A 67,697-nucleotide genomic window follows, 5' to 3' on the forward strand; every position below is an offset into this window, starting at 1 on the left:
AATTTCTCGATTTGATTATCAAGTTGTGCTCTACCATCTTTTAAAAATATCTCTTCAATTTATCTATGGTTCTAAATTATACTCAATTTATCTTCTCTAGACTATTATACAATTTATGTATCACTATCATTTTATGATTGATACAATATATTTAATTGAATTCAAGTTATTCTCTACCAAAAGATCTACATAATAAATTTTAGTTAGTGTTTAGTGAAATGTTTTTAAAAAAAGTCAATATATTCAAGGTATATAAGTCAACTAAAGTGGACTAAGATTGAAATTAAAAAAGATTTGAAATTGAATTGAAATATATCAATATAATTTAAAATTTAATTGATGTAATGCTATGATAGAATGCTCATATTTAAGATCTAAAATTAGATTCTAGATTAGAGAGAAGAAATAAATTAAATCATAGCTAAATTATGTGTTTGGGATACATTGTGTAACAATTCTTATTTATAGGTACAACCTATCCATTTTTAATTTTATTTATTTTTAACACCATAATCATTATTTTCAAACATTCACAGCTTCTATTTATGCAACAATATATAAAGAAAGAAAGAAAAAAGTGGCAATAAGGAACAACATTGGGATTTCTATATAAGGTTTGTTTAAGACTTACTTGCACGTTGGTTGAGTCTTGAAACTAAGTTAACAATGATAAAAAGTTATAGAGTGGCAGTGAAATTGATGTGAAATTGATATGATGTGATAATGTATGTTGTTGAGCTAGCCATTGAATCTATATTAATGCTTGATGCAAATTGATGAAAAGTTGTGTTAGAAAAATTATTTAGTTTTATCTTTGATGATTGTTGATGGATGATTATTATTGATCACTAATGTTAATTATAAATCAAAAGTGATGGCTAATCCATGCAAAAAAGAGAAGTGTTCTTTGTCCTTTTGATGTTTTGTTATTCTCTTATGTGATGATGCACAAGTGTCTTAGGATGACATCTTTACTTACACAACTCTATATATATAAATTCAAAATTTCGATACCTATATTGATAAATAATGATCATATCTAAAAATTGTTAACCTTGATTATTTAAAATTTAGAAACTTAAAAGATGTGATTATGCCTACAATCCTACAAAAAAATAATCACAATTTATTAAAAATTAGACTAAATATATTTTAAATAAAAAATGACAAAATATTAAAATAAATCTCGAATCAATAGATATATCAAAATAACTAAAATAAATTAAATAAACATAAAACTATATATATCCACTTTTCTACTCTGATATTTTATCACAACTATCATTCTACGGTGAACCATAAAATTATTTCTTATTTATCTGTCCTTTTTCATTAAAATATTCCGATTGCCATATCTATACATAGCAAAGGATATAGTAACTTGGAAAGCACCTCGAATTTATTCTATTGCAACATCAAATAGTGGGTTTGGCTATTCCCTTTAACAATACCAAGAGGCAAAGTTTTAAAAAACAAGTTTTCAGGCACATGGGTCCCTTCTCAAAATGATGTTTAATCCATTATATTTTTTATAATGAAGATTTTCTGTCATCCACAAAAAAAACTTTTAAGTTATCCATTCTGTTTTGGCTTCTTTGCTGAGAAGAATAATAGATTTGTGTCGGTCTGGAGAGGGATACAGAACTAAGCTATGGCTCCCCACGCTCTTCTCATTCCTCTTCCTGCACAGGGTCACGTTAATCCCATGATGCAGCTCGCCTGGAAGCTCGTCTCCCATGGATTCCTCCTCACTTTCCTCAACTCCGACACCAATCATAACCGCATACTCACAGCCAACACTCCAAATTCCTTCATTCATGATAACATCCGAATGATATCCGTTCCCGTTGAAATCCCCCTAATGGATACTCCGGAAGGAATTGAAAATGGAATTGAGTTGTTGGCAAAGGACATGGGGCCTTCTGTAATTGATAGAGTCATTCAGGAAATAAACGCCAGGGAAGAAGAAAACAAGGTCACCTGTATAATTGCAGACGTCTGGATGTGCTTTGGCTTACAGGCGGTAGCCACGCTCCATGAACTTCCCCTCGCCGCTTTTCACACAGCTCTTGTTTCACTCTTCGCCATTCGCTACTTTAGTGCCCATCTGCTCTAGCTTGGCATCCTTCATTCTGATGGTAACATAAAATCATACTCTTTCAATCGATTTTAGCATTTATTTTTATGATGGAAACGACATTTAAAAACCTCTTTCATCTTTGTGGGTTTTATGTGAAGGAATTCCAAAGGAAAATAAAAAAACAAAATATCTCCCCTCCATGCCGGCGCTGCATTCTGGAGATCTTCCGTGGTTGTGGGCAGGCGAATACATGTTCCGGAAAGGGATTCGCATGGGAGAAGAAATCAAGCCCATCAAATGGGTCCTCTTCAATTCTTTCTTAGAGATTGAAGCTCCAGTTGTCGAAACGTTGTCTAAAGAAGTGGGCGTTTATCCAATAGGTCCTCTAATTCCTCCCGAGTTTCTCCATAGCAGGACGACCACGAAGGTTCTTCCAAGCTTCTGGAAAAATGATACAGGATGCTTACAGTGGCTACATAAACAGTGTGCAGACTCTGTGATCTACATATCTTTTGGAAGTTTGGCAGTTCTGAGTGAAAAACAATTGGAAGAGCTCGCTCTGGGAGTAGAGGCCACACGGAGACCATTTCTGTGGGTTGTGCGCTCCGATCTAATGAAAGGAAGCCAAGCTGTTTTACCTGCTGGTTTCTTGGATCGAGTGAGAGATAGAGGTTGCATAGTTTCGTGGGCGCCACAGTTAGAGGTGTTATCTCATCCTTCCATAGCCTGTTTTGTGACTCACTGTGGATGGAACTCTGTGCAGGAAAGCATCACCATGGGCGTGCCCATGCTTTGTTGGCCTTATTTTGCAGACCAGTTTCTTAACCGCACGTATGTTGTGGATGTGTGGAAATTGGGTCTGCCATTGAATGCGAATAGCCAAGGAATGATAGAGCAGGAAGAGTTTGTAAAAGGCGTAGAGATTTTGCTGGAATCGGAACAAGGCCTTGAAATAAGAGAGGGAGCTAGAAAATTGAAGATTATTGCTAGGGATGCAGTCAAGGACGGGGGATCCTCATCGAATAATTTTAATCTATTCGTTACCGCCATGAAGCGACAACTGAATGAATGATTTTCTTTTTGGAGCCATTATTTTGTTTCACTTCTTTTGTTATCCCGGAGAAAGGGATATGTTTTGTTTCATTTTGTCTCGTGTCCTACTTCCACATAAGGTATGTCATCCATGCTGTCACAAAACGTTCTTTCTCGTTTGGCAACTTGTGGTAAAATCAAAACAATATTGTGTTAACAGCTATTTTGCTAAAAATAGACCTTAACCATGTTTTAATTTTGCTAAACTCTTCATGTAGATAGTGAAGGGTGTATTAATTGATAATACAAATGTGTTTTTGGTTTTATTGGATTGAGTTTTGTATATGGACATTGATGATATAAAATAAAATGTTAATTCAATGATAAGGTTCGAAATTTTTTAAAAATTTGTTTTACTCATTACTTAGATTTTTTATTTAATTAATAGTAATAAATTAAATTTTTAATTTTTAATATTGAAGGTATTATTTTACAAGGTGTAGCAATATTAAATTCATAAAATTATAATGTAATAAACTATTCATATATTGTAAAATAAAAAAATATAGTAACTATATTTAAAAGTGATGTAAATGGACTCCTAAAACTCAGGCGCTGATCACCAACTAAATTTTTAGGAGGAGATTCTTTTAATTGTTTTTACTATGTTTAGTAGAAGATTTTAGTGGGTTAGACTATTAGAAATTGTGGCAACATGGATTCTATAATTAGAGAGTTAGAGCTTGATTAAGAGTAAGTGTCTTTGAGAGTAATGAGAGGAGATATTTAGGCTAGAGATTTGTAACGTGGGGGAAAGATGATGATAGAAGAATTGAGCTTTGAGGTATGAAAAATATTTTCTTGGTTAATAGAAATATTTCTCTTGCTATTTTCTAAGTTCTCTTATTTTTAGTTAATTAACCCTTTTGGATAACATTATCTATTTGTTTCCTTTTGTAGTTGTTTGTTGTGAGTAATAAAGAATCTTTAATGCTTCTTAAATTTATGTTTGTGTGTATTGGAAAAGTCATATTTGGAGGTTTGTGCTAAGGTGGGTGTTTGGATCAGTTTGGTATTAGGGCAATTTGCACAGTTTATGAAAATGATGAAAGATTGGTTGTGAAAGAGGAATGTGAGTAGATTTGTGCATTCCATTAAGGAGGACATAATACATGGGTTTTGGCATTAGGTAGTAGCTCATTGTGTCATCTTTGACATTGGTTTGAGATTTACATTTCAAGTTCATCTACAAAGATTTCTATTCTCAACATGCTCTATGGTATGAAATTTAAGGTCTTCAATGTTTCTTGTGATGTGAGAACGCATAAGGTTGTTTAGAGCTAGAGGAGTCCGAGGAAAACCACATAGTTGGGGAAGGAGAAAAAACATAACAAAGTAGAACACTGCAAAATGCAACTAGCCTATGTAGTAATGAAGAAATTACTAATTATAAATTTAGAGGAGGCCCATGAGTGTCAAAGTTGCTGCTACAACTTAGAAGACATCCCATGTCGAGAGAAACCATAAATTTAATGTTTAAGAAGAACAAGGGAGATGTAATTTTTGTGAGAAATATGTATCATTGATCTAAATGAATTATGTTGTGTTGTGATGAACCACTTTGTTCTAAAAGTGAGAGTTTAGAGGAAGCAAGGAGGAAGTGTAGCCATGTGCTTGAACTTTGGCTGTAAAGTCAAATATGGAATGATATCATGATGTGAAAAAGAAGATAACCAAATTGGAAGGAAGAGTAAGACAAAGGAAGAGAAAGAAGCTAACAAAGAAACAATAAAAAAGGAGTTACAAAAGTTAGAGATTGAGTTAAAAGAGTTATGGTGTCTAGTGGAGGAATGTGATTTATGGAACCATGAGCAAGAAAAGAAGGATAAATCTATAGCAAAGGTGTTGAAGAGTTATAAGAAGGTGAAAAAGAATGGTGAGAACAATTATTCACCTTGTGGGCAAGAGCCATTATTAGAGAGGAATTTCATTGAGTCAAGGATTAAATAATGAGTGGAACCATTAGAGTAGGAAAGATTAAATCCCTTGAATAGTTTGAAAAAATAGTAATGGATAAAAAACATTTGAATGAGATCTTCCAAGAGCATAAATAAATGAATGGGACAAAGCTAATTTTGATGGAGGTGTTGATTTGTGTTACCTAGAAGAAGAGGAATAAATTGAAGATTATAATGTAGAAAGAGAAGAATTGAAAGATGGCTATGAGAAGGAATGCATCCTATACAAGAGGATTGAATTGTCGTAGAAATGAAAGCAATCCACATTGGAGAGGAAGCTGCAATAGAGATAGTAGATCATAAGTGATGAATAATTCACACAATTTAAAGGAAAAAGCTCTTCATTCTTTTAATGTTTTGTTATTTTATTATAAGATGATGCACAAAGTGTGTCAAGATGACATCTTTATATACACAACTCTACACATAAAAATTCAAATTTTGATACGTATATTGATAAATAATGATTATATTTCAAATTTGCTAACCCTCGATTTTAAAATTTAGAAACACAAAGAATGTGATTATACCTACAATCCTATCGAAAAACATAATCACAAACTAATAAAAATTAGATTAAACATATTTTAAACCAAAAAGTAATAAAATATTAAATTAAATCCTAAATCTATATATAAATTTTTTTCCTAGTGTGATACACAACCATCATTCTACGTTGAACTATAAAATTCTCCCTTATTAGCCGTTAGGCTTGTTATGTTGGGAACTTACATCAGAATCTCCTCACATCTTACGCCTGACGTTTCCCTCCATTGCCGTAAAAAAGGTGGGTGCTCTGCAGCTGGGTTAGTTTTGAAATCAAATGAATTATTGGTATTAGCAAGAATCTGCACACTTGTCACTTGTCTTGTTTGTGGTCATTTCATAATCATCTGTTGAGGGAAATGAACCCAATGGTGAAAATGATGCCCCTGATAATTCATTTTCATTTGGGTCGAGAGACTACTTTGCAGATACATAAACCTGATATTTGAGGATAGAATTGCCAATCATGTCTAGGCTATTTTATGTTTTATTTCTTGAGCCATTGATTTCCCCACCCTAATGGACGACTTAGATTGAGTATCCACACAAGGCATTGGGTATACACATATATGTGGCATAATTAGTAGAATTAAGGTTATTCTAGGAGTGTCAGGAATGGTAATTGTTCCAACTAACTAAGTTATGTCATTAACAATAATATGGGTAATAGTTACAATTATAATTAGTAATGTAATAGATAGTGATATTATTGTGATTTTTAAAAACATTAATGTTATTTCGCAATATCATGATTGGAATGAACATTGATGTTATTGTTATAAAACACAAATGATATTAGTAATTTTATGATTAAAATAAATAATATTATCATGTTATGGCATATAATAATAATATTGCAATGTTACAAGAGTTGGTGAATGTAAATATCAGACTCAAGGTAATAACATTAGTACTATCAATGACCTCCAACATGAATGTCATTATCAAATAATATATTTGGAATCTAGATATAATGTTAATGCTACTAAATTAATTTTAAAATTATTGTGGTCATAATGATTAGATCAAGTGACACTATTAATGTCACAAAAAGAGCTTTAATATGGTTATTGTATTAAGGTTGATGAATAATAATACTAATATTCAATCATGAATATTAACTACATAGTTAGATCAAGCAACAATATCAATGTTAATACTATTAGTGTTCTCTTGAGAGTGGTAGTAATATGTTAATGATTTTATGGTTGAAACAAGTAGAATGTATATGGTGCTATGAGAAGCATAATGTTAATATATAAGTGATTCATTACTATTATGTTAGTAGAATTATGGCCACCTTAAAAAAAAGAAAAAGGTATCAGTTCATTGAATTTACAATCTAAATTGGAATTGATTGATGTCAAATACATATTACAAGATTTTGAGGGAATGAAGAATTAGATATCTTAAAGTTTGCAAATGGAGTTTAAAGGATTTGTAATTTTGTCTAATAACATATGCAAATGGTATTTTTTTGACTAGTTACTTCTCTAATAATATTGTGACAACAACCTCTTCATCTCAAATAATTAGTCTATATCTTACTATCAGCGTAACCCTTACAATTCTTTTTGATGTAAGTACTAGCTTATGAATCTTTGGATTGCCATATCTATCCATAGCACCATCTTACAAGTAATCCATCTCTTCTAGAGGGAAAGTGTTGTTATGAAGGGGCATTGAATGAGCTCACATGCCTTGACTTTGCTTCCACTTTTCACCTGCAAAACAGACCACGTGCCTTGACTGTACTGCCACGTTTTGCATGAATTATAGAGCAGCACTCGCGTGCCCCGCCCATACCTTCACTTTTTTTCATGCAAATGGCTATAGAGTCTACACGCCCTATTTGTGCTGGGCTAATGCGAAGATAGGATGAGTTACACAGCAAAAGAAATCAGTCAATATATATAGTAACAGTTCCAGATCATAGCAGGTAATACTTTTTGATCTGATCTCATACTGTATTTGGCTGCCTTCACTTGGTATGAACATCAGATTGCTGTTAACTGCCAAATTTGTAAACATCAAATTGTTGACGCATCAAAGCAAAGCAAAGACTCAAACAAATTCGATGATGATTGATGCTGAAAGAAGATGCTTTTAATTGGTTAAATTAATTGTTTAACTGCAGAATTAACTCTTCTAATATGTTTGCAAATGGTCCCAGCATTTCTAGGATTTCATTTGAGGTTACAAACAGTCCATATCTCTCATCTTATATTCTAATTTCTAATTGTTCCAATGAAAGTTTTTCTCTGATTTGTGTGTTCAATCTTCTAATGAATCCCTACAAATTGTAACTTGCATAGAATTCCATTGATGAGAACAGAAAATGGGCTTATCATCATTACCATCTTTTGATTCGTAAGATAGATTTATACTGATTGGATGACTTTGAATTACAGCCAGCACAAAGAGCAAATTTCAGCTCTATTACATTTTGGTGCTTGATCTGAATCAACTCAGAGCAACTGTTGACGAGTTATATTCTCCAAAGAGTTATATTCTGAAATTGTATGTCTATGTTTTGGATTTGTATTCCTGAAAGAAGATGATTGTTTTAGTTATTTCAGGTGAATTTGTTGGATTTTTTGTTTATAAATTCCTTCCACGGAACTTAGCAAAACCTATCGGACAACCGTTGCACCCAAAAACGCTTAGTTAAACATTATTGAGCACAGTGTTTTATGGTGGATGTGGCCATGACTAACGCAGAGTCAGAAAGCTAGATAAGTACAATCGCTATATGATATCGACTAAGAGACAAAAGTTTTCAGGCATGGGTCCCTTCTCAAAATGATGCTTCATCCATTATATTTTTTATAATGAAGATTTTTTATCATCCACAAGAAAAACTCGTTAGTTATCCATTCTACTTTGTCTTCTTTGCTGAGAAGAATAATAGATCTGTGTCGCTCTGGAGAAGGCTACAGAGCTAAGCTATGGCTCCCCACGCTCTTCTCATTCCTCTTCCTGCACAGGGTCACATTAATCCCATGATGCAGCTCGCCTGGAAGCTCGTCTCCCATGGATTCCTCATCACTTTCCTCAACTCTGACAGCACTCATAACCGCATACACAAAGCCAACACTCTAAATTCCTTCTTTGATAACATCCGAATGATATCTGCTCCCTTCGAATTCCCGCCATTGGATAGTCTGGAAGGCATTGAAAATAGAATCGAGTCGTTAATAAAGGGCCTGGGGCCTTCAGTAATTGATAAAGTGATTCAGGAAATAAACGCCAGGGAAGAAGAAAACAAGGTCACCTGTATAATTGCAGACGTCTGGATGTGCTTTGGCTTACAGGCGGTAGCCACGCTCCATGAACTTCCCCTCGCCGCTTTTCACACTGCTCTTGTTTCACTCTTCGCCATTCGCTACTTTAGTGCCCATCTGGTCTCGCTTGGCATCCTTCATTCTGATGGTAACATATAATCATACTCTTCCAATCGATTTTACCTTTTATTTCATGATGCAAACGATATTTAAAATCCTCTTTCATCTTTGTGGGTTTTATGTGAAGGAATTCCAAAAGAAGATAAAAAAACAAAATATCTTCCCTGCATGCCGGCGCTCCATTCTGGAGATCTTCCGTGGTTGTGGGCAGGCGAATACATGTTCCGGAAAGGGATTCGCATGGGAGAAGAAATCAAGGACATCAAATGGGTCCTCTTCAATTCTTTCATAGAGATTGAAGCTCCAGTAGTCGAAACGTTGTCGAAAGAAGTGGGCGTTTATCCAATAGGTCCTCTAATTCCTCCTGAGTTTCTGATCGATAGCAGGACAAGCACGAAGGTTCTTCCAAGCTTCAGAAAGACTGACACAGATTGCTTACAATGGCTAGATAAACAGTGTGCCCACTCTGTGATCTACATATCCTTTGGAAGTACTGGAATTCTAAGTGAAAAGCAACTGGAAGAGCTTGCTCTGGGATTGGAGGCCACCCAGAGACCATTTCTGTGGGTTGTGCGCTCCGATCTGATGAAAGGAAGCGAAGCTAATTTACCTGTTGGTTTCTTGGAGCAAGTGAGAGATAGAGGTTGCATAGTTTCGTGGGCGCCACAGTTAGAGGTGTTATCTCATCCTTCCATAGCCTGTTTTGTAACTCACTGTGGATGGAACTCTGTGCAGGAAAGCATCACCATGGGCGTGCCCATGCTTTGTTGGCCTTACTTTGCAGACCAATTTCTTAACCGCGCGTATGTTGTAGATGTGTGGAAATTGGGTCTGCCATTAAATGCGAATAGCCAAGGAATTATAAAGCAGGGGGAAATTGTGAAAGGTGTGGAGATTTTGCAGGAATCGGAACAAGGCCTGGAGATCAGAGAGGAAGCGAAAAAATTGAAGATAATTGCTAGGGATGCAGTCAAGGACGGGGGCTCCTCATGGAATAACTTTAATCTATTTGTCACAGCTATGAAGCGACAGCCAAATGAATGACTTGCTTTCTGGAGCGATTGTTTTGTTTCACTTGACTACTTATCCTGCAAAAAGCTATTCTTTTATCTTGATAAAGTCGTCCCTTGTGTCGTACTTCCACATAGGTTATGTCAACCATGTTGTTACAAGACATTCTTACTAGTTCAGCAATCTCCTATAAAATAAATAAAATAAAAAAAAAGTGATGTGTTAAAAGCTATTTTGTTAAAAACGGACCTAGAAAGTGAAGGGTGTAAATGCTATCTACTTTGATCATAATTCACGTTGTTATTGTATCATTCAGTAATACAATATTGTTGTTGTTTGGTGGAGTGTGGAGTTTTGTACTTCAATTTTTTGAAGTCTTTATTTTTTTAATTTTATTCAATAATTGGATTTTAAATTTTTTTCGATTGATATAATTAAATAAGATTTTAATGATCTGGTTAATTAAAAGTGAGTTAGGCTTGTACCATTACATATCTGGAGAAAAAAAGTGCCACCTAGGGTGCATGAGAAATGCACACCTAGCTAGAGACAAAACACCAAAAAATAGTAAGGAACCACCAAGCACTAGATGAACCAGTAAACAAAAACCACAAAAAAACCAGTCAACCACCAAAGATAGGAATAAATGGTCAACTGGGTGGAGGCGTTACCCTCTTGACAATCTTTACAGTCCTAAAAATTTATTAGAATGTGATTTTTTTGTTAGAGTCCTTAGCAGAATTCAGAGTACTAGAATTTGGAGTATCTTTAACCATAGAGGTAGGGGATTCCATCGAAGTAGAGGGGGATATAGCATGTCTCTTACACTTGGCTTTCCTACGGTCGATCTCCTCTTCAATAGCCTATAGGGAAGCCAAATTCTTTAGGACCATCTCCAAGCTTCTCATTGAAATCTCCTCAATTTCATTCTTAAGGATCTCTCGACTTTCCTTTGAGACATCTTCTCGCCAAGGTCTTTTAGCATTCCTTCAACTTTATCCCAATTCTCTAATCTATCAGCCATATTGCTCGCAAGTTCCCATACCTGTTCATCCTTCTCCTCCATTGCCCATTCGTTCGCTCTTGCACTAGCCTTAGCCATAACCTCCATTCTATTAATATTCTAGATAGGCAAATTGAACTGTGATAAAGGCCATTTAATCACCACATCTAGTTTTAGGATTTTAATGTTTTGAATAATAAAAGTGGGATAGGCTTGTACCATTATGTAACTGTAAAGCAACACCAAGAGCGCATGAGGGATACACAACCAACAAAAAGACTTCCCACCAAAGAACAACAAAAACCTAGCAAGGAAAATAGAGAATGAACAACCAAACTAAAAATCCAGCAGACAAAAAAGAACTAGGACCAGTAAAACACAAACCAACAGCCCAACATAGACACAAAGTGATAGTTTATTGCATGGGATTACCCTTGTCCTGCCAATTATGGCACAAACTAAGAACTTTATCAGAAAAAGAGACATTTTACTTGATCCAACCCCAAAACTAGAGGAGACTAGCATAGAGTTAGGGGTGGCCTATACCATCAAAGTGATGGGGTCAGAGCTCGTGGCCAGGGAATCCATGCATCTTTTTTCTTCCCCCCTTCTTCTTTCCATCTCATTGTGGATAGCCTATAGGGAGGCATTGTGCTTACTAACTACATCCTCGCAAGCACTGTTAACATCCTCAATTTTATTTTTAAGGGCCTTCTGGGTTTTCTTAATCTCTTCCAGCTCATAGTTATTGCCTGCATTCTTGATCCTGGAGTCCATGTCAGAAATCTTTCCGTCCATCATTTCCCACTGCCCCAAAATACCCATTAGATCATTGGCAGATTTCTATACCCTTTCCTCATTCAACTCTTTAGCCCAAGTGTTGGCCTTGGCCTCGGGCTCGACCAACTCCAATCAATTAATCTTCTTGATGGCCATATTCATTTGCACAAAGAGCCATTTTATCAACTCTTCCTATCTTTGGATGTCTTAGTCCAATTCTTTCACAATTTTTTTCATAGTCGAAGTAGTACCCTGAAATTTGGAGTGATCAAGGAAGGGAGGGTTAAGAGGGGGAGGGCTAGGGTTTCCTCCAATTTTAGCAGGGGACGAACTTCCAATCCTAAAGTATTCGAGGAGTTTAAATCCTTCAAGGATTGAGATTCAGAGACAAAATCATCAACAACCTCATTAACCATTTCTTGTTGTAGCTCATACTAGACACCCACATCTTGATCCTTTTTGGTGACAGCAATGGCTTTAAATTTGGCCATTCTAGCAGGGTTTTTCCTAGTGGGCATTTTAGAACCAGAGTGAGGCATAACCTGTTCCCCAAAATTAGAGGGTGTAACAATAAGGTTAATAATTAGATTGGGATAATAGGTAGACCTAGCCACAATAGAATGGACTCCACTAGAGGGGGATGAAGCCATGTGGAAGTTATACAGTCTCTAGATGAGACCCTGGTGGAGTGGGGGATTACCCCTTTCAATGGCTTTGCAAATAGATTGAGACAAAGAAGACATAATCCATAAAAGGAATTTCATTCTAACCCCATATTGGAGGTGATTTAGCATCGGAAAAATCTATGTATGGAACCTTTTTTTCTACCGTCCAAGGTGAAGTACTTCATTATGAGCAGAGACATCCTTCCAAATTTTGAGGAAATTCTTTTTGTTGTAGCCACTTTTAAGCTTGGAAACTCCTTCACTTGGTTGAAAAAACCGATCCAAGTCATCCTTGTAATTCCCTTTTGGTTTTTTGGGAAAGGACACACCATCAAGGGTCAGCTCTGTCACCTTCGCAATAGCCTTTGCAGAAACCACAAAATTAATACTGCCAATCTTCACGTTCCCATTGTCTCAATCATTAACCAAACTAATAGAGCTCTTAGGGTCATGACCAGTCATCCTTTCAACACAATTATCTAGGTTCCCCTTGATCATTTTGTCCAAAATATCCCCATTATTTTTAAATTTGGATCAGCTGTCAAGTTAAGTCTGAATCAAATCGTCTCCCCATAATCGCAAAATAGAAAACCAAGATGAGAAAGTGACAAGCCTAGGAAATGTGGTGGTAGGAAGTACCATCAATAATTTTTAAATCCCACCTAATTAACAAGCAAGGAGTGGAAAGGGTGAGAAAGACAAGTACAAAAACGCCAATTTGGGATTCTACATCATTAACTAACAAGTCCTTCAAGATCATGGCACAAGCCTGCATTGGGATTTCATGCAAGTGGAACCAAATTTTAAAATCATTAACATACACACCCATTCCCACCAGCTTGTCTGCCACACAACTGCCTTCATGTCTCACCTAGTAGAGCCTGATGATTCCTAGTAAGGGAAGGAGATTGTGACTATTGGCGATAAGAGGGTTAGCTTTCCACTCTGGTTTAGCTTCCCTTTTGAGCATCATAATGGTATTGCTCGAGTCACCTTCAATAATTATACGCTTGAGCCCCTTTTCCTCGGCCATGCTCAACCCATGATAAACAACTGCCACTTTATCCATGCTTGAAGTTTGGATTCCAAGATTTGCCACATAGGCAAGGATGAGGCTACCACATGAATCTCTAATCACTCCACCCCGTCCCACATCATCCTAGTTGCCCCTACACGACCAGTCAAAATTCAACTCCAACCAACCGATAAGATTTCAATGTTGTTAATATATTAAATTTACATAAAATTATTCAACTTAATAAAATAAGTAAAGTATCTACAATAAAATATTAAAAAAGAGAGAGCAAAGTAATAAAAAATTAAATTACACCGAGCACAAAATAAATAATTAAATTATATGTAATTATTATTAGAAATAATAAATACTATTTTAAATGTATAAATTAATGTAATTTGAAAGTGATATTTTAAAGATAACAAAACGATGTTAAAGACATTAAGAATAGTTATTTTACAAATAAATTTTTAGGATTAATTAGACTGTGTCTTAGAATATTTATAATAACTACACAAATATTAAGTTTAAATTTACAATTGCAAATTCGATATTTGTTCTTGCAAACCTAATGTCCATATTTTTGAAACTAAACTACTATGTAAATTTGATTCTATATCCATACATGGAATTGGAATAAGGTATATTGTCAAGATTCAATTCTAACTCCTTTTAGAAAAATACATTTTCCTAAAGGAAAGATTAGGGTTCTAAGAAGCTTGTCTCACAAACAAAGCAATGTGATAAGAAGAAATAAAAGGACAAAGCATTCATATTGTATGAAAATATAAATCTAGAAACTACATGCAAAATGACACTCTAGAGGTGAAAACAAGGGTGGGCATGCTTGGTGAAATCAAGCTCATACAATAAATCAAATCAAACCCTTAAGAAAGATAAATTTATAAAGCATAGACAAAAGCTAACCATAATGAGAACTAAAAAATAATATAATGTAATTTTTTTTATAAGTACTCTAATTTTGAAGGAAAAAATATACAAGATGTAGAGATATAAAGTTCACTAAATTATAATTTGATAAATCACTCATTTAAAAAAAATTAGAATAAAGTATAATTAGATTTAAAAAGTGAATGTTTGAGGTGAAAACGATGGTGAATATGGTTTTTGAGCAAGGTCAAATAATGAACCAAAAAATGTCAAGAAAGATGTTATTATAAATCATATATAGGAAAAAGTAATAAAACCCTAAAGAGAAAAATTAAGATCATGTAATCATAAAAGTTAAATCTAAAAAATTCTAATTTATAAGGAAAAATCCTACATGGTGTGAGGATGTTAGGTTTATCGATATTATCAAGTTGACCAATTTATAATGTAATGAAATATAATCAAATATTGATAAGAGTATAGGGTTTAAGAATTAAAACTAATAATTGAAATTGTTAAAAAATTTAAATTTATTATTAGAAATAAATTGAGTATGAGAATTATCTTGAAATTTGATATGAAAAATGTTGTGAAAAACATACATGCTAAAAAATCTTAACTAGAATAATTTTGCTTTTTATGTGTTTTCTTGACAAACTGTATCCCTTATCTTGAGATTGATTCTTGATTAGATCATAATATCATTCTTTGATTCAATTAGGACATTTGTGAAATAACATTACACCTATAACTAGGGTACATTGCACATGTGAATGCTTGTCATAATTGAACCTTTGAGAGGCTCTTATTTCTCCCTTTCAAGCTCAAAGGAACCATCTTTAGCTTCGTCATAACATTGGCCCATAAAATTTGACTAACCAATAAAGGACACACAATACTTTCTATAAATCAAGGAGGCTCTAAAACAAGAACTAATATCAACACGAGACATATATTTTATGGCCAAGGATACTAGCCATTAGTTTTGAGAGTAGGATATGTGTGCATCTGTTTGTTCAAATATGTGACCAAGATGGTAAGTTGTGATACATGTCAAAGGTTAACAAGAAAAATGAAAGACATATGTGCTTTACTAAAAATAGTTTCAACTAAGGGTCCATTTCAATAGTAGGGCATTTTTATTACAAAAATCCTCTAATAAATATAGTATTAGTAATAGTTTAAAATGGACATTTTTAGCCAAAATAATTTTATCAAATTTGTATTCATCCATTCATATAAAGAAAAAAATTTCATTTACCTATGATGTATATCTTACTAACTAATGTCATCCCTAGGTTTAGGATGCCTCAAACGATCATTTCTAGTAATTTTATGTGTTTTAGAGCAGATGAAATCATTATATTCCAATAAAAAGGGATTGTAATTACCTTTTGATCTCCTTATCATTCTCACGCCAATGTAAAACTAATTCTGACAAGAAAACCTTGATACTAGATTGTCATTAGGACCCTAGAGTAAAACAAGAGGAGAATTGAAAAAATTAAGTTTCTACTCTAGATTGATGTATAATTAATTCTTTAAAAAATATAGGTAAAATCCCTTTTTGAATTATTACATGGGACACATATTACATTCCTTATATAAATTTAGAGTTGTGTACCAAATCTTATGATACATTGATGAAATCAAAGAATATCTTATCACTCAAAGGTTTAACCATGGATTTAGGAGGGATTTAAAGTTCAAAGGGATTGACTAGAAGGGGCCTAATGAATCTATCTATACTAAAAAATATTATTCGAAGGGATAATGTATGAAATGATACATTTCTATGAAATCAAATAGATATCTTTCTTGAAAGATGGAGATTCTATAACATTATCCATTGAACTCACAACCACACCCTTTGAGAAATCACATAAATTTTATATTGTTTCTTCACCAAATGAGTAGACAATATATTAAATATTATAAATGTCCACTTTTATACAAAGAATTTTCAAGAGTTTTACACTAAATAGTACTTTTGAGAAACATGTTGAAATGTGTGGAAACGAGATGCTAGCCTGGGAACGTAAGCTAAGACCTCAAATCTCCATGGATTTAATTAGAAACATAAACCAGGTTTAGTTACAATCCTAATAGGAGACAAGAACCTAAGGGGTTTATAATTCTATTGTTGCAATTGATTTGAGGTTATCAATTTTGTATAAATGAACTAGTATAAATGATATGAAATTGAAAACTTTCAACACAAATAGTAAAATATATAATAGAAGACCAAACAATAGATCATACCTAGAAAGAGAAGCTAAATAAGAATCTATAATTGTAATTTGGACCAAAAAATGTAAGATTGGTGTGTTGGGCATCCCAATCAAATGGTGTTTGTATCTTGACACTAAGTTCCAAATTTTGGTCAAGAGGTTGTGTTTGAAAAGTGTTAGACACAGTTGGAGAGTTCCCTCATCTAGGTTTTTCTACATGTTTGATGTTTGATATCATCTATCATTATCTACTCTACACACCTATAGAACTCTTCATGGTTGTATCTAGATATACTCATATGTAAATGTGAAAATTTTTGTATTGTATAAGGGCTTGCCTTAAGTCAAACCCTATGTTGTTGTTTCTACTTCCACTACAATAATGTTTGATAAAAAAGAGATCTTGTCCTAAAAAAGGGTAGAGGCTACAATCTTAATATAAATTCTCAAATTGATAAGTGTTACCTTAGATTCAAAATTCTTGGCATTAAGTCTCAAATAAGGCTTTATGATTCTTTAATGGCGATAATGCATGCCTTCATCATGGAGAAACACATAAAACTTGATCATGATTGTTGAAACTTGAAATATTAATTGCTTGATTATAGAATTTTGCTCAATTGACTTGAATATTCTTGATTATGTCCTCAATTTTAATTCTTTATGTTGATGGGAATTTGAAATGAGAGTGGGAGTTGTATTTATGTGCAACTTATACTTTTTAATTTTTTTGGAGGGAAGGGTAACATCATAGAGAAATTTCACACTATTTATAAAGCTCACTATTAAAATTTAAGTTTGGGGCCAAATTGCTTAGACAGTGGCATTAGAAACCATATTCCACCATGATAAGGGAATTGGGCACCCTATTCCTTGAAATTTGGGATATAAAAGAGGTCTTGACTAGAGAATTGTATCAAGTTTCTAAAAATGGCCTCAAAATTGAGAACAAATAGACACGAACCTAGTACATTAGAGAAGGTATATGAGATTCATTAGTCTTATTATCTAATCTAGGAATAAAAAAATATTTGTCATCAACAATACATTCAATAATGATTAATAGGGCCAACTACAAACCCTTGGGAGAGTTGGACATAATGATTGATTATTCCTTCTCTTGTGATTTGATTTTTGGATATGATAGAATGATGAAATGCAAGTACTAGGTTTAAAGATGGATAATTTATAGTAATTAGCATGAATAGAAAGATAAAAAAAAAAGATAAGAAAACTATAAGAATAGATATAGAACAAGGATTAGAAAGGAACCTACACCTAGAATTTAAGCTTGAAAGTGATGGACTATGTGGCTAGGCATCCTAGTCTTGAAGGTGTCTAATGCAAATATTATAAATAAATTTTGAATCAGGATCCACTTAGATTAACCCCTTGAAGTTTTATCAAAAAAGTGTCGAACACTTTAGACATTGGAAAGTGTCTAGGGTTTTTTGGTCCATCAAAGACTAAATCTCTTCGTCTTAGTTTGTACTTCCTAAATATATAGTTTTTATCTATCAAATTTGAGTCATATTTATAAAAGAGATAATAAATTGGTGTTGGGTTGTATAAAGGTTTTCCTAAGTCAAACCTTAGGCTGGAATTAATCCTACAACAATGATGATTAGGAAAAAAAAGATTACAATTGTAGGGAAAAGGCAAAATTTGAAGTGAAATGTTGAATACACGAGATTATTTTTCAAGATTGATGTTGTTAATGATGATGTGATAATATTTGGATAGGACCCTCAAGTGTTGATGCAATAACATAACAAGATAAGTTCAATCATAAAAGCTCACTTGTGTGAATATTGTTATAACTTGCTACTTTATAATGGTTGAATTTGAAGAAATTTACTCATAATACTTTATCTAGGAGTTGATTGAAATGTTTGAGTGATTAAAATGCTTGAATTAATTAGTAAATATTCTCTTATATAGCATTCCCAAGATATTTCATAAATTAGGCTGACCTCCAATAGTCATATTAAAATTTTGAGAGAAAATTTTTTTTGGCAAGAACTGACACATCGATAGATTCAAATTTGGGAGTGTGAGATTTTGCCAAGATCAAGAGCTCAATGAAAAGTATAATAGAGAGACAAAATAGATGATAGGAATAAAATATATTCTATCAAGAAGAAAATACTGATCAACTGGATCATCAAGTGTTACATACAATGTAGGTGAGCCTGCTTATATAGGCAAGGCTATATGGATATGTGAGCACACAAACATGACATGTGGCTCAATAAGAAACAAGGGTAGGTAGGAAATAGGTGTGGTAGGTAGGAGAAACAATATAATATTCCACATGAGGTGGATCGTGCACCGAAGGTGGAATGTAACAACAAGATAAGACCACAAAAGGTGGAAATTATCCTACACACACTATCCCAATGTGGCACAAACACCCAAGTGTCTCATACCCAAACTACTATGATATGCATGTACCTAAGTAAACTTAAGTAAGGTGTAATAATATCCAAGATGAATAAATAATTACACCAACAGGGAGGACCATTGCACCTAGTTGCTCTATTCCACTAGGACTAGGGAACTTAGATCCCTAGTCCACCTTTACTATGGCACCTAGGTGCATAGTCCACCTAGACTATGGTGTCGAGCACCCTAGTCCACCCAGAAGTGGGTGGAACAGAGCAGGTGTGCATAGGTTCACAATACATGATCTAATTACTAAATTGACATATGATAGTAGTTTGATAGTAATAAGGGAAAAAATAGGCTTGGAAAGAGCTATGAAGAAACATACATGTTGAACACTTTTGGATGCTAGGGGGTGAATAAACATATACTAAAATTTTACCATTCATTAATCATTCATTCCACTTATCACATGTGTAAAAGTAAGTTACAACTTTAAAAAAAGATCAATCACACAAGAACACCAAGAGTTTTATGTGGAAAACCCAATGTGAGAAAAATCACAGTGAGAACTATCTCACTATATGGAAATTGAATACAATTTTTTAGTCTCTTGGGCAAGGAAGATCATTGCTTTTGAATTAGAGTTGTAGGCTAAGGTGTACAACCCTAGGGCAAGATACAATGTACTTGCAACACATCGAAATGTTGATTACCATTGGCATTCATTGTTATGAAAATATTATAACTGACTTCATTACTACTTATTTGCAATTGTATGCCTTTGGTCTTACACCACACGCCATACACAACTTCTTATTCAACTCATTCATTCCTCCAAAAGATCTCATTCCTTATATATCATCCACACAAAGAGACACATCAATTAGTTCAATGTAATTAGATGTAACGTGTAGACTATTAACACTCAAACCAAAATAATTCTCCAAAGCAATGCGGAAGGGAAAAAAGGCATGTGAAGCATCACACTATATTGACACACCTTCCTATTACTCCCAAGTCATCTCCTTCAACTCCACATGCTACCACACATACCAAAAACATTCATGTGAGCTCTAGAAGATAGAACCAGTAACGAAATCCAACCAAACATACTCAAAATATGATGCAAAACTCCACAATACTTATGGATGCACAACATAGCATCACCTAATACCAACAACACAAAATAATTGAACTACAACACCAAATCATAAGAAGGTGGAGGAATGCATAACATTGATGCAACTAGGTAAGAGTAAATGTGTAAATAAATAGAATATAAGATTAGGTATAAGGATGAGTAAATCCATAATGTAACTAGGTAATTATGGGTGGGAAATATCAAAAAATTGATTGTTAGATTTACTAAAATATAAGGTAGAGGAATAATTTTTGTGAAGAAATACAAGGAATAATAGGGTAATATACAAATTTTAGGGAGATAAAATAATATGTTGTGAGATAGAATGAGATTTTGTGATGATGGATATCTAAAAGGGAGATATGAGAGTAAGAAAACTAGGTTTAGGGACAAACAAACTAGGCATCATGAAGGGAAAGACGTGTGTTAATTATGAGATATATGATGATAAATGATGAAATAGTGTTTTGGCTAATAGAAAACAATATTAAAGTGAAAGATATTTCTTAAAATACTTTTGTAGGCTATGATATAATGAATATTTTAAAACATTTTCCAAAATGGGGTGGTAGCTAGTACTATAGAAATTTTTTTTAAAACATAGTATGTATTAGGGTAAAACTCTTTAAATAAAATATAATATTTTGGTAAGCATGGGTTATTTGTCTAGTTTTATGTGTTTAAAATTTAATATAATTTCACCCTTTCATACACTAATATAAATATGCTAATATAATACAACATTAGTATTTAACATATACATGATTAATTATATATTTCTAACTAGAAAAAATTATAATATTAATCTAGGTAATGCTTACACATAAACTTGTAAATAATAAGAATAGCGTAAGGGTCATGTGTCGCTATGATTTAATGAATCATGATTACCATAGAAGCTAAGTACTATAGTGAACACGATATACTATATTATTTTAGGCTTTATATGAACTATGTAGGATATTGGTATCAAATCTATGTGTTTATGTATGTTAAGTAAATAATGGGATTCAAGCATGGGCTATGAAGACATGTGGATTCTAATGAAAGTTAGTTTTAAACTAGGAACCTCATAAGGCTTACTTAAAAATAAATTATTATTGAAACTATAAGTTATATATTTTCCTTTATTCATCCATGTTTTGTGAGGGGTCCCAGAAGTATATATATGCAGTTTTGTGGTAGAAGCTAAAGTTTCATTTACGTAACCATAATGAAATTTCATTCTACATGCAAGAATTTTTGGCACAATGTTAGGATGGATGAGAAGTATTTTTCAATCAAAATACATTGTTGTAGCTGAATTATTTTTTCAATTGGAAAAAAATTGTTTAAAATGTTGACTTATAGATAGATATTTGCTCAAAAATATATTATTAAATGTTATTTTGGATTGATAATGTTGGTTTTTACTTGTGACTTTAAAAAATAAATATTTTGGTTAGCTAGTAATATTTTGGTGTCTGAGTTTAAGATGCTAAAAACAATGTCACAATAATATTTTTCTAATGCTACACAAGAAAAAAAAAAGTAAAAATAACTTCTTTTTTTTCACGCACCACTTTGATAATTTTTTAATGCTACACAAGAAGAAAATAAGGTAAAAATAGCTTACCTTTTTTTTTCACGCACAACTTCGCTATTTATTTGCACCTTTTGCCGTAATAATTTACTTTGAATCAATACATTCATTTCTTGTTTTGTACTTGCTATTTATATTAGTTTGAAGAGTTATGACCATTCGAAAAGATATAATATTTAATAAAAAATTTATGATCGACTTTTAAATTTTTTTTTGGTCGGCTTTTAATTTATATAAGTTAACATTTTTTTTTAACATGGTCATGCGCTCCACCCCGTGCTATCACTGTAGGTTACGTCTTTGGACGTAATAAGAATAGCCTAAAGGTCACATGTCATTATGATTTAATGAATCGGGATTACCATAGAAGCTAAGTATTGTAGCGAACAAGATATACTGAATAATTTTAGGCTTTATAGGAACTAGGTAGGATATTGGTGTCAAATCTATGTGTTCATGTATGTTAAGTAAATAATATGATTAAGGATGGGTTATGAAGACATGTGGATTCTAGTGAAAGTTAGTTTTAAACTGATAGTTCTGATACTAAATGTAAGTACAAATCCAATAACCAACAAGATGAGAGGGGGGGTGAATCATACAAACTTAATCTTCCATAAAAACATCAGATTCAACCTCGGTAACATATAATTTAGTAATATAACCAAAACTGTTAAACATGCAAACTCAAAAGCATATAAACATCATAAACCTCATAACACCAGATTTAACGTGGAAACCCAAATAGGGAAAAACCACTGTGGGATTTCAGACCCACTAAGAAATATACTCTCTAGAGTATGCTCGGTTAAAAGCAAATCCTGTTAAAGATTACAAATACATTGCTAGATGTGACCCAGTTAAGGGATTTCCCTCGAATCTGTTAGGATCTTCACCTTGTTAGAAGTGACCTTGTTAAAGGATTTCAAACACTCAATCAGAATGTCACCTTGCTAGAGGGTTTTGCAAATAAGACTATTAAGTCCACTCGGTTAAGAGATTTTCTGTCACTTTCACAAAATAACATTAATAAAAATCTATCTGCAACTTCACATCTAAAATGCTAAAGCAGATTCTTATTTGTTCAATACAATCTAGACATAGAACTAATCTTGTCCATCTGCTGGGCTTCTATACTCTGTTTTTCAAAACAGGTCTTCAAGATTCAGTGCTCAGTAATCACTATGTAGCATCCCAGTGCATACACTTGCCTGCATACATTGTTTATCAACAGTTTCCTATTTATAAACAATTAGCTAACCGCTTAATCTCCTTGATCACATTTCCCATGATCAATCATAGCCATCAGATCTTCAAACTTGACTAGGTTCAATGCATCTTTCGATCTAAAAATGTTTTACCCTGCCTTGGAACTTGCATACATTTCTTGGAACTTGTGCTAGGGTATTGCGGTTCAATCTAAACTGTAGATCTTCCTGCCGATCTTCCATTGCCATAGATTCTTAACAAACTATATTTACGGCATTCCAATCATTTAATCAGTTCCATCTCATCAGCTTCCTTCATTAAATAATGCATATAAACATTTAATGCATTCTGTTATAGCTCGGTTACAACTCGGTTACAACTCGATAAATACTAAACTTCACTCGGTAGACATTCCACCTTCATCAACCGATAGCGATAACGTTAGGGTTTATCGACTAGGTTCTTTGCTTGGTAACATAGTATAGTATTAACCTTACAATTTACAACATATGTATGATGTTAAAACAATCTAAACATCATGATCTCATCATTGTCTGACTCGATAATAGTTGCCCATTGAATACCTTATTCATCCCCTTATTCATCATATTCTTTCCTATGTCTTTTACTGACATCTTTATATTCTTCAAATCATATTTCTCAAGATATGGCAACATCACACTGAATTAGAAAATCAATTTTTTGACATCAATGACAAAATAAGAATATCAAGACAGTAAACATCCTTAATCAATTATATCCATAATCATCAACAACCTTCTCAATATCCTTTATTGAAATGTCAGCAATCCTTCATTGTTTGTTATAGTGCCAAATGCTAACAATCTCCCCCTTTGGCATTGATGGCAAAACCAATTGATTTGACCTTAAAAGATTTAGATTGCTGTGATTTTCTGAAATGCTGAAATGCTCTCTTGCTCTCAATAGATTTTCTCCCCCATACTTTAGACTTCTCCTATTTTTAGTCTTCTTTCCAATCTTCAGTCTTCTCCCCTTTCTCAATTTTCTTCCCCTTTGACAACAATGCCAAAAAAAGAACTAAAACATAATTTCTTCATGTATGAAGTGAATTCCTACTATAATGTGTCAATTGAGTCTCGGTCAAAGCATTTTGTCTTCAATTTCTGTTCCCTATATGGTATCTTGTACACCTTTAGAAAACATCCTAAAGTGTGTAAATCAACATCAACTCCTAAAAGATATTCGTTAGAGTCATCGGATTGATGCTTTCACCGAACTTGGTCAGTGAGTAGAAGATAGGGGTAGGACCCCTAACTTACTTCTGAGATATTCAAAAGTGTGCCTTGGTAGTGGTTTGGTGAAGACATCTGCTATTTGTTCCTTTGTGCTAACATACTCCAACACCACTTTCTTCTTTTGAGCTTCTTCTCTAAGATAATGATATTTGATAGAGATGTGCTTTGTCTTAGAGTGCATAACAGGATTCTTTGAAATATTAATGGCACTAGTATTTCACAGAATATAGTTACTTGCTTGGCAACTTTCTCATTTATACCTTCCAACAATTGTTTGATCCATGCAATGTTGGTACAATTCAATGCCACAGCAACGTTTTCAGCTTCTGCTGTTGATTGTGAAACACATCCTTGTTTCTTGCTAAGCCAACTCACTAAACTTTCTCCTAAAAAGAAATCTCCTCCACTTGTGCTTTTTTTGTCATAAATGTTGCCTACCCAATCAGCATCAGTATAAACTTTTAAATCAAAATCATTTCCTTTCTGATATACTAAGCCATAATCTTTAGTGCCTTTCAAGTATCTAAAAATTCTTTTGCTTGCTGTCATGTGTGTTTCCTTAGGATCTGTAGAGAATCTTGCAACTATACCTACTGCATGTGCTATATCTGGTCTGTTGTGAACAACATATTGTAGCTTTCCAATCATGGATCGGTAAAGTGTCTCATCAACAGATGCAGATTCATTATTCTTTGATAATTTACAGTTGGTAGTCATAGGAGTACTTACTAGTTTTGAATCCTCCATTCCAAATTTCTTCAAGATTTCTTTTATGTACTTGGATTGAGTAATAAAAATCTCATTTTTCAGTTGTAGTATCTGTAAACCTATAAAATACTTTATCTCACCGATTAATGACATCTCAAATTCTTTGATCATTTCATTTCCAAAGTTCTTGCATAAATAGTCATTTCCACAAAATATAATATCATCAACAAATATGGCTGAGATCAGTATTCCATTTTCATCATTCTTCATGTACATATTGTTGTTCTCACTTGTCCTTATAAAACCAATCTTAATCAAATAAGAGTGCAATCTTTCATACCATTCTCTAGGTGCTTGTTTCAAACCATATAAAGCTTTGTTCAATTTACATACCTGATCTTTATTCTTGTCTTCAACAAATCCTTCAGGTTGTTCAATAAAAACTTCTTCTTCTAATATTCCATTCATAAATGTAGATTTGACATCCATTTGATATACCTTGAAGTTTTTGAAAGCAGGATATGCCAACAATGTTCTTACTCCTTCAAGTCTAGCAATAGGTGCAAAAGTTTCACCACAATCAATTCCTTCTTCTTGAGCATAACCTTTGCAAACTAGTCTTGCTTTGTTTCGAATGACCTCTCCTTTTTCATTTAGCTTATTTCTAAAAATCCACTTTGTACCGATTACATTTTTGTCCTTCGGTCTTGGAATTAGTGTCCATGTGTCATTCTTCTTGATTTGATCAATCTCTTCTGTCATAACATTTATCCAATCTTCACTATTAAGTGTCTCTTTCACTATTCTCGGTTCAAATTCAGATATCAAACATGTGTTCTGTCTCAGCTTGTTCCTTGTCATCACTGGATCATCCTTATCTCCTATAATTTGACTTGGTGCATGATGTCTTCTGACATACTTGGCTAATATAGGCTCGGTAGGCTCTGTATGATCTTCTTCATCACTCGGTAACTAGATATTCTCTTCATTTTCTTCAACAGTCTTCTCGGTAAGACTTGTCGGTTGAACATAGACAAATTCATCATAGTCTTCTGGTTCCTTGGAATTTCCTTCATCATTTCTTTCTGCAAATTCATCAATTTTCACATTTGCACTTTCTACTATTTTGTTAGATGATTTGATCAGACATTTAAATGCTTTGCTTCTAGAAGAATAACCTAGAAATGTTCCTTCTTCACTTTTCTGATCAAACTTGCCATTTCTATCATCTTTGTGAACATAGCATCTACTTACAAAGATTTTAAAATAATTTACATTAGGTTTCTTGTCATACCAGATTTCATATGGTGTCTTCAAAGTACCTTTCTTCAATTGTACTCGGTTAAGGGTGTAAATTGCTGTGCTTATTGCTTCTCTCCAAAATGTTTGTGGCACTTTCTTTTCAATCATCAATGTTCTAGCACAATCCACAATAGATCTGTTTCTTCTCTCAGCTATTCCATTCTGTTGTGGAGTTCTCGGTGCAGAGACTTGTCTTTTAATACCATGATCATTGCAGAATAAGTTGAATTCATCAGATGTGAACTCTCCTCCTCTATCTGATCTAAGACATTTCAGTTGTCTTCCTGTTTCATTTTCAACTCTTTCCTTGTACCATTTAAACATTTGAAAAGCTTCTGACTTTTGTTTTAAAAACATTATTGACATCATCCTTGAATAGTCATCCACAAATAATATGAAATATTTATCACCATAATAACTTTGAACTTTCATAGGACCACAAAGATCAGTGTGCACAAGATCTAAAATTCCCTTAGAAGTGTAAGACTTACTTGTAAAGCTTGATCTTGTCATCTTACCCATCTGGCATCCTCGGCACATAGCATTCTCAGGTTTTTCAAGACTCGGTAGACCTCTTACTTGGTGCTTCTTACCTATTTTGATCAAATTATCAAAATTTACATGACAAAACCTTTTATGCCATAACTAGGTATCATCTATCTTTGCATACAAACACTTGTTACGAGTTGAGTCAAGGTGAAATGTGTTACCTTTTTTCTGTGTCCCGGTAGCAGCTAACTTTCCATTCTTGTCATGAGCTTTGACAATTCCTTTCTGAAATTCTATTCGGTAACCTGTGTTGTTTAGCTGTGCTACACTCAACAAATTGTATTTCAAACCTTCAACCCTATAAACATCATTACATTTAGCATTGTCAAGAAGTGTTATAGATCCTTTACCTTTCACCGGACATGGTGCATCATTACCAAATTTAACATAGCCTCCATCATAATCTTCTAATATAACAAACTTGTGTTTATCTCCTATCATATGATGTGAGCATCCACTATCTATGATCCAAGAATCATTAGTATTTATGTGAGATATTAGGGCTTTTTCTTCATACCTTTCTTCATCTGATCCATCTTTGATAGCCACATAAACTACTTCCTCTGTATCAGTTTCATCTGATTTATCATCATTGGATTCCTCATCAGCTATTAAGCGTGTCTTTCTATCTCTTCTTCTGAAGTCTCGATGTCCTCTGTAATGATTATCTTTCTGTCTGTCATCTCGGTAATCTCTCTTTTCAGTACAATCTTTGTCAAGACAATTAGAAGCTATATGTCCTATTTTATCACAATTGAAACATTTCAAAGGTAGTTTTCCTTTATACTTACCTTTGCCTCTAGGTAACCTTCTAGCTAATAGTGCTTCAAACTCTTCCTGCTTTCTGATTTCCTCATACAGTTTGTGTACTTCTTCCATGTTCTTACGAAATCTTTCACTTGCTCCACTGTGATCTCTTTCAGAGTACTTATACTTTATTTCATTGTAATCATTAGATTCATCAAGATGAAAAGAACTAAATGCAGATTCAACTCTATTTACCGAAGATCCACTATTATCAAAGTTACTTAACTCAAATGCATGTAGCTTACCAATAGTAGCATCTAAAGAAATTGGCATATTAGGTATAGATCTCAATTCATTGATTGCAGAGACTCGCATTGCATAAGCTGGTAGAAGGGTTCTTAACAACTTACTTGTTATATCCTTTTCTTCAATAGTTCCACCTGCTCCTTTGATTTGATTGTCAATCTCCTTTAGTCTTGTACTATACTGAGTTATCTTCTCACCTTCATTCATCCTCATGGATTCAAGTTGTCCTCTTAGACTATCTACTTTTTCTCTTTGAACATGTTCATCTCCTTCATACACAGATATGAGCTTATCCCACATAGCCTTTGCATCATTGCAACCTTCTAGGTCATTAAACTCTGAATTGGTCAATGAAGATGTTATTTCAATCATTGCTTGAATATGTTCTTGCTTTGCCTTTATCTCTTCCATTGTCAATGGATCGGTGCTCAGTGTAACAAAATTGTTCTCCAAATAGTATACAACATATTCTCCAACTCCTGATGATGCAGCTTCATCCTTTTCTGCCATGTAGAGAAACTTGACTTGTTCAGCTTCGGTGCATCCCTCTTATACATCTTTGGATCTTCAACTCAAGTGCCTTTAAACTTTCTTCTGGAGTCCAAAGCTCTGATACCAATTGATAGTTCTGATACTAAATGTAAGTATAGATCCCATAACCAACAAGATGAGAGGGGGGGGGGGGTGAATCATACAAACTTAATCTTCCATAAAAACATCAGATTCAACCTCGGTAACATATACTTTAGTAATATAACAAAAAATGTTAAACATGCAAACTCAAAAGCATATAAACATCATAAACCTCATAACACCAGATTTAACGTGGAAACCCAAATAGGGAAAAACCACTGTGGGATTTTGGACCCACTAAGAAATATACTCTTCTAGAGTATGCTTGGTTAAAAGCAAATCTTGTTAAAGATTACAAACACATTGCTAGATGTGACCCAGTTAAGGGATTTCCCTCAGATCTGTTAGGATCTTCACCTTGTTAGAAGTGACCTTGTTAAAGGATTTCAAACACTCAATCAGAATGTCACCTTGTTAGAGGGTTTTACAAATAAGACTGTTAAGTCCACTCGGTTAAGAGATTTTCTGTCACTTTCACAAAATAACAGTAATAAAAATCTATCTGCAACTTCACATCTAAAATGCTAAACTAGCTTCTTATTTGTTCAATACAATCTAGACATAGAACTAATCTTGTCCATCTACTGGGCTTCTATACTTTGTTTTTCAAAATAGGTCTTCAAGCTTTAGTGCTCGGTAATCACTATGTAGTATCCCTATGCATACACTTGCCCACATACATTGTTTATCAATAGTTTCCTATTTATAAACAATTAGCTAAGCGCTTAATCTCCTTGATCACATTTCCCATGATCAATCATAGCCATCAGATCTTCAAACTTGACCAGGTTCAATGCATCTTTCGATCTAAAAATGTTTTACCCTGCCTTGGAACTTATGCTAGGGTATTGCGGTTCAATCTGAACTGTAGATCTTCCTGCCGATCTTCCATTGCCATAGATTCTTAACAAACTATATTTACGGCATACCAATCATTTAATCAGTTCCAGCTCATTAGCTTCCTTCATTAAATAACGCATGTAAACATTTAATGCATTATGTTACAGCTCGGTTACAACACGGTAAATACTAAACTTCACTCGGTAGACATTTCGCCTTCATTAACCGATAGAGATAACCTTAGGGTTTACCGAATAGGTTCCTTACGGTTTACCGACTAGGTTCTTTGCTTGGTAACATAGTATAGTATTAACCTTACAATTTACAACATATGTATGATGTTAAAACAATCTAAACATCATGATCTCATCATTGTCTGACTCGGTAATAGTTGCCCATTGAATACCTTATTCATCCCCTTATTCATCATATTCTTTCCTATGTCTTTTACTGACATCTTTATATTCTTCAAATCATATTTCTCAAGATATGGCAACATCATACTGAATTTGTTCTGCATGACACCCAACTTCTCTCTGAAGAAGATGAATTTTGCTTTCCCCAATGCCTTTGTCAGAATGTCTGCTACCTATTGATTTGTAGGTATAAACTGTAGCTGAACAACTTCACGCTATACACAATCTCTGATGAAGTGATACCTGATGTCTATATGTTTCGACCTATCATGAAACACCAGATTCTCAGTCAACTTAATGCAACTCTAATTGTTGCAGTGTATCACTATAGTCTCCACCTTCTGACCAAACAAGGCTACTAGCAACTTTCGAAGGCATATAGCTTCACATGTCGCCATGCTAGCTGCTATGTATTCTGACTCTGCAGAACTTAGAGCCACAGACTTCTACTTCCTGCTGAACCAAGAGACAACTCCTGATCCTAGACTGAAACAACACCCTAAAGTGCTCCTCTTGTCTGTTGTACTGCCTACCCAATCTGCGTTAGTATAGCCCATCAACTTGATTCCTTCACCTTGAACATATCTAATCCCATACTCGATTGTACCTCACAAATAATGCAGCACATGCTTTGTCGTTGTCCATTGCACTCCCTTTGGTTCAACCATGAACTAACTAAGAGAGTTAACTGCAAAAGATATATCTGGCCTGGTGTTGACCAAATACATGAGAGAACCAATCAACTACCTGGATAATGTGGGATCTACATCCTTCTCCCTAGATGTATCTACCTTCCTCCAATTCATGATCATAGGTGTAGACATGGCTTTGCAATCTTCCATCCTGAACCTTTTCAAGATTTCAATGCAGTATTTCCCTTGTCCAAGGAAAATCTCTCCATTTGTCTGCCATACCTCCATGCCTGGAAAGTAGTGCATAAGTCCCAAATCCTTCATCTCGAACTCTACTACAAGGTCCCTCTTGCACTCTTCTATGAGTCCTAGTGAACCTGTTAGAAACAAGTCATCCACATATAGAACAAGAATGAAAATCTCACCCCCAACCACCAAGTAGTAGAGATTAGCATCCGCGTCACTCTTCAGAAATCCCATTTCCTGCAAGTAACTATCAATGTGCTCATACCACACTCTGGGAGCCTGCTTGAGTCCATACAAAGCTCTCTTTAATCTACACACGTGGGTCTCTTTGTTGTGTGCTACAGAGCCTTCTGGTTGTTCTATGTATACCTCCTCTTTCAAATCACCATTGAGGAACGTTGTCTTGACATCCATTTGATGGATCTGCCATCCCATTTGTGTTGAAATTGAGATTACAGCTCGTATAGAAGTATACCTGGCAACTGGAGCAAATGTCTCCTCATAGTCTATTCCCTCCTTCTGAGAGAACCCTTTTTCCACAAACCTTGCCTTGTATTTCTCGATGCTACCATCTGCACCGTGCTTGATCTTATAGATCCAACGTGATCCAACTACAGCCCTATCTGTTGGTCTAGGCACTACCTCCCAAACATCATTCTGCATAATTGAAGTATACTCCTCAACCATAGCATCTTGCCACACTTGATGTTGTGCAGCCTCCTGATAGCTAGAAGGTTCACTATCTACCAACTGACTAACTAATGCAACATAGTCATCAAACTTGACTGGTTGTTTCCATTATCCTAGGAGTACCCACTAACTCTTGAGTATTTCTTTGTGTCTGCTGAACCTTACGATTGTTGTTGCCAACAGTAGAAGATGAAATATCAACCTCCATGTCTTCTTGATGCATCTCTTCTTGCACCTGTTGCTCCATACTCTAAGAACTCTCACCTCCTGAGCCTATGCTTGTACTAGTAACTGTACTAGAGCTTTGCTGACCTTGATTCGATTGAGTGATCCTTGGAGCTTGTGTTGGCTACTCACTCTGATCATCTGCTGGCAAATCTCTGGACCTTCTAAATGCCTTGTCCTCCATGAACTTGACATCACATCGAACAATAATCCGCCTGGTCCCTAGAATGAATATCTAATATGCCTTTGAGGTTTCACTATACCCCACAAAGTACCCTCTTTCTACAGTTTGATCTAACTTGGTACATGTATCCTTTGGAATGTGACAATATGCCAAACTCCCAAAGATCCTGAAGTGACTAACATCTGGCTTCTTCCCAGTGAATGCTTCCTCTGGTGTCATCTTCCCTAGCACCTTATGTGGAACCCTGTTTTGTATGTATACTGCCGTACTACATGCTTCTGCCCATAAGTAATGGGGTAGGTCCTGATCATGTAGCATAGCCCTTGCTACCTCCGATATGGATCGATTCTTCCTCTCAGCAACCCCATTCTGTTGTGGGTTGTAAGGAATAGTCCACTCTCTTTTGATTCCTTCCCTGGTACAAAACTCTTGGAATTCATTCCCTTTGTACTCGCCTCCATTGTCTGACCGAAGAACCTTTATCTTCCTTCCTGTCAAGTTCTCCACAAGAGCCTTGAACTCTTGGAAGCGACTGAAAACCTCATCCTTGGTCTTCAAGAAGTATATCCAGGTCTTGCTGGAGAAATCATCAATAAAAGTACTAAAGTACTCATACCCTCTGAGAGATTTCGTCAACATTGGTCCACATACATCTGAATGTACTAGATCAAGAACACCCTTGGATCTAGTGTCACTCCTTGGAAAAGTTGCTTTCACAAACTTCTCCAACACACATCCCTTACATACATCATCATGCTCTGTGCTCACCTCTGGAACACCTGTCACAATCTCATGAAGCAATTTAAGTGCTCCATGATGTATATGGCCCATCCTCCTATGCCATAGCTCTCCAAGATCTCTAGGATTACTGCTGCTCATGAGTACCTTAGGAGTATCAAACTGCAACCTATAAAGTCGACCACTCCTAACTCCAATAGCTATGGGTGATTTCCAATCCTTATGCTTAATCAATACATTTGCCTCTCTAAAGAGTACATTGTACCCTTTGTCCCGAAGGATAGATATAGAAATCAAATTCATCCCTAAGCCTGGAACATGCAACACATCATGAAGAGGAATCATCTTACCATTCTCCCTCTGAAACTGAACAGTCCCTTTCCCAACTGAGTTGAGTTTGGACATGTTTCCCATAGAGATCTGGATTCTGGTGCTCTCCTCCTTATAACTGGAGAAGTATTCTCTAACTCCTGTCATATGAAATGACGCCCCACTATCTATGTACCAAACACTCTGTGAGGTTGAGCTAACCATACATGCTATGAGTGCAAACTCATCTTCCATTCTATTCGAGAGCTCATCTGCACTTGCTGAAGCTGCAACTTGCTTCTTGCCTTTCTTGTCATTCTTCTTCCTTTCTGGGCAATCGTTGACATAGTGGCCAAACTCGTGACAGCCGTAGCACTTGATCTTCAACAAGTCTTTCTTCTTCTTCTCACCTTGAGGATTTGATCCTTTGCTGGACCCCTTCTTTGCTTTTCCTTTACCCGCTAGGGCAACGTTCTCCTGTTCTGCCTCACTTTTATGACTCTTATTGTTGGCTCCATTGACAAGGCTTAGTCTAAGCTCCTCCTGAGTGAAGTCACTCCAAAGTCGATCCCAACTTGGTAAGGTGTCTCATCCAATCACAACTTGAACAAAGACATCCCACTGCTTAGAAAACCCATTTAGGGCTATTCGTACTAGCTCATCATCACTTGGTTTATCTCCAATAGCTGCTAACTCATCCTTGACAAGTCTGAGTCTGGTGAGGTAACTCGTCACGTCTTCTCCCTTATTCATTCAGGTATTCCTCAGCTTTTCTCTGAGAATCAGCTTCTGATTAGTGGTAGCATTCTGGTACAGATTTAGAATGACATCCCACATCTTCTTTGTAGTATCTAACTCAGCAATATGTGGAACAATATGGTCCTTGACACCATCAAGGATTAGCCTCCTCGCCTTGGAATCATCCTTCTTGTATGCTGCAAGCCGTGTTGCATCTATAGGTATAGTCACAACAGTGGTAACATATTCCTTGATACCATTCTCTTCTAGCAATAAAGAAATTCTGGCTTTCCAGACACCAAAATTAGAGGCTCCATCCAATCTGTCTTGATCTCTTAAACCAACTGAGGCCATCTCAAAGGTTAAAGCAAATAAAAATTCTAAAGAGGTTAAACTAGGTTTTATAAACCCTTAGTTTCCTTTGCCTAGGGTAAATCTCTTCTACCCTTAACTTAGCTCTGATACCATGTGAAAAATCTATTACAATTACTGATTATTATCCTCCTATCTTTGATAGATTATTTGAGTAAAAAATACTGGAAAATGACACAACTGTAATTTCACAAACTCATATGAATGCGCAACACAATGAACACAATATTTTTGAACAATTGTCCCTGGAAAAACCCCAAAGGGAAAACCAATACTGCAGATGAGGAATATATATTAACTACAACAAATCAAGAGATACAAATACTGTTTGCCTGTTACTGGTAGAGCTTCGACGACCTCCCAATTTCTTCTGCTGAGATTCCACCCCGCTACTATCCTAACGCTATCATTGCACCCTTGCTAACACTACAAGACTACTTGCTAACACTACAAATTCTTCACACAATTCATTCATTCATTCATCGTTTTCCAAATGCCCCCTGACCCCCTTATATACTACTTTCGTTGGAAAACCAACAGCCGAGATTAATTCTCACTCAATGGCTCAGATTAAAAACAACTAAACAACCCTAACCAAATTGGTTGCTAGAAGTTTCTAAAAAGAGTCAAATAATTAATTAGAATTGTTTGAACTCTAACTACATTTGTTAGCAAACAATTATTTACTAATTATTTAGCAAATAGACAAACAGCTGTCCAAGCTAACAAACTAACAAACACTCTTCTCATCCCTTTTCCTTTTCAGGGTCACATTAATCCTATGATGCAACTTTGGAAGCTCGTCTCCCATGGATTCCTCCTCACTTTCCTCAACTCCCACACCAACCATAACCGCATACTCACAGCCAACACTCCAAATTCCTTCTTTGATAACATCCGAATGATATCCGTTCCCTTTGAATTTCCACCTATGGATACTCTGGAAGGCGTTGAAAATGGAATTGAGGCATTGGCAAAGGACACGGGGCCTTCCGTAATTGATAGTCATTCAGGAAATAAACGCCAGGGAAGAAGAAAACAAGATCACCTGTATATTTGCAGACGTCTGGATGTGCTTTGGCTTACAACCGGTAGCCACGCTCCATAACCTTCCTCTCGCCGCTTTTCACACAGCTCTTGTTTCACTCTTCGCCATTCGCTACTTTAGTGCCCATCTGGTCTCGCTTGGCATCCTTCATTCTGATGGTAACATATAATCATTACTCTTTCAATCGATTTTATTATTTATTTCATGATGTGAACGATATTTATAAACCTCTTTATCTTTGTGGGTTTTATGTGAAGGAATTCCAAAGAAAAATAAAAAAACAAAATATCTCCCCTCCATGCCGGCGCTGCGTTCTGGAGATCTTCCGTGGTCGTGGGCAGGGGAAATACATGATTCGGAAAGGGATTCGCATGGCAGAGGATGTCAAGCACATCAAATGGGTCCTCTTCAATTCTTTCTTAGAGATTGAAGCTCCAGTAGACGAAACGTTGTCCAAAGATGTGGGCGTTTATCCAATAGGTCCTCTAATTCCTCCTGAGTTTTTCCATAGCAGGACGGTCACGAAGGTCCTTCCAAGCTTCTGGAAAAATGACACAGAATGCTTACAGTGGTTAGATAAACAGTGTGCTCACTCTGTGATCTACATATCTTTTCGAAGTTTGGTAGTTCTGAGTGAAAAGCAATTGGAAGAACTTGCTCTGGGAGTGGAGGCCACACAGAGACCGTTTCTATGGATTGTACGTTCTGATCTAGTGAAAGCAAGCAAAGCTATTTTACCTGCTGGTTTCTTGGAGCGAGTGAGAGATAGGGGTTGCATAGTTTCGTGGGCGCCACAATTAGAGGTGTTATCTCATCCCTCCATAGCTTGTTTTGTGACTCACTGTGGATGGAATTCCGTGCAGGAAAGCATCACCATGGGCGTGTCCATGCTTTGTTGGCCTTACCATGCAGACCAGTTTGTTAACCGCACGTATGTTGTGGATGTGTGGAAATTGTGTCTGCCATTGCATGCGAATAGCCAAAGAATTATAGAGCAGGGGGAGTTTGTGAAAGGTGTAGAGATTTTACTGGAATAAGAACAAGGCGTGGAGATCAGAGAGGAAGCGAGAAAATTGAAGATAATTGCTCGGGATGCAATCAAGGACGGGGGCTCCTCATGGAATAACTTTAATCTATTTGTCACAGCCATGAAGCGACAACAAAATGAATGAATTGCTTTCTGAAGCGATTGTTTTGTTTCACTTGGCTCCTTTTCTTGCATGAAGCAATACTTTTATCCTGTTAAGGTGTCTCGTGTCGTACTCCCACATAGGTGATAAGGTGTCCCTTGTGTCGTACTTCCACATAGGTTATGTCATCCATGTTGTTACAAGACACTCTTGTTCAGCAACCTATCATAGAATACAAGAAAAATGATGTGATAAAGGCTATTTTGTTAAAAATGGACCTTACTTAGTAACCATGTTTTCATTTTGCCAACTCTTCATGTAGAAAGTGAAGGGTGTAAATGCTATGTATTTTCATCAAAGTTCATGTTTTTATTTTATCAATTAAAAATATAAATGTGTTTTCAGCATTGCTGTTGGGTTGAGTTTTGTATGTAGAGTGTTGATAATATAATTAAAAAAAAAAAAAAAAAAAGCCGAAAAAAATTATACAAGATGTAGAAATATAGAATTCACCAAATTACCAAATTATAATATGATCAATCATCCATTTTCTAAAAATATTATAATAAAATATAGCAATTAGATCTATAAAGGGAATGTTAGAGTGAAAGCAATGGTGAATATGGTTGCTAAAAAAGGTTAAATAATGAACCAAAAAATGTCAAGAAAGATATTCTTATAAAGAATCTATAGGAAAAACTAATAGAAGTAGATAATGAGATATAAAAATTAAGATAATGCACTCAAAAAAATTAAACCTAAAAAAACTTATAGGGATAAAAGTATAGGGTTTGGGAATTAAACATTAATAATTCAAATTATTAAGAAAATTAAATGTATTATTAGAAAGAAATTAGTTATGAGAATTATCTTAAAATTTGATAAGAAAAAATGTTGTGAAAAATGTATGCGCTAAAATATCTTAACTAAAATAGTATTACTTCTTTTGTATTCTTTTGACAAATTGTACCTCTTACCTTGTGATTGAATCTTGATTATATCTTAAATAACATTCCTTGATTCAATCAGATCATTTGTGAAATAACGTTATACCTATCACTAGGGACTAGGGTACATTGCATGTGAATACTTTCCATAATTTAACCTTTCAGAGGCTCTTCTTTCACCCTTTCAAGCTCAAAGGAACTATCTTTAGCTTCCTCCTAGCATTGGCACATGCCATTTGAATAGCCAATGAAGTATACACAATACTTTTTAGTAATCAAAGATGCTCTAAAACAAGCACTATTACTAGCATGAGAAAGATATTTTTATGGCCAAGGATACTAGCCATTAGTTTTGGGAGTAGGATATGTGTGCACCACTTTGTTTAAATATGTGACCAAGATGGTAAGGTGTAATAGATGCCAAAGGTTTACAAGAAATATGAAATATATAAATACTTGACTAAAAATAACTTGAACTAAGGGTCCATTCCAATAGTAGGCCATTGATTTTATTACAAAAAATCACTAATAAACCTAGCAATATTTTAAAATGAATACTTGTAGCCAAAATTATTTTATCAAACGTGTTATATGAATTACTACAAAGAAAAATAATGCAAAACTTATAATGCATTTCTTACTAACTGATGTTACTCCTAGGTTTAGGGTGCCTCAAATAATCATTTCTAGTAATGTTATGTGTTTTAGAGCATATGAAAGAATTATATTCCAAAAAACATGGGATCAACATTACTTATTGATCTCCTTATCACCCTCAAGGAAATGGAAAAACTAAATATGATAAGAAAACTTTGATATTAGATTATCATTAGGACCTTAGAGCAAAATAATAGTAGAGTAGATAAATTTAAGGTTCTAGTCTAGATTGACATAATTAACTCTAAAAAGAATATAGGTAGAAGCCCTTTTGAATTATTATATGGGAAAAATACTACATTTCTTATAAATTTGGAGTTGTGTACCAAATCCTATGATACGTTGAAGTAATTGAAGAATATTTGATCACTTAAGGGTTCAACTATGGATCTAGGAGAGATTTAAAGTTCAAAGATATTAACAAGAAGGGACCTAATGAATCCATCCATGTGAAAATGCTTTATTTGAAGAGATTACATGTGGAAAAATACATTTCTAGTGAATCAAATAGACACTTTTCTTGAAAGATGTCCAAGATCCTATATAACATTATCCATTGAGCTCAAAACCACACCCTTTGACAAATCACATCAATTTTATATTGGTTATTCATTAAATGAGTTGAAAATATATTAAATATTGTAAATGTCACTTTTATATAAAGATTTTTCAATAATTTTATGCTAAAAAGTAATTTTGAGAAATTTGTTGACATGTGTATTGGGCATCCAATTGAATGGTTTTTGAATCAACAATAAGTTCCAAATTTTGGATCAAGAGGTTTTGTATATCTCTCTCTAAAAATTAGTTGAGAAATGTTAGATAGCTGAGAAATGTTAGACATAGTTAGAGAGTGTCTCCATCCAAGTACTTCCGCATGTTTGGATCCAGACCTAGTCATATTAAAATGAGAATTTTTTCTTTTATAGTGGCTTGCTTCAGTCAAACCCTCCAAGGGACCACCATGCAAAGGTAGGAGAGAACGAGATCCCTTGCTACTACCCACCACCTCAATAGGCATACTAGTGAAAAAGAACATAGAAAAATCTTCTAAACCAACGATGGAAGCAACATGGAGGAAATCCTTAGCTAAACCCACCTCCATAGGGCCGTCGAGGAGAATAGAACTAACATCACTACTAGGAACCATACCTAAAAGGATATAAGCCTTGAAAATTAGTCTCATAGAGGTGGAAACACCCAAACCATGGAGACCTGCAACTCCAATGAATGCCCAAAATCTCAACTAGAAGGAGATAAACCGAGGACCCACCTCAAACATAGCCAAAGGGGCATAAACACCTTCTAAGTAGAAAACACCATAAGCCACCAGAGACGAAACCCTAGGAGGGGGAAAAATTGAAGCACTTAAAGAAGAGAAAGAGTTTGAATAGATGAGCTCACTGAGACAAACCCCAAAATAGGGGAAAAAAATACACCATAGGAGAAATAGGGAACTCCCCCAAAGGTAGAGGACACAAGGCCTCCCAACCTTAGCCCAATGCAAGAAGGTAGAGAAAGCCCAATAAATATTAGGGGCACCACATGAAACTCACTATCGGTTAAAAGGAGGGACCACCACAAGGATGAGTCCCTTCAAAAAAGTAGAAGGATCAGCCAGTGAGACATCCAAGAATGGGGCACAAACAACAACCTCCAAGCATATTCAATTGCCACATGAAGGAAAAATCGCTTGCAATAGGGAAAATACCTCACGGAAGGCACTAGGGGAAGGTCCAAAAGCCTTCAAACAAAGGCCAAACAAAGTTTTCAACATGATAGGAGACACAACCAAAGCCCACTCCAAAACTATAGAGAAGAGGATGAAGACCCAAAGCTCAACAAACTTGGCTAGACTACATACTCCATCCTCACCATCCACATCTTTCTCACCTCCATCCTTCAAATTGCTTGCATCAGTGCCACTGCTGGAAACCCTAACAGAGCTCACCATCAATATTATACAAAGGGGATAGTTAATAATATTTTCTTGTTAGTGCAGAGGCCATTGTTAAATGTATGTTCATTTTCATGGGTACACAATTTATTATATACAGTATTAATAATGTGACTAAAATGAAAGGTATGTGATTCTTGATCTACAAATTGGTTTCCTAATCAATTCTCAAACAATAATCTTGAAGGAGATCCTAATTTTATCATTAAGAGTTTCAAATATTATAAAGTAGAACATTGGAGCCTCAATTAACTTCATGAAAAAGATCTTGAGATTTTGGATAATTGTCAAGTGTTAGAATCAGTGCAATTTCTAAGGAAATTAGTTGGTGGATTGGGTTTCCAATTCAAGCATCCAAATATATTTTAGTGAATAACCTATATTGGGAGAGGATTTGATAAATTTCCTTTTTACTTATGAAATCAAAATTTTATAAAACAAGAGTGATTTTATTTTCTATGATGGTTACTTTTTCTATTACAATGATTACTATCACTTTGATTAATACTCTTTCATTATTTTTGATGATTTTCGAATTCCTTCAATGTATTTTGGATAACAATATGGAGTTGGCTTCAGTTATCAAGAATTATGTTATGTCTATTTTGTTCTAGTTTGATGATTTAAATATTTTGATGAGAGAGTGTCCTTTAGATAGGTACTTGTGTCTTGATTTCATGCCCTTTTTCATCTTACCTTTTCTAATATTTTGGATCCTTTGCAATATTTAGATATTCTAGCAAGCACTTGAAAAAAATCAATACTCTAATAGAGGCTCTTTTTCCATCAATTCAATCTTTTTTTGAGTTTGATAAGGCAATTATTGAAGATATTTCCTCTCTTGTTTGGGTTTATGCTGATTCCAATTATCCTATTTAGTACCTTGAAAAATACCGAAATCTTGTGAGTCCATTGTTTCCTCCTTTTTATTAGATTTTCTCAAGCATTACTTTTATACATTGCTTCGTTTGATTGATGATATTCAACTTGGATTCTTCTTTTTATTGGAAAATTTGAAGGGCGAGTAAAGAAGTTCTTTTCTTTTTGGATGTTCCTTTTATTTATTTATGGTTGTCTCTATTAAATGTTGGAGGTTTTCTTATCTCTTGTGTTACTTCTCTTGTTATCTTTATTTGAAGTTGATTTATATAGTTTCTTCTATAGTTTCATTCTTTTTTTCTTTAGAGCTATCTATTCTTTTAGATGCTTATTCTTCACCATTGGTTATTTTTGGCTTCACTTCTCTTTGGTTGTGAGAGAGGAAAATGTGAAACTTGTTTAGATTACTTACCCCCTTGTCTCCTTAATCTTGGTCCTTGGATATTGTATGGTTTGGATTTGTAATTAGCTCCCTCTAATAGTCTTTTTGGTGGTAATGATTTCTATCATATGCCACCAAGTATAGTAGGAAATATCATTCCTTTTTAGGTATTTCTAGATAGCGATGTTATGAACTCATCTCTTAATCTTCATAGTTGCATTATAATAATACCAAAGAGTATATTAATAGCTCTAATTAGTGAGATTGAATAAATGATATTACAAATAGAGTGAGAGATTCTCCTCTTAGACAAGGGGCATGTAAGGGATTTCAGAGCATTCAACTATGTTTGATAAATGTAAACTAAGAATACTTGCAAAGAAGGGTACTTCTAGTAAAAGAATCATTTGAATGACAACATTCATAGTGTTCATCCTCCCCATACTTCACATCCTATGAGCATTTAGTATTTGATAGTAACAACATTTGTGACTCTCCTATAGTGCTTATGTTATATCTTCAAAACCTAATTATCATATCTAAAAATCCAAACATATTCCATAAAATAAGGAGAAAATATAATGATTATACTAAGAAGTGGAATTAAAAAACCCTAAGACATTCAATCCGTACTATATCTGATAGCTATACAACTATATTAGAATACTTTTATCATAAAATATAACTATTAAAATAATAAGCAGGCAATGTTAAATGAACAAGAAATCTTGAATAGACCTTCCAAATTTTAAATTAGATATTTAATCTATATATTTAAACCCTCACGGGAACGGAATGTGCTGTTTAAGGCCCGCCCTCGGCGTAACGCGATTTTCACTATGCATGATACTGGAGATCCGGAAAGCTAGATAAATACAATCCCTATATGATATTGCCTAACAGACAAAAGTTGTCAGGCGAGGGTCCCTTCTCAAAACGATGTTTTACCCATTATATTTTGGCGTCTTTACTAAGAATAATCTTAAATCTGTGCTGCTCTGGAGAGGCGTAAGGAGCTAATCTCAGCCATGGCTCCTCACGCGCTTCTCGTTCCTTTTCCTGCACAAGGTCACATTAATCCCATGATGCAGCTCGCCTGGAAGCTCGTCTCTCATGGATTCCTTGTCACTTTCCTCAACTCCGACAGCAATCATAACCGTATGCTCAAAGCCAACACTCTAAATTCCTTGCGTGATAACATCAGAATGATATCTGTTCCCTTCCAATTCCCAGCTATGGATACTCCAGAACGTCTTGCAAACGCTATGGAGTTGTTGGAAAAGGGCATGGGGCCTTCTGTAATCGATCAAGTTGTTCAGGAAATAAACGCCAAGGAAGAAGAAAACAAGGTCACCTGTATAATTGCGAACGTCTGGATGTGCTTTGGCTTACAGCCGGTAGCCATGCTCCGTAAAGTTTCCCTCGCCTTTTTTCACACTGGTTACGTTTCACTCTTCGCCATTCTCCACATTACTGCCAATTGGGTCTCGCATGGCATCCTTCCTTCAGATGGTAACATATAATCATACCCTGTCAATCGATTTTACTTTTTATTTCATGATGCAAACGATATTTAAAAACCTTTTTCATCTTTGTGCGTTTTGTGTGAAGGAATTCCGAAGGAAGATAAAACAATTCAATATCTTCCCTCCATGCCGCCGCTGCATCCTGGAGAGCTTCATCGGTACTGGGCAGGCGAATACATGTTTCGGAAAGGGATTCGCATGGCAGAGGAAATCAAGCACACTAAATGGATGCTCTTCAATTCTTTCTTAGAGATTGAAGCTCCAGTAGTCGAAACATTGTCCAAAGAAGTGGGCGTGTATCCAATAGGCCCTCTAATTGCTCCTGAGTTTCTCAAATGCACGACGAGCACTAAGGTCCAACCAAGTTTCTGGAAAGATGAGACGGAATGCTTACAATGGTTAGATAAACAGTGTGCCCGCTCTGTGATCTACATATCTTTCGGAAGTTCTACAGTTCTGAGCGAAAAGCAAGTGGAAGAACTTGCTCTGGGAGTCGAGGCCACCCAGAGGCCATTTCTGTGGGTTGTGCGCTCCAATCTATAATGAGAGGAAGCAAACCTGTTTTACCCGCTGATTTCTTGGAGCGAGTAAGAGATAGGGGTTACATAGTTTCGTGGGCGCCACAGTTAGAGGTGTTATGTCATCCTTCCATAGCCTGTTTTGTGACTCACTGTGGGTGGAACTCTGTGCAGGAAAGCATCACCATGGGCGTGCCCATGCTTTGTTGGCCTTATATCGCAGACCAGTTTCTTAACCGCATGTATGTTGTGGATGCGTGGAAATTGGGTTTGCCATTAAATGCGAATAGTCAAGGAATTCTAGAGAAGGGGGAGTTTGTGAAAAGTGTAGAGATTTTGCTGGAATCGAAACAAGGCCTGGAGATAAGAGAGGAGTCCAGAAAGTTGAAGATAATTGCTAGGGATGTAATCGAGGAGGGGGGCTCCTCGTGGAATAACTTTAATCTATTTGTCACGGCCATGAAGCGACCACCGAATGAATAACTTGCTTTCTGGATCGATTGTTTTGTTTGCTTTCTGATCAGGTCGTCCCTTGGGTCATCTATGTGGTTACAACACATTCTTTCTTGTTCAGCAATCTGTTTTAAAATCAAACAATGTTGTGCTAAAGGCTATTTTGTTAAGAAATGGGCCTTACTTAGGTAGTAATCATGTTTTCATTTGGCTAACTCTTCATCTAGATAGTGAAAGGTGTTAATGCTACGATCTTTCATCAATTATGATGATGCTATTGTATTATAGATGTGTCTTTGGTATTGTTGTTGGCTTGAGTTTTCTATAAAGAATGTTAGTAATATAATTTAAATTTTTTATGTTTTGTTAATAATATAATGTAAAGACAAAGCATTGAGAAATTTTCAATTTCAAATTTGTTAAATTGTGTATTCTTTTTAATTCAATTCAATAATTTGTAATGTCTTTAAAACTTTCTCTCTTATGCAATTTAATGAGATTATAATTGTTCTAAGATAACTAAATTATGAAACGCGTTGTAATCAGATGTACATAGTCTGAATATAGATGTAAAGGGCTGCTGTCTCGGGCAGATCAGTAGGCTTCTGGGGTGATAAGTCCCTTCCGATTCTCAGTAGGTGGAAGTTGTGGTGATTGACAAATGGTTAATGCCAAGCTACAGTTGTGTGAGAACTGGATGAAAAACTTATATAGGGGGAAGCAGAGTACCCCGCCGTTCACGAGAGAACGTTTCTACAGTGTGCTTTACTTTCCCAGGCGAAGGTTCATGGTGGAGAAATCCAAGGAGGACCAAAATAGCATTCCAATGAGCAAAGGTGTTCAAAGCGATTGCAAAACAGAGGTGAAGTAGACGCAGTAGCAGAGAAGTAGTGAGACTTGGAGTCCCCGTTCAGGGAGGGGGCCTGGGTTGTGTACAGGGTAAGTCGTCGTGGGCTCACTAGAGAGTCAGTGGTGTGCCAGGTTGAGTTCCAAAGGAGACAGAGTCTTTCTAGATTTGGAGTCTACGTGAGAAGCTACAGCCAGGGGCGAGGTGCAGTGGTATCTGTACCGGTGTTTCAAGAGTGGATGCAGATCCAGGGGCGAGAACTTGTAATCGGGTGCTTGGGAAGTACTCGGGGTAGTGACCAACAACATAGTTGGAATTGTTTGTAGACAGGGCTAGGGGCCATTTCTTCAAATCAATAAAGCTATTTCGCTGTGCAAGTTTGTACGTGTTGTGCAAGTGTGTGTGTGGAGGTTCTAGAGCTTGGGAGTGCTTACAGGCATAGTTTGAGTTCTTGGAAGTGCTTGGATCTCACAGACAAGTACCTAAAAGATCGTCGGTGCTGCACGGGTAAATCTAGCCCCGTGATAGTTGAGAGCACAAGGTTTTTGATACCCCCATGCTAGCACACTAAGAGGGTTAAGTTTTTCAGCAGTTATGGCCAAGGGCGGGGATGCTGACAGGGAGTCAGAAGGAGAGAAGGGCTCACCCCATGCTCACGTCACTGAGAGGTCCAAGACAAAGGAAAGGCTTATTGAGGTGACCAACCGTTTGGAGTCTTTGGAAGACGAGGTGTTGCCAAGGTGCATGGAGACTGTAGAAGGACGATTGGACTTAGCTGAAGGAGATATCAAGGATCTCCAAATCCTGTATGGACAGGAACAACAAGAACGAGTTAGGCTTGAAGGCGAGTTGAAGAAGGCTCTCCTAGAGATCGAGTTTGTCAAGAGTTGTGTTTCTCAAGAAGGGATTACCAAGGGAGCAAGAGTGACACCACCTAAAATATATGAGGGTGATCGAGATGATAAGATCATGGAGAATTTCTTCTTTGACATGGGAAGGTACCTGAAATCCATGAGGGGATTGACGGATGAAGAAAAGGTGGAGACGGCCACATGATTCCTCAATGAAGCAGCTAAGCTTTGGTGGAGGGCCAGACTTCAGGACATGGAGGCTGGTAGGCCGATAGTCAAGGTAGACACATGGAATGAGGTGCAGGACGCACTCAAGGAGCAATTCAATCCAGAGAATGCAGGTTGGACCTCCTTCAAATAGCTTTCAGACCTAAGGCAAACAGGGAAAATCCAAGATTACATCAAACCTTTCCGGGTACTTATGTTGGAATTTCCAAATATGGATCAAGATCTTAAGTTGTATCACTTCTTGAAAGGTCTGGCACCGTGGGCTCAGAACAATCTTCAGAAGCTGAAGGTTCCAAATGTCGAGGATGCCATTTCAGTCACAGATCGACTGGTTGACTACAAGGATTTGCTGAAGGCATCAGGTGCTGCGGGTGGATCCAATCCGCCGAGAAAAGACAAGAAGCAGTTCCAACCCAAGGATGATGGAAAGTCTAAGGGAAAGGAGGACTCTTCTAGCAGAAAAACAGAGTGGGACATGAAAGTCCTCAAATGGTAAAGGTTCTAGCAAAGGTTCGAAAGACGTTGAGTCAAAGAATGACAGGAGAGGGCGTGGGTGTTTCATCTATGGAGGTTCATAGCATTGTGCGAGAGAATGTCCATAGTGGCAGAGGTTGAACTCTACATAGATGGTAGTAGACCAAGATGGTCAGATTGCAGTGATGGGTGTGATCCAGTGTTTGGGTGAGTTAATACCACCGAGCAGCCTAGGGCTATGACTGTCGAACTTGAGAACCGAAACAAGTTGTGTTACGTGGAGGCCTAGATGAGTGGGAAGTACACAGTGGCTATGATGTATATACAAGCCACTCACAACTTTATCTCAGCCAAGAGAGCTCGAGATTTGGGGTTGAAGGTGCAAGCTAATGCATGCTCTTTCAAGGCGGTGAATTCCCCATTCAAAAAGATACATGGTATTGTCTGGGACATACCACTGAAAGTCGGCTTGTGGTAGGGTCGCATGGATTTGATAGTGATCAAAATGGATGATTTTGAGTTGATTTTGGGTCAGGAGTTCTTGAAGATTGGCAAGGTTGCGGTGATACCTCACTTGGATTCTTTGGTGTTTTTAGATCCGAAGCAGACATGCTTGGTGAAGATGACAGAGAAGCAACGGTCTGGGAAGGCTCCGATGATTTCAGCATTGGGAATGAAAAAGGCAACCAAGAACCATGGTAAGGAACCAATGTTTCTAGCAGCGCTACTTGGAGGTTGGGATGAACTTGAGGATGTGTAGGAGACACCCATTCCACCTAAAGTAGAGGAAGTCATTCTGGAGTTTGAGGACACAATGCCAGTCAAGCTACCCGCTCAACTCCCAGAGAGGAGAACTGTAGATCACAAGATTGAAATGGTACCAGGGGCGAAGCCACCAACACAGGCTCCATATAGGTTATTTGGTCCAGAGATGGTAGAATTGAAGAGGCAGTTGGAGGAGCTGCTTGAGGCGGGTTACATCAAGCCATCCCATTCTCCGTATGGGGTGCCCGTGTTGTTCCAGAAGAAGAAAGATGGAACATTGAGGTTATGTATTGACTTCAGGGCCTTGAAGAAGTTGACCATCAAAAATGAGTATCCCCTTCCTCTTATTGCTCATTGTTTTGACCGATTGTCTAGGGCAAAGGTCTTCAGAAAGCTTGATCTTAAGCAGGGCTACTATCAAGTGAGGATTGCAGTGGGAGACGACGAGAAGGTTGCATGTGTGACCAGGTATGGGTCATACGAGTTCATGATGATGTCGTTTGGGCTATGCAATGTACCCACAACATTTTGTACACTCATGAACGATGTGTTCCGACCTCTGTTGGATAAGTCTGTGGTGGTGTATCTGGATGATATACTAGTTTACAACAAGAACATGGAGGAGCACAAGCAACACTTGGCAGAAGTATTTCAATTGCTCCGGGAGAACAAAATTTTTGTCAAGAAGGAGAAATGTGCATTTGCTCAGGAAGAGGTGCACTTCTTGGGGCATATTATTGGAAAAGGTTTCATTCGTCCAGATCCAAAGAAACTAAGAGCAATATGGGATTGGGAACCCTTGTAGAATATTCATGAAGTGAGGTCGTTTCTTGGTTTGGCGAATTACTACAAGAGGTTTGTTGAAGGGTTTTCTAGATGTGTTGCACCCTTAACAGAGCTTCTAAAGAAGGACCGAAAGTGGAAGTGGTCAGACAAGTGTCAGACGACCTTTGAGACACTCAAGGAGAGACTCACATCGATGCCAGTGTTGGCATTACCTGATTTCATGAGGCCATTCGAGGTTCAAAGCGATGCTTCAGACTTTGCAGTTGGAGGGGTGTTGATGCAAGATGGACATCCAGTGGCTTATGAGTCGAGAAAGTTGTAGGATAGGGAGAGGAATTACCCTGCCCATGAGAAGGAAATGACTGGGATCGTTCATTGTCTTCAAACTTGGAGGCACTATCTGTTGGGAACGCAGTTTGTGGTGAAGATAGAACATGTTTCCTCAACGTATTTCAAGACTTGGGTGAAGCTAACTCCAAAGCAAGCCAGGTGGCAAGAGTTCTTAGTAGAGTTTGATTTTGAGATTCTCTACAACCTAGGAAAGAAGAATGTTGTAGCAAATTCTCTAAGAAGGAAGGGACAGTTAACTGCTATTGAAGGGGACCAGGAGGCACAGCCCGAGGCTAGCCAAGTGGAACTATCTAGCGAGGTGTTGGAGTCTATCAAGGAGGGTTATCTGATGGATCTGCAGGTAGCGGAGCTGTACAAATAGGAAAAGTAGGGTAGGACTCGGAAGTTCAACATCAAGGATGGGTTGTTGTTGTTCACCCAGGATCGAGTTTACCTTCCGAAGTGGAAGAATGTGAGGAGGGAAGTTCTCAACGAATGTCATGATAGTCTGTGGGCAGGTCATCCAGGACAAAGAAGAACCCTTGCATTGGTTGAGAGAGGCTTCTACTGGCAGAACATGAGGAAAGATGTGGATGAGTATGTCAGGAGCTGTCTCATATGTCAACAAGACAAGGTGGTAACAAAGCCTCCGGGAGGATTGTTGCAGCCCTTACTCGTACCAGTGAGACCGTGGGAAAGCGTGAGTATGGACTTCATCACAGAGTTGCCAAAAGTGGATGGGTACAGTAGTATCATGGTCGTGGTTGATAGGTTCTCGAAGTATGTTTTTTTTGTGCTGTATGAGGCACCATGCAAAGCCGAGGATGTTACTGACTACTTCTTCAGAAATGCTGTGAAGTATTGGGGTGCTCCACTGAGTATCATTAGTGATAGGGATGCTCGCTTTACCAACAATTTCTCGAAGGAGATGTTCAAGCTAATTGGGACAAAGCTGCTCATGTCAACGAGTCATCACTCGGAGATAGATGGTCAGATCGAGAGGATCAATGGGATTTTGGAGGACTATCTTAGGCACTTTGTTTGGTCAGACCAATCCAACTGGCCAAAGTTGTTGGACCCGGTGTAGTTTAGCTACAACATGTAGAAGAGTGCATCGAGTCACTATTCACCTTTTGAATTGGCTATAGCACAATAGCCACTGACTCCTCATACGGTTTTGAGTGGATATGTCTGGGATTGTCCGAATGCAAAAGATAGGTTGAAGGAGTGGAAAGATCGAGTGGATCATGCGAGGCATAACTTGGTCAAGGCTGCAGAAAGAACGAAGCATTATGTAGACTCAAGGAGGAGCAATGTGGAGTTCAAAGTTGGTGACAAGGTCTTTCTCAAGATGGACCTAGTTCAGTTTAAGGCACCCAAGGGGTTGAGTGCATCACTTGGTCGCAGATTTGACAGACCATTCACAATCGCAGGGCGGATTGGGAAAGTTGCATACAAGATGAAGTTGCCAGCGCATCTTAGAGTCCACAATGTTTTCCATGTCAGCCAACTCTGTCTGTATCGTCAGGATAAAGAGGACAATAGCAGGAACATACCAACCCGAGGACTAGCATTTGTCAAGGTCAGGTCGGGACTAGATATGGAGGAAGTGATCGCTATAAAGGAGTGAGGATTTGGAAACAGGAAGTGGAGAGAGTTCTTAGTTCATTGGCAGGGTCAGTCCCGAGAAGAGGCGACTTAGGAGAAGGCTGAGAACCTCTAGAAAGAGGCGACTTAGGAGAAGGCTGAGAACCTCTAGAAATATGAAGCCAAGGTTTTGGAGTTCTTGGAACAGAACTCCAGCCTCCCCTTCTAAGTGTAAACAAGTTGGGGGCCTCTACAACACGAGTCTGAGACTGTATTGCCGACGTCCAGGACATCGCCTATTTTAAGTGGGGGAGGATGTAAGGGGCTACTATCTCGGGGAGATCAGTAGGCTTCTAAGGTGATAAGTCCCTTCCGATTCTCAGCAGGTGGAAGTTGTGGTGATTGACAAATGGTTAATGCCAAGCTACAGTTGTGTGAGAATTGGACGAAAAACTTATATAGGGGGAAGCAGAGTACCCTGTCGTTCATGAGAGAATGTTTCTACAGTGTGCTTTACTTTCCCAGGTGAAGGTTCATGGTGGAGAAATCCAAGGAGGACCAAAACAACATTCCAACGAGCAAAGGTGTTCAGAGCGATTGCAGAGCAGGGGTGAAGTAGAAGCAGCAGCAGAGAAGCAGTGAGACTTGGAGTCCCCGTTCAGGGAGGGGGCCTGGGTCGTTTACTGGGTAAGTCATCGCGGGCTCACGAGAGAGTCAATGGTGCGCCAGGTTGAGTTTCGAAGGAGACAGGGTCTTTGTGGATTTGGAGTATATGTGAGAAGCTACAGCCAGGGGTGAGGTGCAGTGGTATCTGTATTGGTGTTTCAAGAGTGGACGCAGATCCAGGGGCAGGAACTTGTAATCAGGTGCTTGGGAAGTACTCGGGGTAGTGACCAATGACATAGTTGGAATTGTTTGTAGACCGGGCCAGGGGCCATTTCTTCAGATCAATAAAGCTATCTTATTGCCCCAACATTGTGTTCATTGTGTAAGGATTCTGCTGTGCAAGTTTGTACGTGTTGTGCAAGTGTGTGTGTATGCAGGTTCTGGAGCTTGGGAGTGCTTACAAGCGTAGTCCGAGTTCTTGGAAGTGCTTGGATCTCACAGACAAGTACCTAAAAGATCGTTGGTGCCACATGGGTAAAGCTAGCCCCATGACAATAGATATGTATTGCATACAAAAATACTGTATATAATGTCCTTGGTTTATCCTTCAAGATGATGTTGTGTATGAAATTTATAATTGATTACATACGACGCATTATCATGTTTAGAATGACTATAAATAAGATAGTGCCTTATATGTTCTTTAGGACGTTGCTGTATCTAAAGTATATTCCTTAATCTCTGCCCTCCCTTAATACAATCTATGTTTGTTTCTTTAGGTTTGCACACGGACTATGGTTTGGTAATCGGCTTTCCACAGAACAGATTTGAAGAGGATCAGAATTAGATCTACCACCCTCCTCCAACATGTATTGGGTGCTTATTATATATGCTAAGGAAGTGTCACAAGACACACGTCTCTTGTCTCTTGAAATCGTTTTATCTCTTCCTTTCCTTAATCGTGCCTTTTCAAAACTTAACTGGATTCCATAATAATAATCGTGTGATAGGGCATTGTATTGTTTTGTTAGTAAACCAATGTTAATTATTTTACCATCGTGTCTAGCTTGACCTTCGTTCTAGGGGCTATCATTCCTCAATACTAGTTCTTTATTCATTGATCTACATATCAAGATGATCTTCTCTCATAGTGCTTGGCTCGCTAATGTCTAGTGATGCTTGTATCGGGGTTCACCAATACTGCCCTCACGTTGTATTACCAGTCCTTGTTCAGTTGGGGATATCACATAATTAGATTTTTTAAGTTATTTTTATCTAGAGTAATAAGTGCAATGATGGAAATGTATTAGTTATATATAAAGTTCTTCAAGCATTAAATAAATAAAATAATAAATAGTTATATTCAATAATTGATTTCTGATAAAGAATGATATTTTATAAGTGAAACATATAAATTGGATAAAATTAAACATGATATTTCAAGTGAAGGAATGAAAGAGAAAAATAGAAATGAAAACAAAGATAGAGTTTATATAAATCAAAATAAAATATCACATTCACTTAATGAGTTACGGCTCATACATCAGACACCATTACATTCAGATTGATATCCTTCTAAACTTTTAATATTTTACATCTCCTAACTTTAAATTCATGCTATTTAGTAGATTTGTATGTGTTATGAGAGTGAAAACAATACAAAAACCATACAATATATATGTTGGAGTTTTACATTAATTAGGTTAGTTTTACGTTAATAGTTAAGTAAAAATAAATTAGTTAGATTGTTAGTTTCTAGGAAGTTATGCTTTCGTAAGGGAGTTTTGGTAGTTCTTTAGGCAAATAATGGCTTTATATAGTTGATGTTGATCAATGTAAAATCCATTTTATTGAATGAATAATATCCGTTTGCTTTCTTCAATGGTTTGATTTCTGATTACTCTCATATATGGTATTTGATTTTTGATTACTCTCATATATGGCATTTGATTTCCGATTACTCTCACATATGGTATCAAAGCAGTTTTCAATCATGAAGGGCATGTGAAGGAAATCAGTCATGACACTCTTGTACAATGGGTAGTGAAGAAAAATGCAACCATAATGAGCTACAACTAAAGTCAAGGTTGGGCATTACATGTGTCGGAATAGATGCACGTTAATAATAGAGGGGCGATTAAAATTGTTTTATTGATAATATGTAAATGTTAGAAGGAAAATAGATAGGTGTAAAAATCAACATCTATGCAAAGCTAGTGAAGAGTTGGAAAGAAAGAGATTAGCCGCATGAATATCTTTGCTCTTGTGTGCTTGTAATGCCATGAAGAAAATAGAAACGATAGGAAGGCACACGGGTATGAAGCAATTGATGGTAAAATGCAAATAGAGAGTGAGCCAGCCTACTGTAAGGACCACTATAGTGTCAAAATTATCATAATTCATATAATTTACAAAATTCCACATAAAAAAGCATAAATTAATGCATGCCAATTGTTAAAATATACTGGATTAGGGACATGTAATTATATTAAGACAAAAAGATTCAAAAACAAGGCTAAACACAAGAAAAATATATACCTTATTACAGACCATAAGGTCAAATACAATAAATGCATAAGGAACAAATCATGTTGACCAACTTGATAGGAACTCTTGACATTTGTCACAACATGGGTGAGAACATTGTTGGAGCGCACTTCCACCCTACCTTGAAGTAGTTACACTTACCTGAAATCCTTCATGACATAGAAGATACCCAATCCAACATGAGGAAGACTAGCAATGTGATACTGGCAAGATTAATGGAAATTTTGCAACATAATACATCCATATTTCAACATTAATGTATTAATATCAATGGCACACATGATTCCAATAACATAAACATAGAGATAGAATCCATAATCCATGCTTAACTATCTCAAATCATTTTGACATCTTAAATCCATCTCAAACATGTATGTAAAACACAGTGACATCCGATAAACACATTTACCAGAATACAATGATGTAACTAATATTGAAGTCAAGGTCAAAGAGAATTTTAGTCACATTTATTCCAAGAGGTGAACATGACTTGAATTTATCTCAATCATGGTGAAAACACAAGAATTCATCCATGCATACATAAGCAACAAGAATAATCTCTTCTATTATCTACTTGATAAATTTTCAAGCTCTCACAACTATATAACAAAAATGCACTTGCTAGTATACTTGTAATGAAAGAATAATTTAGTCACTCAAGGCATCAAGGATATGTTAGATTCATTAGACCATTAAATTGACCTTAGATTGTTTCAATTGAGTAAATAACTTCCCATAAGTATAATCCACAATAATCATCAAGCAGATCATTTTATTTTCAACTATTCTAAGTATCATGAATACGAGAAGGACATAAACCTTGATTAATCTTATAAGAATATAAAACATACAAAATCATACTTAAGCCTAAAAAGACATTGGTTTAATTAAAGACATAGCATCATCATTCTCTCAATGTTCCTAAACTAATAGGTACTAATAAGGTGAGTCCTCTAGGACTTTTAAAATAAATTCATTCACTTGTGTTTTGAAATAATGTGCATGGTAAGTTTCCAAGCATTTTTATTAAAAAGGTTATCCAACATCTCACCAAATATCTTGAACTAAGATAAATCATTATCAAACTATAAATTGATAAAGTGAAGATACCTTGATAATGATTACCAATTCACATCTCATAATGCTCTTAAATATATTTATTGAATATTACAAGCTCATGTGTAAGGAGTGTCATATAAAATATACTCAAATGTTAAACCCTATGATAGTTGACTTTTGGTTTGTGATATACTATGATTATATATAGACCAATCACTTGGTATAAATATCAACTCCTTAACTAATTGTATAATCTTCAAGAACAATCCTTGCACACAAAAAAATGATTAAACCATTTACTTAAGAATGAAGGATAATTGATTTAACATTGCTAGTGAGAAACATACCAATTGAATTATGATAGATTAATTAGACAATATACTTGTATTTCATGTCTTAATACCTATCATTTACATCTTAATAAAATCATACCACTAAATATATCATCTTATCCCATTGGGTTGAACTGATCTATCCCAATATTACACCTATATGAATTTAAGATGATATATCTAACTTTCTAAAAGAAAGAGATGGGTAATGATAGTAGGCATATAGGTGGTTATGCATTCCATATGCTAAATTACCAATCTTACTAGTCTTCTATAAATATTATAATTCAAGTTCATCTATAAATAATATATAATGTTTCAACTAGAGTAACACCATTTTAACATTTAGGGTGCATGGGGGGTTTGAAATAAGGAAGGAGGGAGTTAGAGTGAGAGCAAGGGTTTCAGGGGGTTCAGAGGAGAAGAAGGAGACCAGGATAATAGTACAGAAGATGACAATGAGGATAAGAGTGTTTCCTGCTACCAGCATTTGGTGGTTGGGGTTTGTGGCTTGTGGTCTCCTTTTTTGACTTTTTCTTTGGTTTGTTCTTCTTGTGGTTGGGCAACCAAGGTGGGGGCGATTACGTCCTTCCTTGTTTGGTGCTCCATTTTGGTGTTGCATGCCAGGTTGCGCTTGAGATGACATCATTCTTTCAATTTGGAGGCTTATGTGTGGGGACCTTGTTTCCCATGTTGGTGCTTGAAGCTGACTTTTTTTTCTTCATGGGTTACTCTGTTTTGGCTCTTCCTTTCCCTATTAGTTTGTCTATGTTTGGTATTTCTCTCGCAGTCCGAGATTGGGAATCCGTGGCTATTTTCTGTTTTGGCTTCGTTGGAGTTCTTGGTTCATTGAGTGGGTGCTGTATTGAGAGTTCCTTTTCTATTCCTATGAAGACTGAGCACTTTGTGGCTCTTTTATTTATGGGTTTGGGTGGGTTTTTATTCTCTTCTAGCTAGGGCATGGAGATATTCATGGCTATATGTTTAGAGGATTCTTTTGGGTTTCCTATTGAGGTGGATTACCTTGAGAGATTGGGCTCTATTGCTTCTTGGGCCCTTTTGGTTTTTGGTTCTTCTTTGAGGTGGTGCTTCTTCAAGAGGGCATTTTTTCCCTTTCTGACGTCTTTTCCCTATTCTCTCCTATTGAGGGGGAGATGGCCTAGTTGGGTTGCTTTGTGTTTTAATTTCAGCATCTTTATTTTTCTTCAGATCTTCCTATTGAGGTAGAGATGAATTTTGATGGAGAAAATATGAGGTGTTTCTTGGGGGTCGTTGGAGTCCTGTCTTTTGGCTACAAAGGAGTTGTTGCTGTCCTCTTCTCTTTCCTCATTCTTTTATCTCCTATTGAGATGGATATTTTGGCAGGTGATGAGAGTTCTGTATTAAACGTTCTCAAGGTTAATTTTTTGGGAGCCTTTCTAAAGACCATTGTTAAGGTTGAGGGAACTTGGAAAAACCCTATGCTCATGTTTGAAAAGAAGGTAATGGGAGCCTTTTCAAAACCCACTTGTAAGGTTAAGAGAGCATAGAAAAACCCTAAGTTCATGTTTATTTGAGTTGTATTGGTAAGCTTTGTGGTGGTTACAACCAAATCTTTGAAGCTTAGTTGTTGTTCTCTTACTGTTGCTGGGATGTTGTTTGTCTTTGTTTATCTTTTGTAGTGTTTTATTTCCGTGTTTTGGATTCTCGCTAATTCCAAAAGGTTTTGAAAACCGTTTCAAACCTATTGTAAAAGGTTTTGAGTCCCCTCGAAACCTTTTTTACCTCATCAAAAAATACCATTTTAGCATTTTATTAAATATTAGAGATAATTCTCAATTTTCTATCCATTAAATAGAAGTGACTTCTATTCTCCTTATTTTTAATAATATAATATACTTCTAGATAACTCCTGTCTATTTTCTACTAAATGGCACTACAATAGCATCCTTCTAATGGAGAATAACTATATTCAAACCACAATAAAGTTTGAGGTATTTTGACTTTAATCTTCTCATATTCAAATATGATACCTTTTCTCTACCTAATCAAATTACATTCCATACCAAGTGAAGATAAGGATAGACTTCAACTTAACCATTCTATTTGTTTCAAATATTGCTATTAATGTTTTCTTAAAATAGAGTACTAAAAGAGTGGTTGGAATACATTTTAAAAGAACATTATGTAATATTTAAACTACAAGATATTTCAAATTGAGTCAATGAAGAGATACACCTAAAGGTAAGACCTAGGCAATAATAATTGATTACTAAATATACCTCAAGAATAAATACGATTTCCAAGCAATCTTAACATGCATCAAGTAGAAAGACAAAGGGGAAATGACCTAGTACTTGTGCACCCTAACTTCGCACTTCTCAAAATCCTACGTGGAAATTTCAAATCACTCCCAATTTTTTACAATAGCTTACTTAGCTAGTCCCTTTCTTATAAATAAGGTTTCAGGGCCACATCATCAAATATGGTGGCACATCAGCATGCTTTTTGCCAAGGTATCCAAAACAACCCCAAAAATAAGTGAGACCAATAGTTGTGCAAACGAGGCCCCCATATTTGTGTAGCTGATTTGGCATCACATGATTGGTTTGTTTTGACAAATAATAGTACATTTCATTCTATTAAAGGTAGTCATCATAACAATTTAACAATTTTAAAGTCACAACTTTTGGTGCAATAGTGTCAAAAAAAGTGGACATTAAATCAACGAGTATGGGTATTAAATCAATAACTACTATCACAAGAATTGAAACACGCTCAACTACTAAATCCTTTCCCCTAATTAATGAAAATAGGATTATGCATATGATGGCATGAAAGACATGTATAGATATATGAATATAAGAAATGAGGAGGCTTTCATGCATCTGTAATAAGAATGCATTGAATACGAAGAAAAGGTAAATTGCAATAACAGAGACTATAAAGGATACTCTTAGCCAATGGAATGGCAATTAACATCTGTGTAAGGTGGATTTAGAGAAATAAGAACTAATAATAGAATAAGGAATTTAAATATAGTGTTTTTGAGGAACGTGAACCATTTGATATTATGTCTCATATAGATGCATCTAATGGAATGCATTGATTTTCACAATGCAGATAATAACTCATTGGTTCTAAGTACAGGTCTAAAGATATTCTACATATATAGAAATAGAGACTAAGGATCATTTGAATACTTATCTCTCAAATTGCAGTGGATCAATACAAATCTTAATTTTGCTAAGTTGACCATAGTCTCTAAGTCTATTTATATATCCCCACATGGCTAACTTTTCCCTTCTCTTCTTTACCAAAACCAAATATGGCAAAAGATCAATAATATAATGTCATATTACTTCCTATTTCTCCTCACCCTTTTGCAGGCTCTATTACAAAATACTCCTCCTTCCTATGCCCACATTCAGTTGTATTTCCTTCATGCGTTGAAGGAATACGAAGTGTCTTCAAGAAGAAACAACCTTCAGATTTTAAATTATCTTTCCCTTCTATATTTAGTTTCCCATCATAGTAGACATGATTAGAGTTATTGATAAAATTAAATTAAAAATGCAATCTACTCTTGCATGACTTTCCTACTAAACTTTTCTTATGTGGGCAAAGGAGAAGTTTTGTTTTAGTTTCTACTAATTTTAAAACAAGGGCTACAAGCAGCAAAGTTCCTACCAAAATTTGGAAGAACAGTTTTGTAATTTTGTTAACTGCCATGAGCCCTCAAGCCAACACTATCAGAGGGCAAATGCAAAACCACATACTTAACCCATAAAATTTTGCACTTGCTATTAAGAAAATTGAAATGCCTTAGGGAGTTGCCATGATAGTCGAATTTTATGGACAATTTTAAAGATATAAAATTTATAAAATTTTATTTCTTTTTTATAATAATTAGTAAACTATGTGATTTAGTTTTAACACTTAGATTTCAGATGGATCACCTATTCCTATTGCTTCTACAAGCACAAAATGATAAAATGATTTGATTAATATTATAGACATAATTTATTTGAATAATAATTATTGATGTATATGATATGAATTATATATCACAATTGATACAAATTAGAATAATTATAATTTGAACTTTTTTAATAGATTACATTTCTAAATTAATTCAATAACTAAATTGAATATTAATTAGTCGATAGGCTACATACCATGGGGTTTCACTCAAAACCTATCTCATGCTGCCAAACCTCTCCCGTTGCTGCTAAACATCTGCAAAAAATGGGCCTCGTGAAACCTTTGTCCTTTCGAATAAATTTTGCTTGAAAATTTGTGAATGTTGTCTCATACACAAGATCAAATCGATCTGAATTAAATCGGATTTGGATTTAGTAATCAAATCATATCTTGTCTCTAGCTCTAGAATCTACTTTTTTAGTGATCTGCTATATGATCATTATAAATAGATTGAGGTAGATTAAAGCAACTATAATGAGATTTTCTATTTGGTTCATAATTATTGCTTTGATAGGGTTCATCTTAATAATTTTCCACCAAACTCTTTCTCATTGGTATCAGTGGCAATTGACACAATTTGTGTAGAATGTCTACCTCGCAAGATTATTGTTTGTTGTGTTTTATTTTATTACTAAATAGTGACATTTTTCTTTGTTAAATGAAGGCTTAGAATGTTTGAAAAATAAATTCTTATTGTAGAAATCTACAAAAGCTTATTGCTCTTAAGGTGCTCGGGAAGATACCAGAGTGCGACCTAGATCAGGCCGCTGCAATTAGTCACTTCACAGATGGATTAATATGAAACAATTGTCAAGGTATTAGTTCTTGTATACCACAAATTTCTATTAAAAGGCCAATGGTGGTATTAAGGAATATAAGTTCCTTGAATAGCCAAAATCATGGCTAGCTACATGCTAGTCATGTGAAGTATTTGACAAAATACCTCAAAGGTACGTGCAGATACAAAAAGAATGAAATGTTTGACAAAATTCCATGAAGACAATAGGTGGTTTCAAAGAAAGAAGCACCATTGAAAATGTCGTGAATACAATAGTTTGAATTTAATGCTCTTTGAACATGGCCCAACTTGTCTTTAAAAAATGTGTTTATTTACTTATGAGTTTCTTTCCACACTTATTTATTTAGGCCTTTCAAATTTTTGTATCCACTTTGCATCAATTTGTGCCTCTTACTTCATTGAATTTGTAGGGGTTTTGATTTCTTTGTAAGATGAATATGAATGGTTGCTCAAAAGAGGGTATCCACAACTGCATTCCTATTGGATGTATCTTTCAACAATCATACTTGTTGAGTCACAAGTTTCTATTTGAATTGCTTCTTTCAAAAGGAAAAATCATGAGTACTCACTAACCTCCCAACTACTTTAGCAGGTATGTGAACTATGGTTCTACTTCTAGTTAGTAGCTTTTGCTTTAAATATTCTAGCAAGTGGTATTAGGTAGATACCGCTCTTATTGTAATGCCATGGGTGCAATACCACCATGTTTTTGGTTTATGGTTTGTCTATATAAGAGATATATTCCACATTTTTTTAATAATCTTATTTTCATGCCAGTACAAATCTATGCATTTTTTCACATCTCTCACCAACGACTTGCATGTGTGTTTGCAATTCATCTTTTGGGGATGCAGGTTTCTCTCCTTAATTTATAACTTTATATATTGTAGTAGTGTCATTTTCCTACAAGCGTATTATAGGTGGTATCTGAGCCAACTTCAAAACTATAGGGTAGAAAAAGATAATTGCATTACATAGGATAAAAATATATTGGAGTATTAGATTGAGATACAAATAAAATTGGAGTTTGTATGGAAAACATACTACAAGGAGATTCAAATGAGTGGTGAGAAAGTTTTTTTAAAACAGTATTGAAAAAGGTAGGTTCCACGAGTCATTATTTAGGAATCATTTGGAAAAATTGTTATTTCTCATATGATGCCTTTGGAAAAGTACAACTTTCAATTCAAATGTTCAGTTGAGGTCTTTTTGTTGGAAAATAGATTCAACACACTTGCAAATGAACATTTTTTCATAATATTTTATTTGCTCATAGGTATAAGAATTTTTTCTTTATGAGCATAAAATATATGACAAATAAAACTAAAAAATTAACTAACCTCCCAATACATTTTGTTCATTTATCCTCAAAGAATGATAAATTTTTTGTACAAAATGTTAAACAATGACAACCCAAGCTATGCTTTGAAGTCTGAAAAATTGAAAGAAAATTGAAAACATATACACATTACTAATCTCCCATCCCCCCTCTTCAAACCAATCTATGATTGATATACTTGAAAAGTTAAAAGAATTGCCAAACCTACCTTCCTTGATACTGCTCCAACAACTACTATCAAACCCACTTCCAAACTAGATTGTACTTACTCTTAGTGATGGGATGGTCAATTTAGGATAATAGGCACACCAATTGTGAAATATAAACATACATTAAATCCAAGAATGTGGCAATGAATTCATGTACCTTTCTATCCACATCATTTTCTTCAATTTTTTTCCTTCGAAAAACATTAAATTATTCACATCCTTTAGGCTATAATAAAGACCAAACTTATTTAATAAGTTGATCTTTCACATATGAATCAAATCTATAGGATTTACTTACAAATATTCCAATATGTTTAATGCATCAATGCCTTTTGGACTTTTCGTAGTGATGATGTTGTTTCTTAGAATCCTGCAACTAGCCTAGTTATGATAGTACACATACTTGCATAAACATCAAAATATAAATGGAATATATAATCCAAAACAAATAAGGAGTCAAAGAATGTTATTTCCCTTAGAATTCCTTCAGATTGTGTAATGTCCTCTTTTTAGCTTGTTCCTATTTTTTGAACGATTAGCCTATCATTATGACCTTCGTAGGCTAACGAGGTTGGAAAGAGGGTCTCATTCAGTTGGCATCTACTCCAGGATTCAGTATGCTTTGGGTTGCATTTTGTTTGGTTTCATTTGGTCTCCATTTTCTATACATTTGCCATACTTACTATTTATAGTAAGCCAGAAGCTCATAGAGAGGGGACCTTTCTATTTTTAGAAAGTGCGTTTGGTCACACGGGGAAAAGTGGGGTGAACCTTCATTTCAGATGACAAATCAAAATTTTGAGTATTTTGGGAGCTATGAAGTTTTTAGTGGCCAAATTAATATTAAATCATTAAATAGCTTATTATAAAGTTATAATTTAACTTTATAATTTCACTTAAGTTGAGGGTAAAGTCATCATTGGAAGGGGGCCATTTGAGGAATTAATTATGAATGCAAATCTTAATAAAATATTAAATGTTTCCCCTAATTCTTAATGAAATAACATTTTCAATGTTATTTATGTCTTTTATGGGAAATCGAGCCTTAAGGAGGAATTAAAAGCAAAGGAGGATTTATCCCACATTGAGGGTGGAGATTGATTTGGAGGTTGAGGAGTCTTTATAAACAAACCTTGTCTTCCTTCAAGAGCATGTAATGAGATTATTTCATTGAAGCTATTTCTCCATTGTTGTTGGAAATCAGTGGCTGGATTGTTCTAAGGACAAAAACCCTTGGAATTTGAAGGTTGGATGAAACCGCAACTTTCCATGAGAGGTGAAGTCATCTTCAGAGTTTTCTATTGAACTTAATGGTTAAAGTTTTGGTTCAAACAAGAAGCTATGATGTAGATTGAAGGTGGCATGAATAGTGAATTGCTATAGTACCTATGAATAGTAAATTGCTACAGTATATGTTCACCTTAACAACTCAGAACCAGTACTAACATAGACACCTAGATGTTTAATATGCCCCATCTGAGCTCCAGTGGGCCGCCTTTCTTGTGTAGTGTCTATGATAGCACGACAATAAAATAGTGATGCGGAGAAACCTACAGATACGCTAAACCCCATTTTACTAAAAGTACACTCACCACAAGTCTCCTGGTAAATTGGATGCTACTTATAAACAAAATATTCTAATTTTTCGATGTCATGAGACCCCACACACCCAAAGGCACCTGTAAGTAAGATTCCCTTTTCCAAAATATGTTTCACCCGTTATTATTTTTAGGAATATTTTATATCAACCACAAGATCGTCTATATTAGATAGTAGACGTAACTTAAAATAAAAAGAAATTGTTTGTGGGGGATACATTATATCACCAATAACCTTGTTTGTCAGTGCACTTTTATCTATAGTTTTTCTATTATACTAAGAATAATTTGATCTTAAGAAGCTACACAATATATTTGGTGGTGGTACATAGCTTCATGAGATTTTCTATATTATGATGGAATTGTATCTTAATGAAATCTTAATATTAGTGAAGAAAAAAAATCAAATTTCAAGTTTAATATGTATTATGATGATTCTATGTTTTATGAGTTGGTTTAGTTTAGCTAGTTGTAAACCTTTCTTGTTAGATTGTATTTCTTGTGGATTATATAATTGATTAATAATGTAAGTGTGTCTTGTTGTTTTTGTCCTATTCTTTCTTTTCATGTGCAAATCTCTTTGAAATGCTAATTAATTTCATTATAATTTTTCAATTCTAATCAATTGAAAACAAAGAAAGAAGTACCAAAGATTGATAATGATATTTGCTGGAAAACATGTCTCAGGGCAGAGAAAGGCATCCAAGCCTTCAGGAGGGTGCCCAAGGAAAATCCAAGCCTTTGGCTTGGTGTTTTCCAAGGCAATAAGTTTGGCGCATGCCAAATATGGCGCTCGCCAAATATGATGCTTGCCAAATTTGGTGCACGCCAAATGGAAAAAATTAAAAAAACCATTTTGTGTGCACCTTATATTTCATAGCATTTTTTCATCATAGAAAGAACAAAGTGTTCCCTCTCTCCAAATATATACATAAAATATAATATTTAATTTATATTTTATGTTTATATTGTGAGGATGTTTGAGAGTGATTCTAGATCTCTAGGAGTTATAATGCAGATTCTAGGTTTTAGAGTATTCAAATAAATTTCAGACTTAGTCAAATTTCAATAATAATTTCAGTAATCAACATGCTCATATCAGTATTATCTCTATGGTCTCTTCCCCACATTCCCTCTCTCTCTTCCTTAACCCCTACTTCTCTCTCTCTCTCTCTTAGGTCTCTCCCTCTTTACTTCCTCCCTTGTCTCAAGCAACTCTCCCTCTCTTTCCCATCTCCCTCACCCACTCTCTCTCTCTTTGGTCTATCCTTCTCTTTCCCTCTTTCACTTGGGGTCTCTCTTTCTCTCCCTCTATCTCTCTTTCTCTCTCTCACTCTTACTCCCTTTATGTTTCTCTCAAGTCTTTCTACCTCTCTATCTGTCAAGTCTATCTCCCTCTCAGCCTTTATCTCTCTATCTCGCTCTCCTCTCTAAAATGGCTCTCTCTTCCATTATTTCTCTCTTTCCCTCTAACTCTTTTTCTCTCTCTTTGTCTCATTCCCTCTCTCCCTCTCTCTATCTCTCTCTAAATATCTTTTCCTTTCTATTTCTCTCCCATTCTCTCCCTCTCCCTCCCTCTCTACCTCCCCCTGTCTTTCTCTCTTTCCTTCTAACTCTCTTTCCCTCTTTCCCTCCCACTCTCTCTCTAACTCTCTTTCCATCTCTCTTTCCCTCCCATTCTTTATCTTTTAAGTTTCTCTCCCTCTCAGCCTCTATCTCTCTATCTCACTCTCCTCCTCTCTCAGGTGTATCTCTCTCCCATTCTCTCCCTCTCTCCTCCCCCTCCCTCTCTCCCTTTCTCATTATATCTCTTTCTCACTCTCTCTCTCTCCCTCTCTTTACCTCTCTCTATCTCTAGTCTCTTACTATCCTTCCATCCCTTCCTCCCTCTTACTCAAGCTCTCTCTCTCTCTCTCACCATTCCTCCCTCCACCTCTTAGGTATCTCTCTCTCACCATCCCTCCCTCCACCTCTTAGGTCTCTCTCTCACAAACCCTCCATCAACTTCTCAAGTCTCTCTGTATCTCCCCAAATCCCCCCCCTCTCTCTCTCTCTCCCTCTCTTATTTCTCTCTCTCTCTCTCTCTCTCTCTCTCTCTCTCAGGTGTCTCTATCTCCCTCCCCTCCCTTTCTCTTTCTCTCTCACATCTCTCTCTTTGCCTCCTAACTCTCTTTCTCTCTCAAGTCTCTCTCTCTCTTTCCCTCTCTCCCTCTCTCTTTCCCTCTTTCCCTCTCAAGTCTCTCCCTATCTCTCTCTTTCTCTCCTTCCCTCTCTCCCTCCCCTTCCCCTTCCTTTCCCCCTCTCTCTTAGGTGTCTCTATCCTATTATGTACTCTCTCTCTCTCTCTCTCTCTCTCTCTCTCTCAATCCCTCCATCCACCTCTCAGGTCTCTCTATATCTCCCCCACTCCCTCTCTCTTTCACTCTACCCCTCTCTCAGGTGTCTCTATTTCCATCTCTCCCTCTCCCTCCCCATCTCTCTCTCTCTCTCTCTCTCTCTCTCAATCTCTTCATCCACCTCTCAGGTCTTTGTATATATCCCCCACTCCCTCTCTCTCTCACTCTTTCCCTCTCTTAGGTGTCTCTACCCCATTCTCTCTCTCTCTCTCTCTCTCTCTCTCTCTCTCTCTCTCTCTCTCTCTCCTTCTCCTCACTTTCCCTTTCCCCCCTCTCTCTCTTAGAGTGTCTCTCTCTCCCATTATTTCCATTCTCTCCCTCTCTCTCTCAGGTGTCTCTATCCCATTCTATCCATTCTCTCTCTATCTCACCCTCTCTCCCTCCCCATCCCTCCCTTCTCTCTTCTCTCTCTCTCTCTCTCTCTCTCTCTCTCTCTCTCTCTCTCTCTCTCTCTCTCTCTCTCTCTCTTCCTTCCCTATCTCTCTCCCTCTATTTTCCTCTCTCTTTCCCTCTTTCCCTCTCAAGTCTCTCACTATCTCTCTTTCCCTCTCTCCCTCCCCTTCCCCTACATTTGCATCTCTCTCTCTCTCAGGTGTCTGTCCCATTCTATCCATTATCTCCCTCCCTCTCTCTTTCTCTATCTCTCAAGTCTCTCTCTCTCAGGTGTCTCTTTCCCATTCATTCCATTCTTGCCCTCCCTCTCTCTTTCTCTCTCTCTCACAATACCTCTATCCACCTCTTAGGTCTCTCTATATCTCCCCCACTCCCTCTCTCTCTCCCCCTCTCTGATGTGTCTCTATCCCATTATTTCCTTCTCTCCCTTCCCATCCCTTACTCTTTCTCTCTCAAGTCTCTCTTTATTTTCCTCCCCATCTCTCTCCCCCTCTCTTTACCTCTTTTCCTCTTAAGTCTCTCTCTCTATATCTCTCTTTTTCTCTTTCCCCCTCTCTCTCCACCTCTCCCTCCCTTTGCCCCCCCCTCTCTCTCTCTCTCTCTCTCTCCTCACTTTCCTTTGCCCCCCTCTCTCTCTTAGAGTGTCTCTCTCCCTCTCTCTCTCTTAGATGTCTCTATCCCATTCTATCTATTCTCTCTCTTTGACACCCTCTCTCAAGTGTCTCTATCCCAATATTTCCCTCTCTCCCTCCCCTTCCCTTTCTCTTTCTCTCTCAAGTCTCTCTTTATTTCCCTCCCCATCTCTCTCCCTCTCTTTTCCTCTCTCCTCTCCATCTCTCTTTCCCTCTCAAGTCTCTCTCTATCTCTCTTTCCCTCTCTCCCTTGCCTTCCCCTACATTTGCATCTCTCTCTCTCTCTTTCTCTCTCTCTCTCTCTCTCTCTCTCTCTCTCTCTCTCTCTCTCTCTCTCTCTCTCTCTCTCTCCCTTTCTGTATCTCTCAAGTCTCTCTCTCTCAAGTGTCTCTATCCCATTCATTCCATTCTCTCCCTCCCTCTCTCTCTCTCTCTCTCTCTCTCTCTCTCACAATCCCCCCATCCACCTCTTAGGTCTCTCTATATCTCCCCCATCCACCTCTTAGGTCTCTCTATATCTCAAGTCTCTCTCTCACAAGTGAGCCATTTTGGAAAATCTGTCAACAACTACATAGATGCTATCATGACCTTGTTTAGTATTTGGAAGTCCTAATACAAAGTCCATGTTGACTGAATCCCATAGCTTGCTTGGTATGGGTAAAGGAGTATACAATCCTGCATTTGAACTGCTACCCTTGGCCCTCTGACAAATCACACAACCTTCCACATGCTTTCTGATCTCAGTCTGCATCTTAGGCTAGAAATAGAATCTCTTAACCAACTCAAGGGTCTTTCCAATTCCAAAATGACCCACCAATCCCCCACAATGATTTTATTTCACAATGTTTTCCCTCATGGAACCTTTAGGAATGCAAAGTTGACTTCCCTTGAAAAGTAGACCTTCTGGCAGAATAAAATTTGAGAACTCATTGTGGTACTTTTCACCCTTTTCCTGACATACATGGTATGCTTCTTGGAAATCCTCATCTCCTTGGTACACATCCTTCATGGAATTAATACCTATGCTCTCCAATTAAATCTCTTTTACTGTTAGGTTCCTCCTACTAAGGGCATCAACTACCTTATGTGCTATTCCTTTCTTGTGCTTGATGGTGAAAGTGAATGCTTGAAGGTATTCCATCCACTTCATATGCCAATGATTCAACTTGTCCTGCCTATTCAAGAAACTTAGAGCATGATTATCAGTATAGACTACAAATTCCTTTGGCAACAAATAATGCCTCCACTTCCTCAAGGATTGGACCATTGCATACATCTCTAAGTCATAGGTTGAATACTTTTGTTTAGCCTCATTTAATTTTTCACTAAAGAAAGCTATTGGTCTACCTTCTTGGGTCAAGACTCCCCCTAATGCCTTGTTACTTGCATCACATTCTATGGTGAAAACCTTATGAAAATTAGGTAAAACCAATATAGGTTGTTCTGCTACCCTCCTTTTCAAATACTCAAAGGACTTGTCTGCTTCACTAATCCATACAAACTAACATTTTCTAGCCCCCTTAATAGTATCAATCATAGGTGCACATACACCACTAAAATTCTTAATAAAAATCCTATATAAGCTTGCAAGACCATGAAAACTCCTTACCTCACTTGCATTTCTAGGGGTAGGCCGATTGAGGATTGCTTCCACCTTGGATGGGGCCATCTTGATATTTCTCTTGGAGATTACAAAACCAAGAAACACCAACTCTTCTTGCAAGAAGACACACTTCTCCAAATTGATCTTCAACTGTTCTTCATTCAACCTTTTCAATACCAAATCCAAGTGTGTTAGATGCTCATCCCTATCCTTACTAAAAATCAGAATATCATCTAAGTACACAACAACACAATGATTGATAAAAGGTTTCAAGACTTCATTCATGAGTCTCATGAATGTACTAGGGGCAATTGAGAGGCCAAATAACATAACTAGCCATTCATAAAGTCCTTCATTTGTTTTGAAGGTTGTCTTCCACTCATCTCCCTCTCTCATCCTAATTTGATGGTAACCTCTCTTCAAATCCACCTTAGAGTAGTACTTGGCTCCTACTAGACAGTCCATCAAGTCCTCTATCCGAGGCATAGAGAACCTATACCTAATAGTGATCTTATTTATGGCTCTAGAGTCTGTACATAATCTCCATGTACCTTCTTTCTTAGGGGCCAATACTGTAGGGACAACACAAGGGCTAATGCTCTTCCTTATGAATCCCTTTTCTAGAAACTAATATTGCCTTGCAAGTTCTTTATTTTGATTAGGGGTCAATTTATATGCTTCTTTGTTGGGAAATGTTGAGCTTGGTATAAGGTCAATACAGTGACTCACATCTCTGAAAGGTGGCAAGGTCTTTGGTTTGCTTCCTGCAACTATACCCTTGTATCTTTCCAACAATTCCTTCACTTCCCTAGGACCTGCAGTTCTTTCTTGAACTTTGTCTTCCATTTTCTTTCTCACTTCTTCTCTTGGCTTCACCACTATGGAAAAGTATGGGGTACCCATCTCTCTAAGTGTCTGCATAAAATCCTCTTTACCTACTAACATGAC

At 36.2% G+C, this 67,697-nt stretch overlaps 4 protein-coding genes across 6 annotated transcripts; all 4 read left to right on the plus strand.

Annotated features, from left to right (window-relative positions):
* The first annotated feature begins 1,591 nt into the window (after positions 1–1,591).
* Positions 1,592–3,314, plus strand: LOC131868276 (UDP-glycosyltransferase 74E1-like). Its single transcript, XM_059215624.1, has 2 exons — positions 1,592–2,138; positions 2,239–3,314. Exon 2 carries the CDS (start codon positions 2,280–2,282, stop codon positions 3,150–3,152), a length of 873 nt encoding a protein of 290 aa, XP_059071607.1. The 5' UTR covers positions 1,592–2,138; positions 2,239–2,279; the 3' UTR covers positions 3,153–3,314.
* Positions 3,315–7,531: 4,217 nt separating this feature from the next.
* Positions 7,532–10,438, plus strand: LOC131868277 (anthocyanidin 3-O-glucosyltransferase 7-like). Of its 3 annotated transcripts, XM_059215626.1 has the most exons (3): positions 7,532–7,615; positions 8,088–9,108; positions 9,208–10,438. In XM_059215626.1, the coding sequence occupies exons 2-3, from the start codon at positions 8,625–8,627 to the stop codon at positions 10,122–10,124; spliced, it is 1,401 nt and encodes a 466-aa protein (XP_059071609.1). In that variant the 5' UTR covers positions 7,532–7,615; positions 8,088–8,624; the 3' UTR covers positions 10,125–10,438. The 3 variants fall into 3 exon arrangements, with proteins under 3 accessions (XP_059071609.1, XP_059071610.1, XP_059071608.1); XM_059215627.1 differs by lacking the exon at positions 7,532–7,615 and having other exon boundaries at positions 7,920–9,108; positions 9,220–10,438; XM_059215625.1 differs by lacking the exon at positions 7,532–7,615 and having other exon boundaries at positions 7,923–9,108.
* Positions 10,439–34,809: 24,371 nt separating this feature from the next.
* Positions 34,810–35,993, plus strand: LOC131868257 (UDP-glycosyltransferase 83A1-like). Its single transcript, XM_059215602.1, has 3 exons — positions 34,810–34,902; positions 35,214–35,714; positions 35,820–35,993. The coding sequence occupies exons 1-3, from the start codon at positions 34,810–34,812 to the stop codon at positions 35,991–35,993; spliced, it is 768 nt and encodes a 255-aa protein (XP_059071585.1).
* A 5,943-nt stretch (positions 35,994–41,936) lies between these two features.
* On the plus strand, positions 41,937–43,435 carry LOC131868258 (UDP-glycosyltransferase 83A1-like). The gene is made up of 3 exons (XM_059215603.1): positions 41,937–42,420; positions 42,520–42,959; positions 43,127–43,435. Exons 1-3 carry the CDS (start codon positions 41,937–41,939, stop codon positions 43,433–43,435), a joined length of 1,233 nt encoding a protein of 410 aa, XP_059071586.1.
* Positions 43,436–67,697: the final 24,262 nt, after the last annotated feature.

Source organism: Cryptomeria japonica, unplaced genomic scaffold (assembly GCF_030272615.1).
Source record: "Cryptomeria japonica unplaced genomic scaffold, Sugi_1.0 HiC_scaffold_201, whole genome shotgun sequence".
Classification (NCBI taxonomy): Eukaryota; Viridiplantae; Streptophyta; class Pinopsida; order Cupressales; family Cupressaceae; genus Cryptomeria; species Cryptomeria japonica.

Bases quoted from the DNA above. Each gene is read 5' to 3' on its own strand.
- LOC131868276 (XM_059215624.1), top strand. From the start codon at position 2,280: ATGCCGGCGCTGCATTCTGGAGATCTTCCGTGGTTGTGGGCAGGCGAA.
- LOC131868277 (XM_059215626.1), top strand. From the start codon at position 8,625: ATGGCTCCCCACGCTCTTCTCATTCCTCTTCCTGCACAGGGTCACATT. The intron at 9,109-9,207 runs GTAACATATAAT...TTTTATGTGAAG, and splicing joins TGGCATCCTTCATTCTGATG to GAATTCCAAAAGAAGATAAA.
- LOC131868257 (XM_059215602.1), top strand. From the start codon at position 34,810: ATGATATCCGTTCCCTTTGAATTTCCACCTATGGATACTCTGGAAGGC. The intron at 34,903-35,213 runs GTAATTGATAGT...TTTTATGTGAAG, and splicing joins CAAAGGACACGGGGCCTTCC to GAATTCCAAAGAAAAATAAA. The intron at 35,715-35,819 runs GTGAGAGATAGG...AATTCCGTGCAG, and splicing joins CTGCTGGTTTCTTGGAGCGA to GAAAGCATCACCATGGGCGT.
- LOC131868258 (XM_059215603.1), top strand. From the start codon at position 41,937: ATGGCTCCTCACGCGCTTCTCGTTCCTTTTCCTGCACAAGGTCACATT. The intron at 42,421-42,519 runs GTAACATATAAT...TTTTGTGTGAAG, and splicing joins TGGCATCCTTCCTTCAGATG to GAATTCCGAAGGAAGATAAA. The intron at 42,960-43,126 runs GTGCGCTCCAAT...AACTCTGTGCAG, and splicing joins AGAGGCCATTTCTGTGGGTT to GAAAGCATCACCATGGGCGT.